A 72,089-nucleotide genomic window follows, 5' to 3' on the forward strand; every position below is an offset into this window, starting at 1 on the left:
GAGGCACAGCAGCGTACTAGCTCGCAAAGGTTGACCGCTGTGAGCCGACAGACTGTCTTCTAAAGGCATAGCTGCAAAGTGGTGATGTTGGGCACAGGGAGCGTGAAAGGGTTATCTTCCTACTGGTCTCCTGGAGTGGAAGTCGTGCTGCCTGGTGCTCACCTGTTTCTCCTTTATTGTTAACAAATCTTAAACCTTCACTGCATCCAAATCATCATTACACAGAGCTCCGCTCTATTAAATTGCCCCCGGAACCTTTCTTCTATATTTTCACTCGATGCGAGGCACAAGATGGCTGCTAACAGTTCCTGTTAGCAGCCAATCAGAGGACACTTCCTGCTTTAAAGTGTTAGCAGCCAATCAGAGGCAAGCTCATGCTCGGGAGTTAGGCACCGTACAGATAAATATATATATTTTTCCTTTAATATCTCAAAAACTACTGAACGGATTTACACTATTTCTACAAAACCACGCTTTCTGGACCAAGACCTTTCTTCCTGCCAAATTTGGCATAAATCCGTTTGGCAGTTTGACCTGTAGCCTTGTGTAAATTTCCAATGGAAAATGCATTGAGAAAACACGTTTTGACACCCCCCTTTTTTCTCAGCACCCCCTTGACCAATCACCCCTAATCTTTCGAGAGAAACTTTTTGGAAAATTTCATAAACAATTGTCAAACGACGCCAAAGTTATAAGCAGATGAAGGGCTCCAGGAGGGGGCCGCGCAAACCCCCTCCCAACATGAGTGAAGCCCAGAGACTGCGGGCCCCATTGAGCCCCCGCTATTATTTTTTAAGAAATGCCCCCGGGACCTAGCCCACCCCAGGATCTCATTAAAAATAAAACATGGGAACCCGCGTCCCAAGCGTGAATCGTGCCGATTTTTTATTTTTTTCTAAATGGTTTTTTTTGTCCCTGGGGTCCATCTGGGACTCCCTGAGCAGGCCTAGGGGGTCAGGGTGTTTCTACCCTGCCCCTTTCTCTTGTTTTCTACCTTTGTTTCTCTGTTCTCTAGTGACTCACTTCTACTGAGCCACAAGATGGCTGCCAACACTTTCTGGTTTCGAGTGTTGACAGCCAATCACAGTGAAGCTTATGCACAGGACTTAGGCTCCACCCAGATAGCAAAACTTTTATTTGCCTAATTTCTCAGCAAATACTGAATGGATTTACACCATTTAAAAAAAAAAAGGTTGCTTTCTGATCCAAGCACTACCTTTTTTACCAAATTTGGAGTAATGCTGTTCAGTAGTTTCGGCTCCAGCCTTGCACAATGTTTCCTATAGGAAATTGATTTTTTGACTCTTATTCTTTGCATTTCTTAAAAACTACTGAACGGATTTACACCATTTAAAAAAAAGGTCACTTTCTGGACCAAGCTCTACCTTTCTGCCAAATGTGGGGTAATTCCATTCAGCAGTTTGGGCTGTAGCTCGTCGCAAAATGTCCTATGGAAATTAACATGGGGAAAATGCGTTTTGAGACCCCTGTTTTTCTCAGCCCCCACTTGACGAATCACCCCCAAACTTTCAGGATAGGAGCTAACTTACAAAGTACAACTTTTTGGAAGATTTCATAAAGATTCGTCAAACGACGCCAAAGTTACTAGCAAATCAAAAAATGCTTAACCTATAGAAACTAGGTTGCAACTATAACTACTTATTGGCGACCGCCAGTAGGTAAGGAAAGGAAATGCTGTCTCCGTGCATTTGAGTAAAGCTGCTGTATTATGGACTTGAAGCCTCGATATCCGTTCCTGTGTTTTGGTTTTAAAGGACAGGAGACTCCTTGCCTGTTCAAACGAGGCCGGCCTGCAGGGACGGGGGCTCCTAGCAAAGTGGAGAACTGTGTTTGGATATATATATATATTACCTACTGGCGGTCGCCAGTAGGTAGTTATAGTTAGGACCACGTTTCCATAGGAAAACCTCAACATTCTATTTTGAATAACTTTGGCGCCGGTCGACGAATCCTCGCGAATTTCTCAAAATAGGTGGGGCGCTACGCTCCGCTCCTACCCTGAAAGTCTCGGGGGGATTCGTCAAGCGGGGGCTGAGATAAAAGGGGGGTCCCAAAACGCGTTTTTCCCATGCATTTTTCCATAGGACCTTTAGAACGAGCTACAGCCTGAACGGCTGAACAGAATTACTAGAAATTTGGCAGAGAGGTAGTCCCCAGGTCAAGGAAGTGCCTTTTGTAGGTTTGGTGTAAATCTGTTCAGTAGATTCTGAGAAAATAGCCTTTAAATCAATATATATATCTGTGGCAGCTTACGGTGCGCTTACCGTGCGCTTACCGTACGCTTACCGTAAGCTTACGGTGGCGTGCGCGAGCGCGATTCTGATTGGCTCTTAGATCTTAGTAAACATTCGAATTGGCCGAAACCAGGAAGCGGCGTCCGCCATTTTGTCTCTCGCACTGAGTGTTGTTTATCAAACATGATGGCCAAAAACATGTTACGGGGCTGTTTTGACAACTCCCTCCCACATAGTCATGTTGAGGGAGTCCCCAAACATCCCCCAAGAGCAAAAACGGTTTTATTTTTTTTTCGGCAATTTCGCGGGGTACGCTTACCGTACGCTTACCGTACGCTTACCGTAAGCTTACCGTACGCTTACGGTAAAAAAATAAAAATAAAAAAAACACTATCCACACTTACCCCACCCCCTGTGCTTTTGGTGGCCGCATGCCACCAAATGTGCAGGGCTTATTAATAGAGAAAAAAAACGTAATTTTGGCAACATGAAATTATAAAATCGAAATAAAAAAAACACTATCCACATTGACCTCACCCCCTGTGCTTTTGGTGGCCGAAGGCCACCAAATGTACAGGGCTTATTAAAGTTGATAAAAACCGTGCACGGAACGAACTGCGTTAAGTGGGCGCGCACGCCACAAATGGCGTAAAGTAACTTAGCATTTAAAAAACCGTACAAATTCACTGAAAAAACCATAGGTTTCACACACGTTATAGTTAGGAAATAGCATTTAAAAAACCTTGCTAATTCACTGAAAAAACCATAGGTTTCACACATGTTATAGTTAGCTGGACATTTTACTGATAAAAAACCAATGAAATTCCCCCGTTATAGTTACTGTAGGCAACTATAACTCACGCGACCGTAATCCTCTGCTGATGACATATGTGTCTTTATGAAAAAAAAATATTTGTAATATATGTATAGCTAAAATTTAATGGAAGAAGATATGGGCAAATAAGTGTCTAAATACAGTATTAGCATCAGCAGAGGATTGCGGTCGCGTGAGTTATAGTTGCCTACAGTAACTATAACGGGGGAATTTCATTGGTTTTTTATCAGTAAAATGTCCAGCTAACTATAACATGTGTGAAACCTATGGTTTTTTCAGTGAATATATATATATATATAATTTAATTTAATACATTTTACTTTTAGTGACTGTTTCTACAGTATTGTATCTTGCTGTTTGCTATGCACTTTTGTGTCTCACTCTAGCCGAACAACGTATAACTTGACTTGACTTGAGATGCGTCAGATAACCAATGAATGTAATGCTATGTCGATTTAACTGTGATGAAAAGTCAATCTAACAAAATTAATAACAATACATTTTAAAGATGCTTGGCTTAGTAAAACCCAGAATGTTTAGAAATGCTGGGGAAAAAGAAATAATTTGTCTCCAGATCTTTTGAATACCTTTATTCATGACAAAGAATGTATCTGCATGTTAAACATTCTGTGAAAGAAAAACTGATACATTTTAACTGATAGATAGTTCACAGACAAAATAAACCATAAATGCTCATGGTCCTCAAAGATCCCACAAGTTATTTAAACATATCTGAAAAAAATTGGTTAAAATTGCTTAGCACAATTAATTTGTGTGGCTATATTATTACATTTTATGATGTGAGCGGCTCTGGGAAAGATATCCTACTTCTACTTCACAGCTATAATAGAAATGGTTTGTATATGCAAATACATGGACTTCTTACTTTCCATGGTCGGTGAGAGGCTGGGTGAGTGTGTAAACTGTTGACAGTGAAACCTGTATCGAGTGTTGGAAACATTTTGAATGTACTGGGTTCAGAAAAAGGGAGATGTTCTGCATTTAATCATGCGATGTTATTACGCAAATTCAAAAACAATTGGCCCATCTAATATTAGCTTTTCTCAATCTTGCTTTTGATATGAGGTTGTTCTTGACCATATAAAGCACATCTCATTACATACATTGTTTGGCAGTACACGTCTTGCATTTTACTTGAATAAGAGTGTGTTCAATATGCTGCTGTTAGATTATGTTTTAGAATGTATCTCTTTCTATGTTTGATTTGCTGTGATGACAGATATTGTACTTTACAGAGGAATCTGAGGCAATTCTGAGGAAAGTGACACATTAATTGCTAACACTTATGTGACCTTACTGAATTGTGATTGAAAGTTAAAGCTGTGGTGTGGTGTGGCCATACGGAGTGTGTTCACCTAAACATCCAACGAATTTGATCAAGAGGAACTGCCCTCAAGCCTCACACAGATAACTGTCTAAATTCTCAGAACCATGTAACCAGTTCTTTATGTCTGGTTTAAGCTGTCATGCCTTTTATTAGTCAAGGTATAAAGTTACAAAATCAAATAGCCTGTGCTTTCTAGACAAAATCCAAGGGCAATAAACAATACCATCTTTGTACTATGTCTGTTGTTACAGTTCACTATTGTATCTTTGTATTTTATTTTTGTTAAAATTTGTGAAAATGTAAAAAGAAAAAAAATTTGGAAGTATGAATTGCTGCACCAACCACTGTACTTGTTACAGACAAAAGAGAAGGATGTTTATGCTCAGTTTGGCACAACTATTCCTTCATCAAAGTGTGTGGGGAGCCCGTTCCCGCACGCAATGACAATTTTTCTGGTGGCGGAGCTGCCCTTGTAGTCACAGGGATGCACGGATGGATTGCCTTTGTTCTTGCAGGTCGTGACGCTGAAAGGCTGAAGACTTACTCTCAGGGCCGCGTTTCCGTTATAAGGTGCACCGGCTTTGTCGCAGATGGCTTGGATTTGTGTCTTGGTGGCATGGACAAAGGAATTGGTTTCTTTGCATTTCGTCTTTGGAGAATCCTGGTTTGTCATACACCTCAGGTGCATCATTTTATTGCAATAGTCACTACCAGAAGTCTTTGGATTGTCATAATGTTGTCTGAGGAACTGTTGGTAAGCATTCTCTCCGGCAGGTGGTTTGCAGTGTTGATAGGCGCAAGTGACAGAAGCCACCACCAGTAGCAGGACCGGTAAGTGTAGTGGTATCACAGACATGTCAGTGACAGATCACCTGGAACTAACTCTAAAAAGAGGGGAGAAACAACATTAGAGAGGTTATACACACCACTCATTAAAATAGGCATTTCAAAATTTCAAAACCTCAAAAGTATTGTAACAGTCAGTCTGCTAGCATGGTCAAATATAATTGTATTAGCCAGTCCAAAATAATGTTTGAATATTTAATTGAGGCTCATCAAAGCAACTGATCTTTCCTAAAAATGGTGGAGAAACGTTCTTCATCTACTGTATTTGATCATATTTCTTTTCGTTGTCTCAGTTATATTGTCACTCACATCTTCATGTTATGTGCCAACAAGTGCAGACCTTGAGCTGTTGGCCAGATGCTTAACTTGCAAACTGGTGAGTGTCTTCCACAAGGCACGAGAAAATATGTGAACTTAACTTTTGGAACTTAGCAGCTTATTTACAAGCCCCTTGCACTGCCGGTACATCAATTTTTATGATGCTCTGACAGCGCAGAGTGCAGGGGCATATCTACGAACCCAAGCAACGCCACTGGGTGTGACTTTTCATGGCCTCGTAGATATGGTGTAAGGCAACGCAGCGCAAGTTGCTGCATTGCTTTACACTGCATCAGGGAGGAGTTCCCTGAACATGGTGGTGGGTGTTCCCCTGCAACACCCATGGGTTATAACGCATGCCCGGATTTACTAGGATCTGTAAAGTTGGTAATGCATCAAAACTGTATGCCTCCCCAAAGTAGGTGTAACAAGGAGAAATATTTGTATTTCTCTTCATTTGTTCCTCTTTCTATGTGTGCTGCATTCTACGGCACACAAAGAAAGAGGAAAACGCCCCTATGGATTGTTTTTATGCAGGAAGATGTCCCTTCCTGCACAAAAATATACCGCCTACACCGCAGGCACTATTGGATAATGACACAAGGGTGCCTTCATTGATGCTAGGCAGCCACTTGTGTGCCGGCATTGGGGAAAGGACAGGAACTCGCCATATTGCCATAAATTCAGAGCATTCCTGCCTTTCCATTTTGATGCAGGGCAGCTCAGCAAGAAGACTTGCGGTGCTGCCCTATCCCAACCACTAGTAAATAGGCCACTTATATTTTAAAGGACAGTTCCCAGCATAAGGCGTGACTAAGCAATGAATATATAATTTCCCTGCAAGATTGTTTGTGGTAAATAAAGAATCATCTTGCCTACTGCACTTAGGATTCTTCGCAAGATGACTTTCGATGTCATTGCACACGTTGCTTCGGAGGTTGATCATCATCATCAGTGTTATTTAATAAAGGATGATTGCACTGAAAATACATTTTTTTTAAAGAAAATATTCCACTCTTTGTTGCCAATATGGATAGATCTCTGGTTACAGTCACCACTGCACCCTCACATAGACGAATATTAAAGATCGCTATTTTTGGAAATCATAACTGGATGCACAATGAACTGTGTGCTCTCTTCACTTATATCCAGAATCCTTATGAGCTGATGGTCAGTTATTTGCTAAGGGGGCACTTTGTGGGGTCCTGCAGCCTATCAAGTGATTTTTGCAGGCAGAGTTGTTTCCCATTCACAGGAAAACAGGTTGCCGTCAGTCCCAGGACACAAATGAACCTCCGGATTACTATGCTTATTGGACACTTAAAAATGCAAATATTAGACACGGATTGGATAGATAATGCAGAATTTTCCAATATATCAATATAACAGAGTAGTGGCGATAGCCACTCTGCAGTTATACTTAGGATTTCCAGGTATTGCAATTCCTCTGAATTTCGGTCGCTAATAACTTTGTGCCCATTTGATGAATATCCACAAAAACTTGCAGACCTATTCCTCTTTCAACATTGGCTGAGTATGAAATCTTTTGCATAAATCAGTCAAGGGGGTGGGGAAAAAATGAGGGGCCCAAAAAGCATATGAGCACAAATGCATTTCCCACAGAATTTGTACTCACATGTAGCACGGAAATGACTGGACGGATTTGAACGAAATTTGGTGGGATTACACATTATGGAGTGCAGATGATCCTTTTGGGTAGTACAGGTAAACAGGGTAAGTATGTTTAAGTTATAAGACATTTTAAATTAGTTATATGTGCTTTCACAATACTTTTGTAACATTTTTCAGTATTTTGCAGAAGTACCACGGAACATACTGATGACAAGTCATTATGTGACTGGCTAATGACTACACACCAAAACCGATGGACACTCTTTAAGGAGGGGAACTAGAGGCTTAGGGCCTCAAGGGTGAGCCAGCCTCCAATGCCTATTTCAGAAACAAGGCCACCTGAGTTTTGACTAGGTTCCATGGTTTCTTATTATTTTCTCTTTGTCTGTTTAGTCACCCTCTGACACACACATCAAGTTTGATGGGATGCCTTCATACACCTGCCTGACAGGTGTGTGAGGAGATCCTGTCAAACTTTATGTGTGTGTTAAAGAGTGACTTGATTGTCATGTCCTTTAGGCTAGTCCTGTCATGTATACCCCTATTTACATACATTGTCCCATCCACACGCCAGTAACGGTTCTGAATAGGTGACCTTTTACCTAGTAGCTTGCGCTTGACTCTTCGACACCAAGCTCCTAGTATGCTATCATAATCCCTGTACCTGACGTACATAAACATGTCCTCAGGCACGACATAATTATTCTGTATAAAGGTCAGCACTTTTTTTTATATTCACCCAACAGCACGTTGTGTATGATCGCATATTTTGGGACAAACCTTTATGATTGTTTTAAAACATTTATGATTGTTTTCAAAACATATCAATTCAACAAGAAACCCGGATTGACCACTCTAGTATATAAGACCCTTATTTCCCCCTACAAATCAGAGGAGAATTCCTCCCAAGCTGACACGGGGTCCTGCATGCTGAATCTTCGACATGCAGCGGTCTGACATCCCTTGCGGGGTGTCATTCTCGAAGCAGAGACGCAGTCCTTTGTTCTCTACCATCAGGTTAGGGGGATGGTTCTTCCCTAGGGGTTTCTTGGCTACATTTAATACATACATATATGCATATACATGCTACTCCCACATATCTAGGCTAGGTAAATTTAGGCAAATTACTTAGGGCTTGCATTTTAGGAATATGCAAGTGCTACTGTTTTTAGCTGAACTGCTTTTTTTTCATCCTATGGTAGAAATGTGTCTACTATTTACTATATTGGTACTATCAATCTCTTTTGTATGCTTCTATCTCCTGACTGTTGCAGCAAATATGTTTTACACAAGACTGACGCTGGACCACTAAATACCTATTGAAATGTCCTAATCGCAATCCTGTGCATTTTCTGAGAATAAGTGAGCATGAGTGAAATGAAATGAAAGTAGCATTTGTAAAGCGCATGGTCACCCGTAGGCATCCCAGCGCTAACTGCAGCTTAACTTGACACTTGGGCAGACTTCAAGGAAAAAGAAAGGTTTTTACTTTCTTTCAAGCGATCGGATAATCAGACTGTAAACGTATGTGTGGAGGGAGGACGTTCCGTAGCTTTGCCACATTATACGAGAAGAGGCGGCCCCCACTTCGAACTCTTCTAATTTTCGGGACTGTGACCAGTTGCTTATTTTCAGATCTCAAAGCTCTATTCGGGCAGTAGAGCTGGATGAAAGAACGCATCAAAGGAGAGCCTTTACCAGGAAGTGCTTTATGAGCAATGCATAAGGCCTTCAACTGAACTCGTTCTTTGATTGGGAGCTAGTGGAGGGTGGCGAGAGCAGGTTTAGCCGACATACGCCTGGGAGTATTCAGCAATAAGCGGGCTGCGCAGTTCTGCACATTCTGCAGTCTTCTGATCATGGGAGGTGGGGCTCCATGATATAGGGCATTGGAATAATCGAGCCGTGAAAGAATTAGTGCTTGAACCAACAGCCTATTGGCACCAAAAGGTAGTAGAGGGAAGATCTTTCTGATCAGCCTCAGCATACTATAGCAGCTGGCTGCGACCTTTTGAGCCTGTTCTTTAAGGCTCTTAATATGTTCTTTGGGGTTAGGATCTGGACCCAGACAGCTGGGCCAGAGATGGTCTATATTCAGGGGGGCTGAGTTGCCAAGTAGCATTAGCTCAGTCTTAGCCCCATTGAGCTTTAAATATGAGTTATCCATCCATTTGGATACATCTCCAAGACATGAGGCTAGACCTGGTGGCGAGCTATCTTGCTGGCTGATGGAAACCACTAGCTGGGTGTCGTCAGCGTAAGTAACTATTTGTACCCCAAATGGCAATACTATTTCGGCCAAAGGGCCCACATAGATATTGAATAGGGTGGGGCTTAGGGAGGATCCCTGAGGAACCCGACAGTTTAAGGGCATCAGCCTTGACATTGTATCATCTTCCAAAACTGCAAAAGATCTGTCTTCAAGGAAGGACTGAAGCCATTTTAATACAGTTCCTGTCACTCCCACATTCCTAAGACATTGAATCAATAGTTGGTGGTTCACAGTGTCAATCTAAGAGAATAAGGGCAGCGCAGCCTCCACCATCAAGTATTCTTCTGGATTCCTCCATTACACTGAGGAGAGCAGTCTCCGTACCCTGCTGTGCTCTAAATCCTGTCTGAGTAGGATGGAGGCAGGTATTGTTTTCCCAAAAAGTAGAGAGGATGGTGTTCACATACCTCTCAGCTATTTTGCTTATTCCAGGTAACAGAGATATGGGGCGATAGTTTGCCAACTCCTCAGGATCCAAGTTGGGTTTCTTTAGGAGGGATTTAACCATCGCTTGCATCCATGAAGGAGGAATGATTCCTGTCCGCAGAGAGGCATTAATTAAATTCAGCATCACTGAAGATACCGAATTAATAACCTGTTTTAAAATGGAGGGAGGGACAGGATCTAGAGGGGAGCCGGATTTTAAACGCCCCAAGATCCCCTGGAAGGATGTCATATCCAGAAGGGGGAATTCTACCAGTGAACATAGTTGGATTGGAGTTGTGGGCACAGACGGAGGAACCATTTGAGGGGCTTGACCTGTGGAAAAGACCCGTAGATCAATTGTATTTTGTTTGAAAAAATTCTGCTAATTGGTTGCATGGGAGTTGAATATCCTCTGAGGTATTGGGGGGGGGGGGTGAATGGTGTAACAAGTGCTTTTACAACCCGAAAGATTTCACGGGCGGAGTTTGTAGCAGATGTATTTCTGTCTTGGTAGTAAAAAGTTTGCGTGTCCTTTATTTCGGCTTTATAGAGTTTATTGCTGCTCTATATTCAGTTTGTTTTGGAGACCAGATAATCATTTCTCCAGCTCCTTTCCAATCTCTTACAATATTGTCTGAGCTCCCGGAGCTTGGGGGAGTCCCAGGCATTTTTATTAATTCCTACTTTTTTCTAAGTAGATTTTTTGGGGAGGACAGAGTTGAAAGATGACTTGAGCCAGTTGTTAAGATTATCATTCGCCGTGACAGGATCCGGGTCCAGTATGGGCATGCTATCTTCAAGGATAGTCACCCAAGATTTTAAAGGAAGTTTGGACCAGGTACAGGTACGTTTTTTAGTCTTTACAACTGTAATAGTGATATCCTATGAGGCCCAAGAGAAAAAGATAAGCAGATGGTCTGACCACAGTATTGGAATGGGGTCACTAACCAGAAGATTCTGGATATTAGAAAATATAGGGTTCAATAAATGGCCTTTGGAGTGGGTGGAACCATTCACTTTTTGGTTTATTTGGAACGTCCCCAGTCTGCCAACCAAATCTAAGGTGGATGAGGGTAGTGTCACATCAAAATGTAAATTGAAATCTCCCAATAGTGTGAAATTGGAGAGAGGGCTGGCCAGGTTAGCAGCAATGTCAGGGAGATCAGCGACTGAGCGAAAAGTACTGTACTGTTTTCCACAATCCCTGAGGAATCAGAGTTGTCATGTTCAGTGGTTGCCAGAAACTACCTACACCACTGTAAGGGGGGTGGTAGTGGCACTGTAGAGCTAGCTGGTCTATTGGCTGACATATCCTGTGGGGGTGTCCGGAAGCGGTCTGGACACCGAGCCCTCAGTTTAGGTCATCCAAAACGCACAGGTCCTGGGGATGCCTAGGAACTATACGACAAGTTGGACATTGGCTAATGACTGCCTTTACAAAAGTTAAAGACAACTATGTTGTTTTTAGGTATACTTTGGTTGTGTTCTGCATTACGCCTTGAGATATAGGTAAATATTAGGTTTGATAATTTTGCTCTCCCTTTTGCTACTTTATTAAAGTAGTACTAGATAGGGAAAACTGTTTTTAAGTTCCTATATTTCTTTTTAAATGTACAGAGTACTGAGGTTAAAAAATGAAAAAAAAATGGTAATACACTATATTTAAAGAACAATATGCTACAGTGTATTTTAAATATATATTTAAATATGCACAAAAAAATCTATGGAGTGCCATGGTTATGAACAAATTACAGCGCAGTTCTATGTAAAGTGGCATAAAAATATATACAAAATTATGAATACATTTCTCTACCTATTACCACTTTAATAAAGTGGTAATAGCTAATGAACAATAATAAAACCTAATACTTACCTATATCAAAGACCATTGCCCAGAATGCAGTGAAACGCAGAACGCAGCCAAACTCTGCTAAAAACGACATGACTGCCTTTTACCTTTGGTAAACACAGCCATTAACCCACTATATATTGACTTCTCATCTGCATGTACCTCAGTATACCACAAACGTACAGCAGCATACCACGGCACACTATATAACGGATTTCCGTTACAATTATAGCTTTAACACTATCCACAAATACTACCAATAATTCCCATTTATACCTCATATCTCTAATACGCCCAAGGGTATGCACTCACTGAGATTAGAAAATGGAAACAGTAAGTATATGAGTTGCCACCGTCTTCAGAGGTGGGAAGAGGAGAAAACCTCTTTTTTATGTATAACTCTCACCCACTTTAATAGTGGCATGCTTCATCATCGGGTTCATGCTGACTCCTATAAGCCAGTGTGGGCTCGACCATATTCCAGAGAGCACTTAGGAAACAAATTGTCTTACTGCTGGGTGGAAAGAAATTTGTGGTCATACAGATTCCAAATCTTTCCATCACAGAAATGAGAGAAGTTTTTTATTTATTCAAAGTTAGGTTTGCAAGACAGTCTGGGTAAATAATCCTGTTAAGATCCATGCAAATCACCCCACTCTCAATTCCCCCAGGTGTCTAGTTTTCAAAAGTGTGCCAGTTTGCTAGATTTCCCTAGGTGCTGGCCGAGCTAGACATAAAAATGCACACATACACACTTTTCAACAAAAGGGTCAGTTTTCAGTGAAAAAATGTGATGCATCCATGGTGAGTTTTGCAACGTTTCCACTCACGGGCACTAGGCCTACCCACACAAGTGAGGTACCATTTTTATTCGAAGATGTGTGGAAGCACAGAATAGTAGAACATTTGTAATGTTATTACCAATTGGATTTCACTGCATTTGTGCCTTTCAAATATAAGCCAATGTGTAAGAAAGAAGACATTTTGAAAAATGTCCTCTAAGTCATATGCTGGTACAGTTTCCCACAAATTCAGAGATGTACAAATAACCACAGCCCCTAAACTCCACATCTTGGGCCTCATGTAGAAAGCCAAATACCGGTCGGTAACGGCCGATTTTCGGTAATTATACCGTTACCGACCGGTATTTTGGCTTTTGGTATGTAGGGGGACAATTTCTGTATTCGGAATTTACCGAATCGGTAAAATTACCGAATCGGTAATTTTACCGATTCGGTAAATTCCGAATACAGAAATGAGATGTAGGGGGAGTGTGTGGGTGATGTTTAGAGTCGGTATTTACCACCAACTAATAGTTGGTGGTAAATAAAGTATGGATGGTGAAATGCATTTTATAGCGCCTACAAGTGTGCAATGTGGCAGACATACATGCCCTTCGGGCATGTATGTGTGCCACATGTGCACACATGGCCGTTTCAGGGGTGCAACAGGGTGTCAATGTGACACCCTGCCACCCTTGCTTGTGTTCCCCCCATTACCGAATCGGTATTTACCGATTCGGTAATGAGGCATACCTTCCCATCAATGGGAAGGTATGCCTCATTACCGAATCGGTAAATACCGATTCGGTAATTACCGAATTATTCCGAATCGGTAAAATTTACCGACCAATTACCTACATATCATTTACCACTTCATAAATACCGAATCGGTAAAATTCGGTATTTATGAAGTGGTAAATGTGTCCCTACCTACATATGGCCCCTTGTGCCCATTTCCGAAATTGATAGGTTTCCTTGATACCGATTTTTCATTCTACATGTTTCACCATATGATTTTGTCTACACTCAGTACACAATGAAATACTATTGTATGTTGCAGTACCGTTGTTGGCTCTGGTACCTACAAAACCTATATATCCCAGCAACCAGAAGGGTCTAGTGGACATAATGGAACATTGCTTTTGTAAATCACTCATTTTAACAAAAATATACAGATGAAAACATTGTCACAATCGGCCGTTTTTATCTTTTCCCTTTCAATATCTCTTCATATAAATATTTCTTTTCCTTGGTAAAATCTCGAGGGATCTATACATATGACTCATGCTGAATTGAAATTCTTTATACTTTTCAGAAATCTAAAGCTTTTTTGGATCACCTAGGGATTTCACACTAGTTTTCACCACAAATTGGAAATAGATCGAGAACACAGAAAATTGGGAAGAATTGACTATCTCTTTGAAAAATGCCAAATCGGTGGTAAAAAAATAGTTTTTTCTTTCAGCGGTGCATTTTCTTGTAAGCTGGGAAGATGGTAAATTGTGCACAGAAACCCGTTCATTGATGCCATTTTTAGGGGAAAAACAGGCACTTTTATCCAGAGCACGTTTTTCCTATTTTCCTCAAACAACTCAAAATATAGCTATATTTTGCCTATAGTCCCAGTCCCTCCAGGGAAATCCACCAACCCTGGGTTCCTTCAGAATCCACAGGATGTTGGGAAAAAGGACACAAATTTGGCATGGACACCTTATGTGGGAAAAGTTTTATGCAGCCCTAACCTTGAACTACGAACTACCCCAAATAGCCAAAAAAGGGCGCAGCACTGGTGTGGGAGGGTGGGGGATGGGGGTTAGGGAGGCCCTGCAGTTAAGAGGTTAAGTTGGGTTTGTATATAAAGAATACATTATGTTTTCCTAACTATAATTTAGCCTTAACCTTTGTTTTTATTTTATAACACATATGAATGGTTTGCATTTTTTAGTAAAAATGTGTTTCAAATCATAGTGTTGTGTGCCATTTATTTGATTGCTGTACAATGTAGTGAGTGCCATAAAGTTATCTGGAGTGGACTACAGTAGAGTGGAGAGGACGTGCATACTGTGGAGTAATGTGTTATATAATGGAGTGGCTTGGTGTGGTGTGTCATACAGTGAAATGGAGTATTGTACAGTGTAGTGCCATGTTGTACAGTGGAGTGGTGTGTCGTATAGTACCGTTGAGTGCTGCATAGTGGGGTATCGTTGATTGTAGTGTTGTCGAGTGGAGTCCACTGGCATAGCATTGAGTAAAGTGTCGTAGAATGGCTTAGAGTGGAGTAGAGTGTTGTAGAGTGCAGTTTAGGGGCATACAGTGTAGTACAGTGTTGTACAGTGGCACTGAGTGTAATAGAGTGTTGCAAAGTGCAGTTTTATACAGTACTATAGAGAGTTGAAGAGGAGAGAAGCGTACATTGTGGTGTCACACAGTGGTGTACAGTTAGCTAAACTGATGTACAGTGTGGTAGAGTGGAGTGTCATAGAGTAGAGTGGACTAAAGTGTCATGTAGTGGAGTGGCATCTCGTATAATAAAGTGCTGTGGAGTGCAGTACAATGTAGCATACAGTAAAGTGTTACAGAGTGGAGTGGCATGTTGAACAGTGGACTAGTATGCCATGTTGCAGAGTGTGGGACACTTTTGTAGAGTGTAGAATAGTGTAGTAGCATAGAGTGGTATACAGTGATGTATAGTGTAGTCAGGAAGAGTTGACTAGAGTGTGGTACAGTGTGCTACAGTGGAGTGGTAACATGTGCTATAGAGTGTAGTGGCATACAGTGCAGTTGAGGGGAGTGTAGTACAATAGAGTTTGGCAGAGTGGAGAAACATACAGTAGAGTGGCATAGAGTGGAGTTGAATACAGTGAAATAGCATAGAGTGCAGTGGCAAAGAGTAGAGTGGGGTAAAGTGGAGTGGTGTTGAATAGAGTGAAGTGCCTTACAGTGGAATAGCACATAGTGGAGTGGTGTAGAGTGGAGTGGTATAGAGTGGAGTGGCATAGAGTGGAATAGCGTATAATGGAGACGCATACAGTGAAGTGGGATACAGTAGAGTAGCGTAGGGTGGAATAGTGTTGAGTTGTGTAGACTGGAGTTACGTACAGTAGAATAGTGCAGAGTGGAGTAATGTAGAATGGAATAGCATAGGGTGGAGTGTTGTCCGGTGATGTTGTATAAAAAGAATAGTGTAGCATGGATTGGCGTACAGTGTGGTGGCATACACTATTGTTACATATTATTGAGACTTGTAAAGTAAAGCCACATACAGTGGTATAGCATACAGTGGAGTGGTGTACAGTGTAATGGTGTAACATGAAGTTGAATAGTATAGATTGGAGTGGAGTGGAATATAGTGAAGTGGTGTGGAGTAGAGTGGTTTAGAATGGACAGTCGTAGACTCAAGTGAGGTACAGTGGACTGGACTGGAGTACAGTGTAATATGTACAATGAAGTAGGGTGTAGTGGAATTACATAGAGTAGAATAGCATACAGTGGAACAGTGTAAACTGGAAATGGGTAGAGTGGAGTGGCGTAGAGTGGAGAGGCACACAGTGGAGTAGCATAGAGTGGAGTGGTGTACAGTGGGGTAGCCTGCACAGGAAAGGGGTAGAGTGGAGTGGCGTAGAGTCGAGAGGCGTACTTTGAAGTAGCATAGAGTGGAGTAAGGGACAGTGGAGTAGCATACATTGAAGTGGCACACAGTGGAGTGAGGTAAATTGTAGTGGTGTACAGTGGAAAAGCATAGAGTGGAGTTACATAGAATGGAGGGGCGTAAAGTGGAGTGGCAAGAAATGGAGTGTTGTAGAGTGAAACTCCTTAGAGCAGAGTGTTATAGAGTGAAGTGTGGTATAGTGTAGTGTTGGAGACTGTAGTGGCATACAGTGTAAAAGTGTACTGTGAAGAGGCATAGAGTGGAGTGTTGTCGAGAGGATAGGTGACAGTGGAATAACATAGAGTGGAGTGGCGTAGAGTGGAGTAGCATAGAATAAAGTGGCTTACAGTTGACTAGCATAAACTACAGTAGAATAATGTTGAGTGTACTGTTGTTAAGTTTAGTCAGGTAGAGTGGAGTAGGATATGGTGGAAATGTATACCTTAGAGTGGCGTAGAGTGGAGTGTTGTTCAATGGAATAGTGTGGAGAGTAGTAGCATAGGGTGGAGTGGAGTGGAGTTCAGTGGCATAGAGTGGAGTGGCATACAATGGAGTTGAGTACAGTGTAATAGTGTAGAGTGGATTGTCGTACAGTGGAGTGATGTATAGTGGAGTAGCGAAAAGTGAAGTGGTGTAAAGTGGAGTTGCGCACAGCAGACTAGGCTTAGGTGGAGTAGCATTAAATGGAGGGGCGTAGACTGGATTTTTATAGAACTGAGTGGTGTAGAGTATAATAGGGTACAGTGGAGAAGGATAGAGTGGAGTAGTGTAGCACAGAGTGGGGTAGGGTGGAGTAGCCTACAGTGGATTAGCATAGAATGGATTGGCGTAGAGTGGAGTGACGTAGAGTGGAGTTGTGTAGAGTGTAATAGTGTAGACTGGAGTGGCTTAGTGCAGAATGTGGTGATTGAAACATATGTGGCATGAAACTGTATGCGCGTACACAGATGTAATGTGGTAGGAATATACATTGTGATATGTAAATGGTAATTATTGGTAGTATGTGTGAATAGTGTAAGTAGTGTTAAACTTATGAGTTTGTAAAATACTTAATTATATAATGTGCCACAGTATTCTGCGGTAATTTAACCCTACCCTACATGCAGATGAGAAGGCCATATGCAGTTGGCTGATGGCTGTGTTTACCAAACATAAAAGGCAGCCTTGTCATTTTAACTGTACTTTGGCTGTGATCTGCAAGCTATGTTTCACACCATTCTGGCATAGGGTCTTAAATGAAGGTAAGTAGTAGGTTTTATTGTTGTTTCCTTTCTATTAACACATTATTAAATTAGTAATAGGTAGAGATATGTGTTTATACTGTTCTAAAGATTTTTCCAGCAATTTAGGGAGATCTGTTTATTTTATTTTTTTAAGTAGTGCTGTAATTCATAGATATTATGGCGGTACTCTGTAGACCTTTTTTGTGCATATGTTAAAAATAGGAAGTACACTGTAGTACACTATGTTTGTAAAATATAGTTAAGTACAGTTTATTTTAAATTATTTAATTTTTTTTGTAATTAATTTTAAGTACTGCAGTACTCCCAAGGGAGTATCGTGGTATGCTGTACATTTAAAGAAAATATATATAGAAACTGGTAAATCATATTCCCTACCTATTACCACTTTAAACAAGAGGTAATAGGTGGGGAAAGAATATCAAAGCTAATACTCACTTATACCTAAGAGCGTAATGCAGACGTCATCTAAAGTGGACCCAAAAATAATATGGTTGCCTCTAACTTTTGTACAGGCTGTCATTAGCCAATCACCTAATGCCTTGCCATCGCTATGTACTACATAATTTCCACAAACAACTGAGAAATTTCACAAAAGTACCCCGGCTACAGTTATCACTAAGTTTAAATGCCTTATAATGGAAAAAATACTTGTCTGTAACACCAAAAATGATTATCTGCACACCATGATCTACAATCCTGGCAAATGTAATGGAAATCCAACCTTGCTTTGAACGCTACGTGCAAGTCTATGGAAAAATGGAATGGTGCCCAAACGTGTTTTGGGGCTGCCCTTTTATCTTTGCTCCTCTTTGACCAATCACTGCAAAACCTCCCATTGTCTGCCTATGTAGAAAAAGGAATAGGTCTGGGAAGGGTCATAGAGATTTGAGAAATGGTTGCACAGTTATTAATGGTGAAAAATTGGAGGAAGACCCTTTGCTTTTAATAAAAGTAATGGCCAATGGAATGGTGTCTCTGGGGCCTTATTAATGCATGGGGAGGGGAGCCTGTGGCCCCTTCCCCTTCTATTTATTGTTTGATACCAGGAGATGGAGTCCCTGAGGTCTAAGTAGGCCTAAGGGAGGGGGGGCATGTGCCTATACACTTTATTTTATTACTCGGCCACTGGGGATGGGGTCTTTTGGCCCAACATTGGTTCAGGGAGGGGGATGCACACCCCTTTCCCTTCATTAATATACATTACCCTGCAAAATACCATCACCAGGGCCCATAATGGGCTGGGACAGGAGCCTCTATTCATGCCCCATTACCCATATATATTAAAAATAATGGCATCTGCCATTTTTTTGTGCTTTTGCCATGATACTGTGGGAGTCCCTTGGGATCATGGCAAACAATGCTTTCCTTCCCCCCACAGAGCCTATGGGGGCAAAGTATCCCTATCTGCCCCCTTATATCATTTTATGCATAGTATGTCCCGGAGTCCTGTAATGGCTGCCAGCAACATTTTTTTCATTTTGATGGCATCCTGTCAGAGTACTCACTGGAATCTGACTCGCATGGCAGAGAGATGGCCCAACGGAAAAGAGCCAGATATACACATTTTTTTAACCATAGTTTCTTAAAAATTACTGAATGAATTTAAACCAATCCATAAAAAACACAATCTGCCCACCAAGATCTAGTTTCCTGCCAACTTTGGTGTAATTCCATACTGCAGTTCTTGCAGTAGTGCTGCTTAAAAAAATCTATGGGAAATACATGGAGAAATTTACTTTTGGGACCCCCCTTTTTCCTTGGCATTGCTTGACGGATCACACCGAAACTTTCCAGAAAGGAACTGAAGTGAATTTGAACTAGTTATAGTTAGGACCAAAGTTTCCATTGGAAAAGTGTTTTTGTTTTGCCAATAACTTTAGTGTCACTTCACGAATCTCCACAATATTTTCACAAAACGACCCCTTTTTGGTTCAGCTGCTGAATTGAATGTCTCTGGGTGATCCGTCGAGCAACGGCTGAGAAAAAAGGGGGGTCCCAAAATGCGTTTTCCCCATGTTAAGTCTATAGGGATTTTTATTTTTTTGAACACGACTACAGCCCCAACTGCTGAACGGAATTACGACAAATTTGGCAGAAAGCTATATGCTGGTCCAGAAAGCGTCCTTTTTGTGATTTAATGTAAATCCATTCAGTAGTTTTTCAGATATCTATCTTTAAAAAATATTGATGTCTGGGGACGTGAGTCCTTGCAGTGGACTTGTGAATCTCACTAAAATTTGATTGACTGCCAACACTTCACCAGGAATTTTGCAGTGGATCCATGAATTGCCTGCAAAATATTTTTGTAAAACTTAAGCGCGGGCTCCTGTGCATTCTTTAAAATAACCCCTGGGTGGGCCAGGCCCCGAGTGCATATGCTAATTATAGGAGGGGGTGCACAGGGCCCTCTCTTAGGGCTTATCAAAGCCACATGGACTGCCGCCTGCCCGGGGATATTTTCATTATGAATGTGGGTGGGCTTATTGGACCCAAATGCAGATCTGGGGGCCGCCACCTCCCCGGTGCTATTTCCTATTAGGTGATGGGGGCCTTGTGGACACCCCTGCCCTGGGGACTGCCACCTGTCTCTGGGGATGATTAAAACAATATGGGGGTGTCTAGCGCCCCCCCCCCTGCTCCACGGACCACCACCTCCCCAGGGTTAATCTCAATAATAATGAGGGGGCCTAGTGGACCCCCCTGCCCAGGGGACCGTCACCTTCCCATGGATAATTTCAATAGTATGGGTGGCAGCGTGGATCCCCTTGCCCCAGTGACTACCACCTCCATGTGGCACACTGTTTTATTAAGTAATGTGCCCCCACTGCCCTAGGGACCGGCACCTACAAAGGGCTTTAATACATTAATGAAAGGGGTCCCTTGCGGACCCCAGCCCCTGGGACCACCACCTTCCCGGGGAAAGTTTGAATATCGGAGGGGGGTCCTGCATCTCCCCTCCTGGAGCCCAAAATGGTGCTGGGGACCGCCACTTCCCAGGGATGGCTCCAGTAATGTCAGGGGAGCCCACCCACAGGTCATTGCCATTTGATATGGCATGACGGGAGAACTGCTCCTGCCATACCATAGCAAAACAGTGATAGCAAATGAGAGAATTTTGCTTGTTCAAAGTGGAGCACTTTGCTTTTACACACAGGAAGCTGCATTTCAGCAGCTCTATAAGTGTAAAAGCAATGCTGGCTCCCGCAGGGGGCGAGCAGCCAGCAGGGACTGAGGGGGACTTCAGGTCCCCCCTGCGGTCCCCAGCAAAGGGGCCTGGCACAGGGGGATGGGGACAAGGGACCAAAAACGAGGCCCCCCCTCCCATTAAAGAAAAAAAGCAAAAGCCTGGCCCTGGGGTCCCTGGGCCCGAAATCAGCCTGGGGAGGGGGACCCTCCACCATTTAAAAAAAATAATAATTAAAAAAAAGATCAGGCCCCAGGGTGTGCCGTCCCCGGGGACAAACATGGCCTGGCAGGGGGGCCGCTCTGCCCCGCTCCCTTTGAATTATTTCTAAAAAATGAAAGCCTGGCCCGGTGCATGGGTTATACAGAGCCAAAATTGGATGGGAGTGGGGCCGCGAGGAACCCTCCCATTTTTTTATTAAATAAATGACACAAGACCGGTCGCGATGAACACTGGCTCTAAGGAAGGGGATAGACTGTGGTGACCACCAAACTTCCCAACCCGACACGCAAGTAATGTTACTGGGAATGGGTATAAAGCGCTCTGCAAAGTTGGGGTGGCGGGTAGTTGTAAGTCTGTCTAGCAGGGAGGCAGGGTGGGGGGTGGAGGGTGGGGTGTTATTGTTGAGGTTTGGTTTTATGTTTTTAAGCTGTGTATGTAGGCACTTGGTACTGATATGTCCTCACATGAGAATGGTAAAGTCTCCTGGCAAAACTAGCCGGCCCCTGGAGAGTAAGTCGGGATCGGTATGGCAATGTCGCACTCGCAGTTGATTGCGCAAGGGCAAGGGGCGGGTAACAAGGTTCGCACCCTTACACTGATGACATGGAATGTACGGGGCCTGGGGGATAAAATCAAGAGGGGGCTGGTGCTGTAGTGTATTAAACGTAGCTCCCCGGCTATAGTCCTGCTGCAGGAAACGCATATCACGGGAAATACATGCAAGGCGATGGATAGATGGGGGTTCAGGATGGCGGTATACTCAGAGTTTACGTCAGGATCTAGGGGAGTGGGTATCTTAATACGTAAACAAGTGCCGCTAATAATACACAAGACAAAGACGGACACAAATGGCCGCTTTGCAGTGCTGGTGGGACAGTGGGAGGGGCATCCCGTCAACATTGTGTCGGTCTATGTCCCCCCTGCGCTACAGGCGGTTACACTTCCGGCCCTGAGTGAGTTCCTCCTTGATCTCCCGGCGGGAGAGCTGTTGATTGGAGGGGACTTTAACGACGTGGTGGACGGAGATATGGATCGGCACCCGGTGAGGGAGCGGGCGGGTGGGGGCATGGCTCGGGGGGTTTCTGGAGGCAATGGGGCTGGTGGACGCCTGGCGTCATCGACACCCCTCGGAGCGTCAGTTCACTTTCCACTCTGCGGCACATAACAGTCTGTCAAGGATAGACCACTTTGTGGCCTCCCCGGAGAGCCTCAGACACGTAGACTCAGTGGACATTAAGCCCAGAGGTATATCAGATCACTCGCCAGTGGTATTAACGTACACGTATCGTCAGGGGGGACGGCAGCGAATATTCCCCATATTTCCAGGCTACCTGAAAGTTCCCGGGATTATGAAAGCCATAAGCAAATCCACAAAGCACTACTTCCGGGAAAATGTCGGGTCGGTTGGCTCCCCGTCCACCCTATGGGAGGCCTATAAAACTGTGCTCCGAGGACATGCAATCTCCGCGATATCGGGCCATAAGCGTGAACAGCGGAGGGAACTCGATGCCTTGGAATCAGACCTCCAAGAGGCAGACACAAGGTATTCTCGGGACCCGACTCCTGATGCGGCCCGCGCCCTGCGCCACCAACAACAATTGTATAGGGAACATCTGAAGGGGGTGACTACGCTTGGCCTGTCAGCCACACAACATAAAATATACGAGGTCGGTGATAAGGCAGGGATGTTGTTAGCGTGGCTCGATAAAAAGGAGAGAGATAGGAAATGGATAGCACAGATTAGACTACCGGATAGCATGCTGAGCGCTGAACCACGAGCCATCGTCCGCAGGCTGGCACAACACTTTCAGCAGGTGTACACGTCACAATCAGCGATGACAGTGGATGAAGCGCTGACCTCTATCAAGGATATAGCGATGCCCAAGCTCGCCCCTGAGGCAGCCCTCACACTGGAGGCGGATCTGACGGCGGAAGAGCTCCAGGTAGCGATTGGCTCCTTGCAGACGGGAAAGGCGTTGGGACCGAATGGAATCCCCGTAGAGCTTCACAAGAAGCTGGCGGGGGCACTGGCCCCACACTTGCTTACCATGTACTGTGATAGTTTGACGAAGGGAGAACTCCCACGGGATCAGCGTGTGGCCACGATAGTGGCGATCCTGAAGCCGGAGAAGCCCCCAGAGGAGTGCACATCCTACCGCCCCATTTCCCTCATTAATGCGGAGGCTAAAATATTAGCGAAGGTCCTCCGCATCTCACGACCCTGGTTCATCCGGATCAATCGGGGATTATGCCTAATAGGAACACAGCGTTGAATCTGAGGTGACTGCATGGAGTGATGGCCCGTGTGCCTTATCTTCAGGAACCGGCAGTTATCCTCTCACTGGACGCCCGTATGGCGTTCGATATGGTGCAGTGGCCCTTCCTATTTGCGGTGCTCGCGCATTTGGGATATGGCCCACGGTTTAGTGCGTGGGTGCGCCTACTCTACACAGAGCCGCTGGCCCACGTAGCAGCTAACGGCCATATATCCAAGGACTTCCCACTGTCTTGAGGCACGGGTCAGGGTTGTCCGCTGTCACCGTTGCTGTTTGCGCTAGTGCTTGAGCCACTGGCGGCATGGATCAGGTGGGAACCGCAGATACGCGGACTGCGATGGACAGCGGACTGGGAAGATCGCATATCGCTCTATGCGGATGATGTTCTGCTTTACCTGGCCTCACCCAGACGCTCCATCCTGGTATTTCTTAATTTATGTGAACAATTTGGTTGCGCATCAGGGTACACTATTAATTGGTCCAAATCAATACTCTTTGTGCTACGGGGCCCGCCGCCGCAACTCCCGGGAGATTGTCCACTGCAGCTCTCGGCGGCGGGATTTCGATATTTGGGAATCTATATTACAGCGGATCCCGATGAATTTATTAAGCACAATCTCCTGCCACCCCTGGAGCGCCTCGGAAGAGACGCCGCCCACTGGGGGACTCTCCCCCTAACGCTGCTGGGGAAGGCAGCCCTTTTTAAGATGATGGCACTGCCCCGATTCCTATATGCCCTCGAAAACACGCCATACCCGGTGCCGCCCACGTACTTTAAACGCATTGCGGCTCAGGTCACGGGGCTACTGTGGGGGAACAAACCGGCACGCATAGCGCAACGCAAGCTAAATAGCAGGTGGTTTGATGGGGGCATTGCGCTACCAAACATCCAGCTCTATTACTGGGCGGCGCATTTGAAAATCATTAATCAATGGGTGCATGCTCCGCAGACGAATCCCGCTGATAGATATGGGTTCGGGAAGGAGGGCATGATGTTGGCACTTTATAACAAACAGCGTACACCACAGCTGCTCGGACCCACTCAACAGACAGTAAACATCTGACATGAAGCGCACAGAAAGCTGGGATGGGCAGGACAAATAACACAGCTCACCCCGCTGTGGGTGACCCGACGGCTGGGTAACTTGGGGCATTGCAAGGGCTTTGACAAGTGGGATGCAATTGGAATATCAACAGTGGGTGATTTGTGGCACAAGGGAGGGATCGCCACGTTCGAGCATCTCAGGGCGCAATTTGACCTGGCACCCACTGAGCACTTTAGATACCTTCAGATTCGGCATGCGCTGCAGGCGGCCATACCACCCGGCACGAAGGTCCCGGAGGCCACCCCCTTGGAAGACAGGGTTCTGACAGATTCTATGTATTAGCGCGCCAATTCTTTCACATATAAAAAGCTAGTAAACAACCTCCCCGACCCTCATGAGGTGCTCAGGGGAAAATGGGAGCAAGGGGTTGGCAATTTCGAGGACCATGAATGGCGGGATGCGTTGGCATCACCGCGGGAGGTGGGGATACCGTCCAGGCTAAAACTGGTGCAACTAAAAATCTTACATAGAACTTACTATACTAGACGCATCTTATGCACAATAGGGTCGGCGACACATCCGTACTGCCTGAGACGCTGCGGGGAGGAGGGCACCTTCCTTCATACCTTATGGGACTGCCCCAAGGTAGTGGAGTATTGGGTAAAAGTGATGAGGACCATATCGCAAGTGGTGGAAGCATCATTGACACCCGAGCCTCGAAGATGCATTTTAAACATATGGGAGCCAAATGACCTCACGCGCCCAGCACAGGCATGGGCAACACTGGGAATAATGGTGGCAAAGCGCAACATTGCACAAAAGTGGGGGGGGGCAAGAAACACCATCACTGGCCGCATGGTGTGGAGATCTCGATTTGGCTATGGTGGCAGAGAAAGCGGTGTTTATAAATCGGGGCTGTCCGGGGAAGTGGACCATGATATGGGGGGCATGGAATAAATATAGGGGATACATTTGTGAACCCCCAGAACCCGAAGCAGAGGAGGACTTAGATGATGAAAGTGGAGAAGAGCTGGAGCTGTAGTGTGGGGACAGGTATCAGCCAAAGGACGGATGCACGACTTTATAAAACCAAGTGTTATCATTTTCATTACTGTCAGGAAATGGTTTATATGTATTTGTATCGATATGTCAGAAAGATATGTGCCCTAAATATGAAAATAATGAAAACAGTTTAAAAAAAAAAAAAAAAATGACACAAGGGACATGCCCCAGGGGATGGGGTCCCTAGGGCCCAAAATGGACCAGGAAAGGGGGGCCACATGGACCCACTTACTAAAAAATTAAAATAAAAGCCCTGCAATTTGCCAGAGGCCCCACCCCCTTTCTCCACTACTTTGCAAACACACCTCAAGGCTAGCTCCTGGTTGGGGAATGACGTCTCCGCTGCTGAGGGTCCTTAGGGGCCAACACCACCTTCTGTTACAATGTATCCTGACCCAATAGGACAGAGAGAGTGGTCCCTTAGAGACTCCACATGGGCAAAAAATTGCCCAATTTTTTTTTTTTCATTTAATATATGTCTGCTAAAAAAAACATTGGAAATTCAGCAGTTATAGTTATGGTTAAATCAAGTAACTATAGCTCGTGCCATATGATAACTATAACGCGCGCCCTCACCATGCAGAGCTAAATACTCCACATATTACATCATTGATGACACCTTCTATGGCATCATTGATATTATCACTGCAACATTTGCAATAAAATATTGATGAGAAAACTGTGTATGGCGGGGGCACGTGTTATAGGTACCATAAGGTGCGAGTTATAATTAATTGAGTATATTTATTTTTTTACACACACACACACATATGTTATAGAGATAAAGACATTTTTCACATTTATCTATTGTTTGGGGGTGAATCCCCTTTTCTCTATTTTTCAAACCCTCCTTTTTAGGTCTCGCCTGACCCAGCGCATGCGCTGGTCTGGCAAGACTTATTGAGAGGGCTCCAAAAAGTGCTACCAGGCCAGCCTAGAGCCACAGTGCATGTGCGCGGGCGCGCGCGCCGCGTTTGACCGTGATTACTTTCACTTTTGTGGCCGCACGGCCTCATTGAAGTTTAATCGCGATCACTTTCGCGGTTGCAGGGCTTGTCTTCTACTTGCTAATAGTCACTCTCCTTTTCTTTCATCCATCCTCAATTCCCCCTTATACCCGGCTCCCGTTTCTTACTCCCTCTTTCTATCTTACCTCCAGCTCATTTTGTTTTCTTCTTTCTGCTTCCCGTTCTCTGTCTACACCAAATTTACGACTTTCACCTCCATATCTCCTTCCTGCCTCTATTCTCCCATCGCTTGTTAATACTGGCCTGGGCAGGGAGGGGCATTTTTTTTCTCCTTACATAGGGCCCAGAGCACGCTTGTGACGTCACTGAGAGCACAGGCCCTGGTAGCAACACCTGAGCGAATACACCCTTCACTGCTGCTTCTCCCTTGTCATAGACGTCACCCTGATCAAGGATCTTACGTTCAGCCGAGGTTAGAGACAGTGTGAAACCCTGCCCTCCCTCCCACCTGCTCTGCGGGTGGGCTCCCTCCAGATGCCTCCACGTGCACTCTACCTAAACACCTCCTCAGAGCAGCCCCTTCCCAGGCACAGTCTTTTGAGCTGGCTGCTCTTGACCAGCAGAAATGATCCGAATTATTACAGCTAATTTCGTGGTCCACCGGTAATCTGTTAGGATTATCTGCAGGGAGAAGGCCGGGATTAGTAGGCCCACCTCGGCTTTCGATGTTTTACTGTCACTTTCTGCCACGCCCCCTCCTCTTCTTTATTTTCACACCCTATTCATTCAAACCCCGCCCGATCCATCACTCCCCTTGTTTCGGTTCTATTCCTAACTCCCCCTCTAGCGGGCGGCTCATTTTAACGCTCTTCTTCATCACCCTTATCTTCTGATTCTCCTACCTGTCACTTGATGGCCGGTTCACAGAAACATGTAGGAGTACGTGACGTAACACTGCAGGAGTAATACTTTACTTACTCCAACATGGCTTCGTGACAAGGCTGCTTAATCGTGTGTTTCATTCATCTTTTCTCTTTTATTTGCCCTCGCACATTTCTATGCTCAGCGCATCCCTCCTCACCTCTCCTACCCGTTCAATCCACCCTTCTCTCCTCTTCCCATCCATCCATTCACCCATCCATCCGCATTGCCAGAGAGGTCTGGCCATCAAGCCCCCAGCAGCTACTTTGAACTCAGTGCGTGCCTCGTTTACTAAAGTCTGGGTTATAAGCAGATTTTTAGCTGCTATCTGTGTTAGGCACGAGGCTGTCAGATCAGAGGAACAGCTATAAATTGTGCAGCAGGTGCAATGGCACCAAGACCCAGAGACCTGAGGGGCCCAGGACCACCGAATTCCTATTATTGTAGTATAATTCTTTCCGAATAGCTTGGGGGTGTGGGAGGAGGTACTAACTCTTTGCTGGCACTAGAGTCCATGGTGCCCAGTTGGCATTAGAATCTATGGCGCCAGGGCTACTCCACTGTCTCAGGTTAAGCCAAAAGTTAACTTGTGGTGGCGGCTAAACTGTATAAGAAATGTGGCTCATGTCCTTTTCAGTAAACCAGTGGAGAGACATCTCCTCCCTGTCCTGCTTTCTGAGTCTTTGGTGGGGTCTGCCCCACGAAGTGTTCTTCAGATGCGTCCAAGTTGTGCATTTTGAAGCTCACATTCTGAAGCAATTTATTATTAAGTCTTATGTTTCAAAGGTAATGACGGCGCACTCAAGATAGGCCAACATTTTAGGTTATGTAGGGTGAGTTAGGGTGGATTAAGGGGTATTCCCCAAGGAAATTTTGAAAACACATTGTGTAGATGTTAAAATGCAGCATACATTTTTTCAGAGAAATGGGCTAAAAAGTCCCAGATTTGGTTGCTTCTCCATAGCAGCAGATGGTGAAGCGTCCATGAAGACAAAATGCACCAGGAATGGTATTTCAATCATGTGCCCATTCTTGGAAATGGCCTCAAAAATTCTAGCGCAGCCACATGTGCTGTTTCCCCGCAAGCCGACCCACGCTTGCCTTAACCACGACATTATAAGTGTTTAACCATGCAACAGTTGATGTGGTTGCACCAAGGATATTGTGATGCATAACTAAACACTTATAAGGTTCCAAAGGCGAGACCTATTGGCTATGCCAATGCTTGTTGAATTTCCTTATCTCCCTTTCCCTTCCTTTACCTCTGCGAGCAAGCAGCTACCTGTGGTACCTGCATTGCTGTTACCTGTGGAATACAGACTATGGGGTAAAGGTAACATACCACATAAACTCTCATAGGCCTAATTTGCTTCTTAAAAATGTGTAATGTTCATATATTAAAAAACATCTGCCAGGTCTCAAGTATATTGTTTGTGGTCAATGTTAACCTTTTGCTTGTACAGTGCGCTCCTTTAGAGAACATAGTTGTCCAGTTGTTCATAATGTATCAGCCACAGACAATGCCACTCACCCTCAATGTACACATTTGTCGGCCACTGCATCTGTTTCATAAAATGTCCTTTTTTTAGAATTCAATAGACGTCAATAGCATGGGTAATGAGGGTGAATCCATTACTCACAGCGTTACATTGAGACCCTAACTGGTAGGAGATAAATGATAACATTTTGCAACAGATATGGACTGACCATCCTGTCAACGTACCCGGTCACCATAGCACTGTCTATTTTTACATTCAGGCAGAGCTCTGCTGCTCTGTTGTGCCTGCCTGCTTCCACTGCTTTGTGTTGTGCCTGTCTACTTCTGTGGCTTTGCTGCACCCATCCATGTCTTTTTTAATTGTCTGAATCTGCCAGTATTCCTGATGGGCAGTTACTCAGGGCCAGAAGAAACTGCAGCAAGAATTCCACACAATCAGAATCCTCAAACACGCCATCCAAGAAGGAGATTTGAAAGACCAAGTAAGAAAGAAAGCAAACAAGCTGACTATCACCAGATTCATACCACTTTCAATTAGGGATCAAGCAACATCAAGAACATTATTTCCAGACGTAAGTGGATAACATTATAATGAGGAAAAGTTCCCCATGTTAAGCAGCCAGATGTACGACCCGTTTTTGCATGCGCAAAACATATTGGGCTATGTGCATAGCCTAGTTAGCGAGTTGCAATTTTTTTTTAATGTTTTGTGACAGCAATCAACACTTGTAATTACCACCTACTTCAAGTAGGTGTTAATGCATTAGCAAATGGGAAGGGGGCCCCCGTTTGCAAATGCATGCAAAAAAAGTTTTTAAGGGCTGACAGTGGTCCCAGGGACCATTGTCCGCCTTTAAAAAATGAAACGAAAACGTTTCATTTATTTTTATTTTTTATGCATCCCGTTTTCTTTAAAGGAAAACGGGCTGCATTTGAAAAAAAAAAAAAGCTGCCTTATCAAAAAGCAGTCCCAGACATGGTGGTCTGCTGAGCCCAGCAGGCCACCATCCCTGGGAGGGCTGGTATTCACAATGGGCTCGCAACTTGCGACCCCATTGGGAATAGCAAAACAGTGCAAACACAATGTTGTACATTTCATTTAGCGACTCGCAATTTGCAACTCGCAATGTGTGGCAAATTGCAAATTGCAAATGAGAGGGTCGTACATCTGGCCCATGGTCACCTCAATGCACGAGACACTAGCACCAGGCTTCAGCCCTCAGTAGGGTTTTGTAAGTGTGGGAATTGTACAGTTTGCAAGACTAGAGTTACTGCAGAGAGTGCAGGCTCCCCGGAGCAACGAAGAAACATAAACTGCTCCTCAGCGTTTTATGTTTATATCGTCCAGTGCCCAACTGATTTTTTTTTATATGGGTAGCGCAATTTGTTCCATATGGAAATGTGAGCTGGAGCACATGAGAAACATAGGAAATCAGACGCAATGTATCCAGTTCTGAGAATTCAACTCTGAACGTGTACATGTTTTACGCACTGGCAGGGTCCTGAGGAATCAGGGATGCCCCTCAGGGGATGCCCCTCATGTGATACCAGTCAGGAGGCTCGAGCCCAACGATACCATGGCACTGGCACCAAACAGCTGCGAGTTCGCATGGGTAACGTCACGGGTCATTCTCTTTGCACCTCCAGTTTGCTCTGTATTTTTTGGGTACAGTAAATACCTGCCTCGTAGCATTAACTGCATTATGTGGTAAACTTCAAAATGACCTAAATGGATGCTCTACGGAGCACTTCGGTAGTTACCACGTCATAACTTCATATTTGTGATTCTATGAGAGAGTTGGCCAAAGGAATCAGTCAACACGTGTGTCCTCCTCCCCTGCAGTCTCCTCTCTTCATCTACATACAGATTCCTTAATCCACTGGGCAGTCCTGGGATTATTGCGCAGCGCTAGCAACGGACAAAAAAATGAAGACAAAGAAAATGTGGTAATTACCACCAATATACTCATTTCTTTGAACTTACCGAACGTTCAGCCACTACTAGCGCGTCTCTGTGGTGCGGACAAGTCTGGTCTCTGGTGCCTCGAAGCCCCGCCACAGCTGGACGCTTTTATGCTCCTTTTCCTGTCACGCCTCCAGGTACACGTTGCACAATTTACCTTCACACGGCTGCTGCCAACCTGCTGCTCGGAAAAACGCCCTTCCTGATTAGGCAATTGCCGATTACAGGAAACGAAAATGAAGTGCGTAGCAGTGCACAGCAGTGCACAGCAGTGCACCGCCACTGGTAAAAGTGCACATGGGTTGCCTATTTGTTTTCCCATTTTTTCTTTTCTTTTCTTTTTTGGAATAATCACTATTCCTGCTTCTTTGATGTGAAAGTATAGCTGTGGAGGTACAGTGCTCGCTCTGTAGCCTTAGGTGACACTTGGCGCTATGTTACTGAATGTGTAACAATCCACAGGTCATAACCTTTCATACCAGTTTCTACAGACCATGTTTATTCTTCTGACCAGACCCAATTGTTAAACATCTTTAGCAGGTTTCTCAACCGTTTGAACAGTAATGCTTAGTACTTTTGCTCTGCGGGCATAGATAGGGGGGCACCCTTGCCTGGTACCTCTGGTTCGAGGCCACAACATGCAGTCTTAGTTGTGCACCAGACCTGTCATCCCAGCCTTCTATTGCGACTTGCTCTTTCAGAGGGCCTTCCATTGTCCTATGAAAACTCCCCATCCTCAAATGTAGGTACACAGCAGATAGAGCAGATGTGGCCACGGGGACCCTTGGGCCACCCCTCAAGGGTGATTCATGCTGCTGCTGTGGGACTCTTTGCAGTGTTGTTGCTTGAGGGGGATGAGGGGTTCTAAGAGCTGCACTGAGCTGTGGCTCTCAGCGCTGCAGCCACACTGGGGCCCTCACTGCTTCAGTGGGTTTGTAAATAATTCCTGCTCCATCACCATTGACAGTGTTACTGCAACAGAGGAGAGAGGGGGCTCTACCGCAGAAGACCTGAATGACCCACTGATGCCGTGGCTTTGGGGGTCTTATTGATGACGCGGTTATTTTTAGTCTCAATGCTGCAGCAAACGTGGGGAGGCTTTGTTTGGGGTCTTACCTCTAGAGAGGATTATTCTGCCACATATGCGACATGATGCAAATGTGCACCCAGTGTAAATATTCTTTGTGCCATGTTGCTATCACCCAGAGAAAACTGAGGGAAGTTAACAACCTTTCAAATCTGATTAGCATGTTAGGAACTGACCCAGGGATTGAGATCCTTGTGGCTGCCATGTTCTGTCTCCTTTATGGACAGTGCACTACTCAGGATGTGATTGAGCAGATAAAAACCAAACATCTTCTTACTATTCACAAAACGTGAAATCCTTTCTATGTATAAATATTTACAACAGTGTAGAATGGCTAGTGTACCCTGAGAAGGTACTGGTTGTAGCATCCTACCAGCACATGCACTCACCAATAAGCATGCCACACATGGAAAGTAGTTTTACACATCTTTATTCTTCTGCGTGTAAGTCAGAACTCAACATTCTCAGCCTGCCTTCAACTCATCTCTCGAATGCTTATGTCACAGGCCTACGGTGTACAGTGTGAACCAAAAGAGTTCCAGCAATCCTTAATTGACAAGATACAACATCTTCCGCTTTGTTAAATAAAAAGTTACAACTTTTTTTCAAAACCAATAAAGACATAAATTAATTAATAAATACACAAAATAAATACATAGATAATGATAAATACAGGCAATTACAATTCTTCAATTAAACATCATGGCTTCTGAAACACACGTCCTGATCGGGTCACTGGAAACTGCAATCTGGCAGTCAAAGTGTCAGCGCTGTGCACAGGTGAGGTGGATTCATCAGGCAGATCCAAGTCACCGACAGCCTGTCTGGACCCAGTCTCCACACGGACATTGATGTTTGTGGAGTGATGGGCCAAATGGCGAAAGGGAGAGGAGTCTCTTGTAAGCGACTTCCGAGGATGCCGGCAGTCACCATGTGTCCTTTTGTGTTTGTGATAGTAAAGGGTTCAGCCTCAAAAGGAGCATCAGACTTTCTTTTCCTGGATTGTCTGACAAGAATTTGATCTCCTCATGTGAAGGTGACATCTCTTGTATGACTTCGGCTGCCAGCATATATTTGAATTTTCTGTTTGTCGATTTGAGGTTGGTCCATTTGGGCAGTTTGCTCGTCATTACTCCTCCAAACATGACAGTTGCAATGCTTATCCCCTGTCGCTAAGTGACGGGTCGAACGGTAAGCTCAAAGAGTCGTGTTTAAAACAGCATTGAGGTTGAATGCAGCATGCTAAATAGCTTTTTTCACAGTATTCATAAATCGTTCTACCAGACCATTGGCCCGGGGACAAAGATGAGTGCTTTTTTTAGGTGATTTAGAAAATGTTTGAATTCTCGACTATTAAAAGGAGGGCCGTTTTCAGACTTCAAGACAGCAGGTTCACCCCACGGCATAAAGATGCCATTAAGTTTTTGAATGACCTTTTCATGGGAAGTTCTTCAGCTGCGCAACCTTCAGCAACTTCAATTGCTCGAGTCAATTGAAAACCTTCTTCTTCAGGAGCTGGTACCCTTTTGGTATGACTTGCATGAATCCAATTAGGCAATCCTGCACAATTTACAGCTGTTGAAGTAGTTAGTATAACCTGATGTGGTTTGTCCCACCTTGGTGCTAGGCACGATTCTCGAGTGTGATTCTTCACAACTACCCAGTCGCCGGGATTCAGATCATGCGCTTGGCTCAGCTGTCTGTTGACTGCGTCTTCCCCAACCTGATGAGAGATAGAATGCACTCTGTCAGCCACCTCTTTGCAATACTACAAAACCAGGTCATCAGTTATATTCAACAGCTTGTGTCCTGGTTCACATGCTTGTCTCATTGCTCTTCCCATGAGTATTTCATGGGGACTCAATCCAGTATTTTTGTCAGGAATACTTCTGAGTCCCATTAGAACAAGCGGTAAAGCATCAGGCCATTCCAGTGGAGCGGATGCACACACCTTTCCGAGTCTTGACTTGATTGTGCCATTGAATTGTTCTTCCACCCCAGAAGCCTCTGGGCGGTAAGCGCAGTGCAATTTTTGTTTGACTTTGAATGCTTCACAAATTAGTTGAATTATTTCATTATTTAAATGAGACCCTCTATCTGATTCATTCGTTACTGGAAAACCAAATCTAGGGATGAGTTCTCTTAATAAGAGTTTGGCCACTGTCAAGCTGTCATTTCTTCGGGTCGGGTATGCTTCCACCACTTTGAGAATAAACAAACTATAACAAGTCCATATTTCAACCCTCGACAAGAAGGCAGTTGAATAAAATCTAGTTGAAGTCTTACAAAGGGACCTTCTGCCTGTCCAATCTTTCCCATACTAACCATGGTTTTCCTGCCAGGATTCATTTGTTGACATGTTAAGCATCTTTGGCAAAGACATTCTGCTAAATTCCTGAATTTTACGTTAAACCAATCTTGTCTGAAAAGTTGATTCATAGCATCTCTGCCTACATGTGTGTCTCCATGATACATCCTAGCCATAGGTGAAAGCATACTGTCTGGCATTACTAGTCTGCCATCATAAAAAACCCACACACCATCTCCTGCCCTTCTTTGACATCCTATTTTCACCCACTCTTCCTTTTCTCTCATTCTACTGCATCCTGCAGATCTTTTACCTCCTCCCAGGTCCCCACTCCTGCAAGTAGCATAAGTTGGCATCTGATTCCAAAAGTTTAAATTTTCTTATTCAGTGCAATTTTATATCTTGCACAGTGCTGGGCAACCTGGTCAGCATAACGGTTTCCGTCTGTCACATAGTCATCTCCTGATTGGTGAGCAGCACACTTAACCACGGCCACCTCTTTTGGCAATTGAGTTGCCTCAATAAATTCTCTCACAAAATTTCCATTTTTAATTAAATTTAATTTTATTGTATTTTATTTACACACATTCCCCAGAACAATTTCGACTTTTAAAATGTTTATGTTTTTCATTTCCATGATCACTTTCAACTAATGCATGAAATGCAGCCACATATATATATGTTTTTTAACCATATTTTATTGGCATTTATACATTGAGTTTAGAAATGGGATCTCTGGTTGGCTAAGGCTTGCGCCAAAGCCAGGCAGAGACCACCACTCTAGTCAGGGCAAGGGAGTTACATGCCAAAGATAACCCGTGCTCACCCGCTTGGTAGCTTGGCACGAGCAGTCAGGCTTATCCCGGAGGCAATGTGTAAAGCATTTGCGCACGCACACAGCAACAACATCCCAGGCACGCTACAAAAGGAACTCCACACAAGGTTATATCAAAAATAGCCTTTGTATTCTCATAACACATTAGAATAGTAAACACATAATATACATGCTGCCACCTGGCACTGGGTCATATCTACAAGGGATTATTTACACCTGACAGGGCCAACTGGACCACTGTCAGTACCATCACAAAGTGAATTTAGTAAATTTAGAACTTATCATAAACATAGAACACAACCAGTAACTACTGGTAACCACTGTACTTAGCATCAGCCTGTAACATAAACTACATTATGCACAGTATCACATCAGGCACGAATTACATTCTGCACCAACCTCACCAGCATAAACACATTATGCAATCCTCTCACAAGTCTAAACACATTAGACCCTAATCTCCTAAACATAACTTGCACTTAGGAAATAAAACACAGTGGAGAATATCTCAAAACTAACCATAGTAGGTACAACCTCATAATCATAAAAAAAACACATTTAGAGGTACAAACCATGGTGCGTAAATCATACTACATACATTACATTTCCTAGCACCATATAACTCAGATTAGGACTTGGCGCTCTATAATCCTAACAGTCCCCCCCTGGCCAACTGACCATCTCAAAGAGGGGCTCAATGCTCTATGTCTCAAGAATCAAGGTTGCTGCCTAGCAGCTGAATCCAATTGCACCATGGCACAAACCTAAACGGTGCAGCTGGCACTAAGTGCTGCGCAGCTGTGAAGAAAAGAGGGCAAAATGAGTGCATCTCACTCCTAACTGCAAAAGGACATGCCCCCAAAGTACTGTAACCTAAACGGTGCAGCTGCCCACTACTTGCTGGGCAGGTAGGAATATTAAAATGCGGGATGGGCTCTCAGTGGCCCATAAAACAACCGTGCCCCCTTCGTTTGAGCCACACGGGGCTCTGAAAATAATTATGCCACAACTGGAGCAACCGCGGGCCCCTCTGGCCCTTGAAACAAATATGCTCCCATCGTTGGAGCCACCTAGGCTCTAAGAATAATGATGCTAAACGTTGGTGCCACCTGGGCTCTAAAAACAATTATGCCCCGTCGTTGGAGCGGCCTGCTGCAAGACGGGGCCACTCAAAATGAGGAAATGGCCCTGTGCCTCGAAGGGCACCAACAACATGGAGCCCCAACTCATCGGGCTCACTGGGACTCCTCTGGTCTCCCGCGATGCTCCCGGGTGCTCTGTTCTTCGCCCGGTCCCTCTCATGGGACCGGGACTTCGACCTGGAGCCTGCGAGGCTCCCGGTGGTCCAAGCTGCATGCGTGCAGCACTGCCACGGCCCCCTCGATGTAGAGGGCCAACACATCCCTCAGCAACTTCACCTGGGCCCCCTCCTGGGACTCCCCTTCACTATGGCCGTCACCGCGGGGCTCTCCCCCAAGCATGGGAGTCCCGCGTCATCACCTCTGGTGGGCTCCTTCTTGCTTGGCAGTAGGCCCCGCCCTCGTCCCAGGCAAGGTTGCCTGACTTCCGGGTCGCATTTGGCAGCTGCCCGGAGAAGGCTTGCACAAACAGCTCGGGCTGCAGCGGTGAAACGCAGAGTGGGCTCCCACTCCATTAATAGCTATAAGGCAGACAATGAGGGGTAGGCTCCTTCCTAAATTAAAATATGAAGTATGGTGGACACCCGCAGATTTAAATATCGCAAAATAAGTGGGGTGGGCACCCGCAAGATACAGAAAGATGTGGGGTGGGCACCTGCTGTTGAGGCATCTCGGGGGGAATCCCTAGGGTGGGGATTCTCTCCTAAAGGGACTGCAGCTCAGCGCTGCGCAGCCCCCAGGCTCTCCCTCTCCTGGGGAAAAGCCAATCAAGAGTGCGACCAGTGCACAGAAAGGATGCATAAAGTCCTGAAGAATTAAGGAAAAGGAATCAAAGTCAGTCCCAGTAAAAAGGTCCTCAATGGTAAAAAAAGGCAATGCAGGGCCCAGGGAGGCAAGTCCTCATGATAGCCCCCCCTGGGCCCCAGCAGCAGCACGCCCTGGCAGGAACAGCAACCAAGAACTGAACATTTTCATGGGGTCACAGCCCCTATATTTATACAACATTTTCCCTTTGTGCAAAGGTGCAGGGTTTGGGGTAACCAGATACAACTGGTTCAGGGGAGTTTTGGAGCACTTTGTTTTGCTCAGCTCCTCTCTCCTTTGTCAGGTGGGGGCTCAGGGATTAGACGCACCACAGGGGGCGTAGCCGGCATTGTGGAGGGAAGGCACAGTCCTATTCAGGTCCCAGGTGCAACTCCTCCCTCCCATCTACATGCAGATCTCTCCATTCACCACCGGGCAGACTCACCCTGGCTCCTGGAATTCCCCAGCCCTCTCAGCTCCTGTCAATCACAACCAGAGATGCAATTCACATCAGGCAGGCAGACACACAGCACACAGAACTGCCAACTTCTAAAAGTGGCACTTCTCCACTAGTCACCATAAATCTGCGCACACCATTGCCCAGCATTTATTCTCACGAGTTCGCACATACTAAACTTGACCCTGCACTTCTCTCACATCAGGAATTACCATGGACACACATATCCCCCATGCATTCCTATGGGAGGGCAGGCCAATCTCACCACACGCACTCAGAGAGCGCATGCACTTTACACTGGGCCACAGTGCTAAAGTGCGCAGAGGCCAAAAATCACTACCACTATGTCAGAGCTTAAGGCAAAAAGTTCAGGGGTGAACCTGATGAAAGTGCCAAATCCAACACATTGACAGTGCATACAATAGTACATATCCTGGTTCAGTCTCTGATGTGCCTTTATCTATAACCTTTACCAAACTAACTATCCCCCCTCCCCCCCTTCAGTTGCTTGCTTGCTAATAAGTGAAATGAGGAAGAGGTGTGTGAGGAGGTTGCTGGGCTCTAGGGCCCCAGTAAGCAGCCGTTGGCCCGCTGTTTCTGTTGCCGCCCTCGGAGTGTTCCCTTCGCTGTCAGCCCTCTGCATCTGCTGCCACTAGTTCCCCCACCAGATCCTCCCATGCCCTGGCTTTCTCTATCGTACCTATTCCCTTGCTGGCATCTCGAAGTAGCAGTCTCCCTTCCGCCCCCGCACATCTTTCGAGCTCTTTTCTCCAGATAGTGAGTCTCGGCCCGCCCGCCGCCTTCCAGTTCCTGGCTATCTCCTGCTTAGCTAATGTGTAGGCAAGGTCCTGGAACTTTCCTGTCACCCTATTTCTAGCTGTGTGAGGGAACCACCCTAGCAGGAAGTGTTCTGGGGTCTGTGGAATTTCTTTGTCAATCAGGTCGCTTATGATATGTCTAAGTTCCCCCCAGAATATTTGCAATATTGAGCAGCTCCAGAACATATGGAGTATGTGCGCCTCTCTTTCTCCGCACCTGGGGCATCTGCTGAGTCCACGTCGAAGTACCTCCTAATGCGAACCAGCGTTAGATATGCTCTATGCAGCAAGTAGTAGTTAATTAATTTGAAGCGCGCATTCCGAGACACTTTCGGGGTGCATTCTAGGATTTTGTACCAGTCTTTCTCAGGTATTTGTTTACCGAGGTCCTCCTCCCATTGTGTTCGCAGGCGCTCTAGCGGTTGTTGCATATCCTGCTGTATTGCTCTATAGAGACAGGACACCGTCTTGATCCTTCCTGCTGATAGCGTGACATATCTGCATCCAGCCAGGGCTCTCGGCTCTGCATTCCCAGTCTTCCAATGCGTCCAAATCCTGCGTGTTAGGGCTCTATGCTTCAGGAAGTGTCCCCCCCAGCAAGTCATATGCGGTTTGCAAGTCTACAAAGGGAAGGAGCGCTGAGTCGCGATATAATTCGCCCATCTCCCGCAGTCCTGCCTCTACCCAGTCCTCCAGTCCTGCCCAGTGTTCCAACTGAGGGAGATAGCGCAGCATCATGAGTGGTATGTCAGGGGAGTAGGGAGTTACCACGCCCACTTTCCTAAGATACCTGGTCCAGCAGCGCACTATCACCTTAGCCGCCTCTGTGTCCCCAGCCAAGGTGCGATGCACTCGGAAAAGGATTCTCACTGGCGTGGCCGTGTCTGGCGCAGCAGGATCCTGCTCCCTGTCCAGTTTTGATCCGCCGCTAGCCACTGTATTAGCCAGTATAGTTGTGCTGCTAGGTAGTATGCCTCAAGGTCCGGCACCTCCAGTCCGCCTTCTGCCGTGGAGCGTCTCAATATTGTCAATGCCACCCTCCATCTGCCTGCACCCCAGATAAACGATATAATCTTGGAGTGTAGCTCCCTGAACATTGCTTCCAGAATCCATACCGGCAGTGTTCCGCAATAGTATAGTAAGCGCGGCAGTGTTACCATTTTCAGGACTGCCACCCTTCCAGCCACAGATAGCGGAAGCATTCCCCAGAAGTCCATTGCTGTTTTTGCCGCCCTCATAGCCCTTCCTACTTTACCATCCAACAGGTCTGCCGCACCACAACATATTTTAACACCTAGGTACTGCAAGCAGTCGTGCTCCCATCGCAGTTGTTCTAGCGTAAGCGGTGGAGGGGTATCTGGCGCAAATGGATATAGGCTGGATTTTTGCCAGTTGACCCTGAGACCAGACATAGTGCCGAACCGAGCCAGAATGCTACGCGCGCCCTGCAACTCCTCAGCCGTGTTGCGCAAGAATATCAGGAGGTCATCCGCATATCATGCGATATAGTGCTGCCCTATCATCGTCTCCAAGCCCCTGTAGTCCCGGCCACTCCTGGCCCTGCTCGCCAGCGGTTCCATGGCCAGGGAAAACAGGAGCGGGGAGAGGGAGCATCCCTGCCTTGTGCCCCTCTCCACCCACAGTCTGGATGAGAGAATCCTCCCAGTGCGGACGTGGGCCGTAGGGGATGTGTACAGGAGCCGCACCCATTGCAGAAATCCTTCACCCAGCCCCATCCTGGTTAAGACCTTGCATAAATATTGCCACTCCAGGCTGTCGAATGCTTTTTCGATATCTACTGCAAATACTGCCGCCTCTTGTTTGTCATACCCATCTGAGTCCATTACTGCCAGGAGCTGCCAGATATTTATGGCTGTGTTCCGCCCTGGTATGAATTCCGCCTGATCTGTGTGCACCAGTAGGGGCATGTGTGGCACGAGACGCGCCGCTAGGACTTTACTAAGGATTTTATAATCCATATTCAGCATGGACAGTGGCCTGTAGGCCGTGTAATCATGAGGTTCCTTCCCGGGCTTAGGTATGGGGATTATAAGGGCTTCTCTGGCCCTCTCAGGCAGCTCTCCCAGTTCTCAGGCCCCCTGGTACATCGCAGCCAATTGGGGGGCCAGCTTGTCTGTGTAAGTTGCGTAAAATTCAACAGGTAGGCCATCTGTGTCCGGGGTTTTGTTTCTTGCCATGCCCTTCATAGCGACCCGTATCTCCCGCTGCGTAATATCAGCCCCTAATAATTCCGCCACCTCAGGGTTCAAAACTGTTAGTGGCAGGTCAGCTAGATAGTCCCCAATGTCTGCCAGTTCGCATATGCACATCTTCATGTAAAGGTTAGTATAGTACCGCTCAAAAATCTAATTGATCTTATCTGGCTTAAAGTGCCTGGCCCCCCCTTCGTCCTCCATCCTGTGGAAGTCAGGAAAACCCTCTGCATTTATAGCTGGCCAACATCATGCACAACCCCATAAACATATTGACTATCAGTAAACATGGTTTTTCTCCAATTTTTCCCAATTTTGCATGCGTTAATTAAAGCAAATAATTTGGCTACTTGTGCAGATCTGACTTCTGGTAAATAGGATGCGTCGACTATTCCAGCCAATGTATATACAGCGTAAGCAGCACTTAATCCTCCCTCCTCGTGTCGCATGCATGAGCCATTTACAAAAAGCTCATGATCTGCATTTTTCAGGGGTTCCTCTTGTATGTCAGGACTCGGTTTGGTGCTAAGTTCAGTCACGTCAAGAAATTCATGTTAAACCTCATCTTTCACCTCTTCTTGGTATGGATCAGGTAGTAAGATGGCAGGGTTGAGAACAGTACACCTCACTATAGTCACGTTTTCAGCCCCCAGTATTATTCTCTCATATTTGGTTAGCCTACTGGGAGTAAGGTACTGTGTTCGGATTTTCGTCAGCAAAATCACAACTGAATGGGGAACGTATACCTTTACAGGGTGTCCCATCACAATTGACTCACTTTGTTCTATGATCATACAAGTTGCAGCTACAGCTTTCAGACAACCTGGCAATGCGCATGCCACAGGGTCCTAGAGTAGCAGAAAAATACACCACTGGTCTTCGCATTAATCCATGTCTCTGTGTCAGGACTGTGAGTACACGATTATCTCTCTCATAGCAGAACAATGCAAATTCTTTTGAGTATTCTGGCATTCCCAAAGCAGGTGCTTCGCAGAAACAATTTTGTAATGCTTTCATCATCCCACTCTATGGGGTCTGTTGCTCTCCTTTTGGTCATCTGTATCAGGAGAACCCTACAATTCACTGCCTACAATATCCTACGACCCTAATAAACATTCTTATTTCTCCTTGGGTTCGTGGCAACTGCATTTGTCTTATTATTCTGATTCTTTCTGAGGTCACCTTTCTAATTCCTCCCTCTATTTGATGTCCCAGGTATTTGACTGAGTTTTTACACAACTGAAGTTTCTCAGGGGACACTTTGTGTCCACCTTTTGCCAAGTGATTTAGCAATGCAATTGAATCAGTGACACAGTTATCTCGAGTGTTCGACGCAACCAATAGGTCGTCAATGTATTGCACCAGGACTGATTCTCTGGGCAACACAAGAGATTCATGACTTCTTTTGAGAATCTGATTAAAGATTGAAGGACTTTTAGTGTACCCGTGAGGCACATGATTCCACATGTAAACATGCTCCTCGAATTTAAATGAAAATAAAACCTGACTGTCTGGATGCAATGGAATAGAAAAGAATGCATGACATAAATCAATTACTGTGAACCAACCTGCTTTCCATGGTATCTGGTAAAGAATCACAGCTGGGTTGGGCCCCACTGGGCAACATGGTACAACAATTTTATTAATTGTTCTCAGGTCTTGAACCACCCTATATTTCCTGTTAGGTTTCTTAATACCAATTATAGGTGAGTTACAAGGGCTACTCATTATTTCTTTCAAAATGCCTTGTTCGACTAATTGCTCAATCTCTGCTGTAACACCTGCCTTTATTGCAGGACTTATTTTGTATTGTCGAGTATTTGGATAAATAGCACTTTCTTTCACTGTCACTTTTACGGGATCAACATTCGCCATTAATCCTATCTCTTTCCCAGTAAAATCCCATATCTGTGCATTTACAGTCAGTTTGACTTCAGCAGGCAATTCATCTTTGGTTATCATTGAATACATTTCATTTACTTCTGTTCCTTGTTTGGCTAACATGAACTTGTTTACTCCGTCTTCATCTAGGGTTTGTATTGCAATACCATCCGGTGTGCAATATATGGTGCAATTCATTTTGCACAATAAGTCCCTTCTAAGCAAGTTTACAGGACTTGAGTCACAAACTACAAATTTGTGCATTTCTTTAAAATTACCAATTTGCACCTCCATGGGTTCTGTGATCAGGGTTCTAATCTGTATGTTCAAGACACCTACTACTTGGATGGCTTCACCCGAGAGGGGCAGGCTAGGAATGTATGCTGTTCTCACAGTAGACCTGGTAGCACCAGTGTCCAACAAGAAAGTGATATAATTTCCTTCTACCTTACCCTCTATGTATGGACCTGACTGATCTACCGGTAGGGATACGCCAAGTACGCACTCCCCTTCCTCCCCCCTCAGGCACCGACATTCCTGCTCATAATTGAGAAGTGGGTCCTGCAAAAGAAACTGAAAGGTTACAAAATTTTTCTTACCACTTCCTTCTGGGAATCCTGTGTCCACACTGTACTTGGCTTGACTGACAAATTTTTGCTTAGGGGCAGGTGGCAATTGACTCTGAAGATCTATACCCTGTTGCATTTGACTCATTAACATCTCATTCTGTGTCTGTGGATTTAAATTTTGATTCGGCCATTATTAATTAGTACAAATTTACACTTGTTTTTCCAATGCCCCAACTTCCTGCACCTGTGACAGGGAAATCTTTTCTTTACCTCTACCTGGCACCCGTGACAGGGACACCTTTTCTTTGCCTCTTACCGGTTCAATCTTCCCTGTGGCTTACCCCCATTATTTTCACTTTGACCTTGCACCCTTCCTTGATTTTCTGACTTTTATTCAATAGAATTTCTTGCTGTTCAGCTAATTTTACTTGAGCCCACATTACTTTTTCTTCTAAGGCTTTTCGTCTGTTATCAATTTCATCCCCACAATATTTGGCATAATTTCGTCTTTGGACTTTGATTGCCAACATAACATGTGCTGCCTAAACATTTGAGGTATACCCAATCTTAACCCTATTACAAATCGATACACAAAATGAGTCATGTCCTTGTTCTCTATACTTTCAAAACCACTATACTGTTTGAACACCTGTAAAAGGCGTTCGTAGAATGCATGTACAGGCTAATTTTTCTCTTGGGTTGTTCTGTCTATTTTTACGCAATCAGTTTCTTTCAGGGGAATTTTATTCTTCAAAAAAGGGATCACCTGGTGACATTTTTCATTACATCTTCTGACGGGGCTCCTGTCTTTGAATCTCTTGGCTACTCTTCACTAGGCCAATCTACGGTAATTTTACACTCCGTCCACAAATCCACTGGTACTACTATGTCAAACAGACCATCCAGATCTTTTAACAAAACCTTTGAATCTTTCACAAACCTCTGAACTTGTCTGTACCACTCCACTGGTTTCTCTCTCAGTTTAGGAAATTCATTTGTAAAAGACAAAATATCCTGTCTAGTCCATGGTACATGTATGTACCCCCCTCCGGGTACTTCCCTCATCGGATACAACCTCTCAACCTTTTCTGTTTCTCACATTGAATGTCGTTCGATTTCCCAGTGCTTCTTCCTTTCTCTTTGTCCATCTAAATTTCCATTTGTCAAGATCTCCCCATTTTTGTAATAGAAATGATAACTCTCTGATCTGTAATTTTCTTCCAGACACATTCATGTTTTCCAAATCCTTATCAGAAAACTCTGCTCTATAGGGTTTCTGCAACACCTTTGACCTCCCTATGTCAATTCCCATTTCAGATGCCAGATTCGTCAGTTTTTCATGAAATGTTTTTGTATTTCGGTTGATGCTTCTACAAATAAACAATAACTCTTCCTCACTGTATGTGTTTAATCTGTCTAGACCCACATTTCCGGCTACCATTTCTTTAGATTCTACTCGCAATTTGAAAATGTCTAATATTGTTGGCTGTGGCTTTGGCTTCTCTATTTCTTGAGACCATCTCTCTATATCTTCTCGGGTTACTAGTGTGGCACTTCCTGTTGAGGTTTGCAATCTAACTTCCTATGAACAACCGGGCAAATTCCTCCTCTGGGTTTCCATTATTGGTTCAATTATGGGTAAATCCATTAATGATATTACTGATTCACATTCACTTGCTTGATCATCTAATATTACCTTTTCTTTTCAAGGTTCTATGCTTGGGGTAGGCATTACAGCAACTTTGGGAGAGTTTGACTTTTCGCCATACAATGGGACTACTGGCATGGTCAATGCTTCAGGATGTGCGCTTATCTGAGCTATTTTCTGGATCAATTCATCTCTATTCCTATTTATTGCTTCCTTTTCTTTTTCTTGAAGTACCCTGTGTGTTGTGTCATGTACTATTTGTGGAATCAAAGGTGTTCCTATCATGGGGGCACTAGGGGTCATTCTATTGAATCCTTCATTATAAGGGGGAGGACTTTTCATCAATATGTCTTCTAAATATCCTTCTTCTATTTCTCCGCTACCCGTCATGGTTAAACGCTTGCCTTTCTCTATACATTTGCCTCCAGTCTGCTCTTCTAACGTTAACATTGGATATAGGCCTTCTGCCACCATGGCCTGTCTCCATTGTTTAATTTGACTATCTCTAGTCTCTCGGGGAAATTTTGGATAATATTTGCTTAGGGTACTGTTACTTCGTGGTCTATCACGTTCAAAGGCTTCCATTTCCCATTCTTCTAAAGCCTCATACCGGGTCAATCTAGGTCTGGGTTCTAATGCATTCATCTGAGTTCTTAAGTTATACAGTATTCTCCCATTAAAGCTTCCGTACTCAGGAAATGCTAATATTCCATAATCTTTTGTATATTCTACCCAATTTTCTAACCGTACACAGGTATGATAGCCTCTTTCCACCATCATGTATGATGCAGGCGTATTTGGGGGAGGAATAAGAATCCCTTCTCTACAATGGGTTTGTCCTTTTTAAAATAATTCTTAACCTTTTGCATAAATGACATCTTTCTCTTTTTTCCATACATTGCGTGCTTGTGCTTGCTAAGATACTGTTCGTAAGCAAACCATGTACATCTTCTGTCTGGACGAGTCCCTTTTCATGTTGGATCATACATGCAAACTCCACTATCTATTGTTATTCTTGGGATTTCTATTTTTGTGACCAATCAGACGCTTGCTTTAATTCTAATGATTCTCCAGTACCAGCGCGTTTTCTAGTCTGAGGACCAGTCAACTTCTACTCTGCTCGATCGCTTAGCCAATACTTGCGCGGCTTTTCTGTGATGTCAGTATCACTCCTTACTACTGGCCCCTCCTTTACAATTTCACATCAACTACACGCCCGCTGTTTCAACCAACGGCGTCAGTGCAGCACCCTCAACTGGCCCATCCTTTACAAAATCATGCGAAAACTTATTTTTCTCACAAATTCACACAATTTTTCGTTAATTACCAACGTATTAAACATTCGCTATTATGTCTGACCCACTAATTCAAAGAATACTAAAATTTCTTTCACTGCGAGTAAAACCCTTCCGCTTACTCTTCACACACTGAGTAAAACCTTTCCGCTTACTCTTCACACAAGCATCAGAGAGCCTGCTACTTCTTCAGTATTACCCATTCTAGGTGATATAAGACCAAATTTTCACCAGCGAACTCCTTGCTACCAATTATTCTCACTAACATACAAGAAATGAATCCCTAACTTAGTGCTTCTAGTCCTGCGTAACTTTGAGCACTTTCTCGATCCAGACCAATAACCTCACTGCAGTGTGGCTTTCATTCACCACCCGCTATTCAATATTCCCTGGAATTTCCAGACATCATAAAACAATGCATAACGGGTTTGATTAAAACATAAATTAATAATTCAATTTTACAAATACAATCCTCGCCTAACTAACTAAACTAACCATGCCTCTGCAACAAAGAAAAACTGATGCAGCAGATATTACCAGCTCTAGTCACACACATACACACAACTCTCACTTTGGGCCCATTTACATTCACACATTCAATGAGCTAGCAAATATCCGCAGGTCATCAATTTTGATTTACCTTAGAGGCCTGTTACACCAATATCATTACCATTCCCTGTCTCCTTAAGTAAATTTACTTTTGTTGATAGATCTAGTAGTAGATTAGAATAGGGAAGAAATAATAACAAATTTACATTTACTTTAAAGGACCACAGACTCAAAGGAGTTTTAAAGATTTATCTAAAGTAATAGTTTTGTGAGTCAAGTCAGAATTCACGTAGATACACCAAAATTCTCCATCAGAAAAAATAGTACAGTTAGCTTAGAATTTTATTTATTTATTTAATGAGTTTTATATAGCGCTGGCTAGACCCGTAGGTATCAGAGCGCTTTACATTAGGTTACACAATGTTACAGAAAATGATAATAATTACAAATTACATCAAAAATAAGCAACACATTGAGAGAGGAAAGAAAGGTGACACAAATAGAGCGGAGGGGAAAAGGGGGAAGTGTGAAGGGGGAGTATGAGGGAAAAGACGGCAGGAGAGACGAAAAGAAGTCTGCCCAAAGACCGACTGTGTAGGTGACGTCCAAGGAGGGAATCCACAGCCCGTCTCCCCTATAGCTAAACAAGGTAGCTCCATCGGGCATCAGTCAAATAGCTAGGTCTCAACTGACGAGGGAAAGTTCACAGAAGAAAGTCCAGTGGATAAACAGGGTGGGAGCTATGAGCAAGGACGGGTGGGGGCAAAGGTCAATAGCTGGAAAGAGGAGCAGTAGAGCGGAGAGGGGTAGGGGGTAGGGTGAAGAGGGAGGAGGGAGATAAGGTCAGGAGAGACGCAGGAGAGTTTGCCCAAAGACCGGCTGGGTAGGTGATGGTCAAGGAGGAAATCCATAGCCCATCTCCCCTTTAGCTCGCGAGGTAGCTCCACCGGGCATCAGTCAAAATGGCTAGGTCTCAGCTGTCGAGGGAAAGTTCTCAGAGTAAATGTCCTGGTGGGTGAGCAGGAACAGGGTCAGGTGAGGGCTGATCAAGATCAGGACGATGACCAATGATTTTAGACCAGGAGAGATAGAGCATCGAGGAGAGTCCCACTGAGGCAGCCATCTTGATGTCAAGCAGGGGGTATGAGTCCTTGAAGTTCGAATTCAGTCGGTCCCCATTATTCTCTATAACCCAGAAGGAAAATGGGTGTAATCTAAGCAGTGGATCGACAAGGGGACAAAGCCAGGGTCCGCATGTCTTCAGAGGGGGCGCGTGATGTCGAGAATATCCACACGTGGAAGAGACAGCCGCCATTAGCAGGTCAGGTGGGGTGCCACCGGTGTCTTTCTCGCTTATTCATGGCGCTAATCAAGGTCATCCCCAAAGGTCAGAGCAATAGTTGCAGTTTCAGTTCAATTTTGCAGCTTTTATGCTGTAGAAGGAAATGGGGGGGGGTCTCCCTCGGGTGTTGCTCTGACCCCTGCCGACGATCGACTGCAGGCGCCATTTTGGAGGCAGGCGTGATACGAAAGAGGCATTCGATTAAAAATACTTTGCCCAAAAGTTCTTAATGAGGACAAGGTCAGGAGCCCCAGCCTCCGGGGCTCACCATCTGGACTCTCAGTGCTCCCAGTGATGTTAATATTGTCCCCTCTCACCGTCTTCCAGCTCAATTCACAGTAATTACTTCTCGTGATGACAGTACCTGAGGAGAGAGAATAGAGAGCAAATACTGAATATTACCCCACAGAACTATAATTACCTAGAATGGTGTGAGGACCTGGACATCAGAGTATCAAAGATTCAGGACAGGTTCAGGACTGGGAAGGTGACCTCTTCTCGTGCAACGCCAGCGTTACATCCCTCTCTGGTGCTACACTCTCCGGCTCGGGCTCGTTGGGACCCCTTCCTAGATGTGCCTCCTCGGTTGTTCCGCGATTCTTCCCTAGTGTTGGATTCTTTAATCAGCTTGCAGCAATTCAGGCAGCATATCAGCAAAGCTTCAGCATGTGTGGTATCAAGTGTGGCTAACTAACTAAACTTACCTCTGTTATACCAATTCAAGTGTATCATCCACCCCCAAATGTTTCAATTCTATGTACACCCCTCAGTTTGATTGGGCCAGGCAGTGGGGTGAGGGCATCACACCATACTAAGTGAAATAACTTTCTTTAGTTCTTTTGTCTAATACCCCGCCACTTAATTTTAATACCCACAAGCTTTATTCCCACAAGCATTTCATATGTGGATCGATAATTTTGAAGTACAATGTTTCTGCTTCTTACTTTTGCAGGTTCAAGAGTTTAGCTTCCCATGTCCTTGCTGGGCACATGTTCTTGGCAGAAGTTCAATGAGATCACTAGTCCCAGGACAAGGATTCAGTGCGCATGTGTAGATGTCGCAAAAGGGTAGGCACGCTGTCACCCTCCAAGGCCCAAATACGAACTATTAAGGAAGTCAGAGAAAAACATGTTAGAATATGAAATTAAATGAATTCACTGTATACCACTTACTTCTACTCTAACCCCATTTACTTAATATATCTTTTGCATTAATAGCTTAGTAAAACTTGCACAGGTTAGTTTCAGCATGGCATGTGCATTAATGCGAGGGTTTCGAGCAGCCATGTTAAAAGCTATTGCCCAGCTGCGAAGATTTCCCACCAAGCGACAGAAACGTCATTACTACGTAGATGCCGTAGATGCATGCGCAGAAGAGTTCCCTCGTTTTCGGCGGCCATTTTAAGGACACTCCTGTTACTGGTTAGTAAAGCACATAGAAAGGCCTCCCCTAGATACAGTATGTAAAATGTGGTGCAACATTAGTACCCACAAACATGTTGGTTACATTATTACATGTTATTCAAGAGGATTGCATATGAGCAAGTCTCTTTTATATGACAGCTGAGGTGTAAGGAGCCATAAAGAGAGATCAGTCTATGTATGCGGCACAATATTCATTAAGGCGAGCCTATGGTGTTGCTACCACAAAGGTTCAGGTCACAATCTACTACAGGTACTTTATCATTCACAAAAGTCTTTCTGCCTCACAAAGTGCCTTTTATGAGTCTTACCAAATTGCAATTAAAATTAAGAGGGGCTTGATTCAGTGGTTTTCCTCCGTATTCCCGTGTTTGTGCGGCCCAGGTGCATTCTGTCCTCACAGTCTTCTGATTGCTGTCTTCTGATGAGCTGTATCCTTCCACTGCTTACTTTAGGGTGCTCTTTCATTTCTTTCCAGCACTCCATTGGACTGCATGTGTTTCCTGCCTTTCCCATGTTCTTCCTCCTATGCTGTCGTTCCCCACCTCTGATCCCTAAGGGCCCATGCCCCCCTCCCATCCTGCAAACATTAAAAACATTTGCAAGGCCAAATAACTTGGCTGAGCCGATATCTGTTTACATTGTCAATGCTTGTTGATAGAGAGCTGCTCTGGCACGACACGACACTACTGTGCCGCCTGGATTAATATTTTAGTTTAGAAAACAGATAGTTTTAGTTTGTACAGTAGATTTTAGTGATTACTGGACTTGCAAAACAAGAAATCACAGCAGGAGGTCTTTGCTTGTCTAACTGAAATGTTTTGCAATTACACTCCACAAGGTTTGTTTACATTTGACTAACATCGATTTTGAACACTAACATCACCTGGTCTGCTTTGAGAAGCAAAACAGTTTGACCCCAGAAAAAGTTTGGAATTCTATACACAAAGTACTGAGGCAATTTATAGGCCATGTGCCACAGTTTCCTGATGACATGCCACAAACAGTAGGCTTTACAAATAAAACTCACTGTAGATTTCCCAGAAGACGGGAATATCATTAGTGACATGTCACAAATGGTGTTATTCTCTAGTACCAGAACTGATGTTATGAATTATTCAAAAATACCGCTGCTGAGTGTCTGTGAATGTGGGTGGCAAGTTTAATAGAAAGACAGTTTGGTTTTGCTATTTGAGAACCATTATTCCATGTCTAAACTCGCCTTGTGTACCATGCACTCTCGCATTTACTAAACAAATGTGGTAATTCTCTAGAATTCTCCATGTATCTTTCCTTGGGGAGAACACACTTTTTTTGTGAGTGGAAGTTAGTAAACAATTCTGTCCACACATTTCAAATTACAAATTAGTAAAGGCCAGCGACCCAAGAAAAATGAAAAAAGTAACAGATAGAAACTGGGTTCATTGCTAAGATGTGACTTGTTGTGTTTGCGACTTAACTGGCACATACCAAAACATGCAACCAAATTGCATTTTACACTGTAACCAGTAACAAGGACACTCTTATGTTCAACAGAACTTCATAAATCCATGTTTTTGTGACTGCCTGCACATCTAGTCTGAAGCGGTGTGTCATTGAGAGGAGTCTAGGCCAGTGCTTAATTTGAGCCGGTGGTTTCTGTTGGTCAGCACCGGCACCTAATCATCAAAACTGATACATTTCATGAGCAGCAGTTAAAGACACATTCATTTACAGGGAGATTAAATGATTTGCCCAGAATAACAGGATGTTAAGCCGACCTGAGACTTCAATCTGTTTCCACAGCTTCGAAGTCGGCAGCTCTGACCATTAAGCCACATCATTTCCCAACTTTCATGGTTAATAGTTGATTCTGTGTTATGCGGCACTAATAGGAGAAAATGGCTGATACAAGCTGCCTTCTGACAAGACTGTAGTATCCTGGCCAATGAGGTTGTATGGATTGGAATCTGGTGGTCGACCTGTGTTCCAGATTCCATACAATGACAGTTGGCACAGGCTTTCATCATGGAGAGTCACCTTTTTATGAAGCGGAATAAACCTACTTTGAAAACCACTCCTGCGTTGAGGGCAAGATGGCCGCTGACTAACTTCAGTGAGAGCAGTGTCAGCTCTCACTCCTCCTGAGGCACCTAAAGATATGTAGATGGATGGAATAATATGGTTTTGAGAACTCGCCTGCTCGGCTTGCTTGGTTTGGACACTCGAGTGTTGGGACCTGGGAATCATGGACAGTCTCTGCGGTGATCGAAGGGGTTCGGTCTGACCCTCCGGCTATTTTCTCTGCTGCATCGGAGCCTGTGCAGGCACTGTCAGCAAATTATGGCCACGTAAGGAAGGGCGATGACAGTTTGACAAAACCGAAAGAAGCTGGTGTGGCGGGCGGTACTTGAATCCGCGCTGCAGCAGCTGTCGTGGAGGGCTTCCTACGGCAACCAACGGTAGTTGAGGCATTCAGATCAGTATCGGCCTCTAACACCATCTCTGCCGCTCCAGGGGCTCAGAAAAACTGCTGCCATGAAGGTAGAAGTAGACAAGTTCAGATATTTAAGGAATCACAGGAAAAGCTGTCTCTGGACATGCTGGAAGCTTGAAGATTTTGAAAACAGGCAATGCTGGAATAACGTACGATTACTTGGACTGGCAGAAAACGTGGAGGGGGAGAACATCATGGCCTTTATTGTCTCTTTGTTGAAAGGTGCCTTTCCTGACCTTGCCCATTGGAACTGGGAGATGCAGATTTAGCGGGATCACCGCTTCCCAATGTTTAGGAGGACTAACGCTAACAGCCAGGGGGAGCGACCCAGAGATATTTTGATCTATGTTGGAAACTTTCTTGTAAGGCAGATTAGAAGCGGAATTATGAGGGTCACATTTTCTTCGCTCGGCCTGACTTTTGCCATACTATGGTCGAGCGGAGGTGGAGACTCCGGCAGATGATATTTCCTTTTCAGGGGCTGGGTTGTGAGGCTTTTTTGTTATTTCCCGCACGGCTCAAAGTTATTTTGAATGAGAGGGTGAGAATGTTTTTCCCGAAATCAAGGCACAAGAATATTTTACTGAGCTCAAGGAGGCTAGGGGAAAGAATGGAAGGGGCCGTATCATACAAGGAGGCTCACCTGCAGCTGACTAATCTTTGATTCTGATGTGGATTTTCAGGACATGAAGTACATACCTGCTTCGGGTTTAATTATTTGTCTCTTGGTTATTTGATTAGTTCTCTGTCACTGATTTAGATAGGCATTTAGGGGTGAGTTCACATGGGTTTGGGTGGCCTCGGGGGGGGGGGGAAGGGTGGGATGACTGGCTTTGCTTGAGATGTAAAATATGTCACCATATATAGGTCATGTCTGACCTATCTGCCTGTAAGGGTTGCAGGGGGGGTGGGGGCGGGGTTTGGTTTTCTCAAGGGGGGTCAGAGGGAGGGGATGGGTAAGGGCACAACACAACATGATACAGCACAACACGTTAGGGGAGGTATGGAGATGAGCTTTGGGAATACAAATGTGAGGAGAATGAGTTTTGTAAGAATAAGATTAAGTTCTGATGTATCAAAAAGCGATAGTATGATGGAGATTTTGCTGGCTTTGGGTAGGAACTGGCAAAGCATAACACAATGAGTCTGTGAATAGCTTCAGTTAACGCCTGTGGGTTAAACGATCAAAGTAAAAGGCAAAGGGGGGCAATTTTGTTCAAATCCTTACGAATCGATATGCTCTGTGTTCAAGAAACTCACACAGAAGGTACTAGAGGCAGCATCCTGGAACAGCTAGGATATAAGCTTATGGTGAATACCAAACATGGCACCCGTACAAGAGGGGTAGCAATACTTACTCGTAGGAGTGATATCAAGGTTATAAGAAAGGTGGCTGATCAATGGGGTCGGTGGACCATGGCTTAATGTTCGGTGGGTGGTGAAAAACTCAAAATTTATTCAGTATATGGATCAACTGGTGATGACTCTGATGTTCTCAAATTTTTGAATGCTGAACCTGTAATGTGGCCTATGCCGGTGATAGTCTGTGGGGATTTTAATATTAATGGGCTCGGGGTTTGCTGGGGTATGTCTGGGGATGGATATTCAGGTAGGAAAAGAAGCGTTTCTGTAGCGATCACGAATTTGTTTAGGAATAACGGTCTTACTGACGCATGGGCTTATGGGAAACCCGAAGACCCCGGTAGCACTTTCTTCTCAGCACCATATAAAGTAATCTCACGGCTTGATTATTTTTTTGTGTCACCATTTTATTTCAAAACCTAGGGTAGAGAAATATCCACGGATACTTGTGGATCACAACCCTTTATTTCTTACAGCCACCTTCACTGGGGGGTTAGGCAAGTGCGGGGTTGGACATTCAAACGGGGGCGTTTACATGATCCAGAAAATTTGTCCCATATGAAGGGGTGGATTAAGGAATTTGGAGATTTTAATAGGGAGAGCACATGCACAGGGATAGTTTGGGATGCTTTTAAAGCGGGGGTCAGAGAGGAAACAATGAGCTATAGTATGTACCGGCAAAGGAAGGGGACACAACAAGAGGAAGCAATTAGAAACAATCTGACCAAATTAGAAGAGGAGCTGGCTATTGCTATCAATACGGGCAGACCAACTGAGGATATACTTCTACAGTTGTCCGTAAACAAGGCTGATGCTGAAGAGCGGATTGCTGCTAAAGCTGTGGAAAATTTTTTGGCCTATAGAGAGCACTGCCATGAGTTTAGCGAGCGGGTGGGGCATACCCTGGCCGTGAGATTGAGACAAAAGACTGCTGCAGGAGTGATATATGAAATCTGGGATGTTAATGGGAGCATAGTAGTCGATTCCCCGGGGATCCGAGAGGATTTTCGGCAATATTATCAATGGCTCTATAGAAATGAACCCTCAGAGGCATCAAATATAATTCAAGAATATCTAGATAAGATACCCTTGCAGCGGATTGACTTAATAGATAAGGAGACACTCAAGATCGTCCTGTCACAAGAGGAGATAATGGGTGCTCTGCAAAGTTTACCATCTAGCAAGGCTGCTGGTCCAGACCAGGTCCCTTTAGAGTTTTATAAAACTTTTGCAGCTATAATAGAACCTGATCTGACTGAGGTTATTCGGCAAGCTCAAAGGGGCAGATCTGCTCCGGAGTCATGGGCCGGGGCGGACATCGTAATTCTTTCAAAAAAAGACAAACCACCGAGGGAGTCAGGCTCATACCGGCCAATAACTCTTTTAAACAGTGATGTTAAAAATGTTCAAAGGATATGGCAACAAGGTTAAATTGTATTATGAGGAAAACAAACCATCCGTCCGCCGAGTAATAACGCTTTTTGATGCAACAGAAATCCCAAGGGGCCCTATGGCCGCTTTGCTTCTGGATGCTGAGAAGGCATTTGATAGGGTCAGACTTTGAAATGGTTTGGTTTAGGAGACGGTTTTATCAAAGCCATCCAGGTGTTGTACGGAACACCCACAGCTCGCCTAAGGCTGAATGGTGGCTATACGGCATCTTTTTTATTGAGCGCGGAACAAGGCAGGGTTGCCTATGCTCACCCTTGCTATTTGCTATATATATAGATCCCCTAATACGACTATTGGAGGCCAACAATGGAATTAAGCCTATTGTGTGTCAGGGCCTTGAATCTAAAGTATTGACCAACTCTTGTTATAAACACGCAAGCACCAAGACCCCAAGTCAAACATATGTCTTGGAATGTGACTGGCCTGCAAGCCAAGTTATGTGATCCTAAATGGGGATAATTTATAGGTTCCCAACAAACCATCTTACTGCAAGAAACTTGGGCTACAGAGCCGGTATATGGGCCTGGTTATCTAACTGCTTATGCTAACGCTACTCCAGTCAAATCAGGTTTGGCTTCAAGGGTTTTCATTATTTGGTTGAAAAACTCTCCTGACTTTAAGGTCAAAGTGATAAAAACAGGCTCAAAAGATATATTAGGTGTCTTTATTATAAATAACCGTCTCTGTTTGTTCAAACATATGTTGATGCTGAAAATCTATGTACATTCTGTGCATGATAGCGTGGAGTACATATATTGCGCCACCTAGTAGAGAATTCTTTACATCACTCCTGGCCCATGATTATAGTGGGTGACTATAATGCCAAATTTCAATCACTTGACCCATTCCTAGCCTTAATGCATGAGGAAGACACTGAGCGGGCCACCCCTGAGCGTATGACCAAACCAGTCATAAAGTGGCAATTAGTGGCACTTCAAGTGTTCCATCTCTGTCTAGACTATGGTTTAAGAGCCGCAAATGGATGTACAAAGCCTGATTATTGCCCTCGACCTACCTTTAAACATCAGATGTATACCAACTTAATAGACTACATATTACTAGATCTAAGACTCTGGTCACTTATGGCCGATATGATAGTAGTCAATAGGACAGACATTGATCATAACATGCTTGTCCCTGAGTTTAGCCCAGACCTTTTTGGGAAGGCCCGAAAGATAGTATTGTTCGCTTAGTAATTCCTCTTAAATTGACAAATAATTGTAGGTTTATAAAGTGGGCTACTAGCAGTGAAAATGTATGCACTAAGGCTGACATTTATAAAGCAATAGTAAATGAATTTAAATCTTTTGACTTAACTATGCACCCTATGGGGAGTAGGCCCAGCTTTATCACAAAAAATTTGAAATTATTTGGAACTTTACAACTCGTATTTACGAAGCAGATTAGGAAGCTGCAAGCCAGATCTACATCTTACCCTTGGTTCTCACTTGCATATAGACCTACAAAGGGGACCTTAGTGAAAGCTATCAAAGTAGGTTCCGAATAGGAAATAATCCTGGCAAGGTGGAAGTTCAAACATTGTTTGGTTAAAGCTAAAAAAGATTGGGAGGAGTCTCAATGTTCACAGATGCTAGATACCCTGTGAAAAGATGACTACAGCACCTTTTGGAGGTTGGTTGAGGTGGGCAATGGTTGTGGTAAATCATGGAGTGAGACAGGAATGGGTTTTAGCACCCACCCTATTCTCGCTTTTTGTCAATGGGGTAGTAGGCTTTCTCGATAGGGATATGTGCGAAGCTCCAAAAGTCGGGGAGAGAAGAGTGCCCACACTTCTCTTCACTGATGATACGCAACGAATATCAAAGTCCCCATAAGGTCTTCAACAGCTTCTAAATGATTTTTAACTCTTCCTTGATGAGCGTGGCCTGGAACTCAAGGAGGCAAAAACAAAATATATGATATTTTCTAAGGGGATTTTGAAGCACTCTAAGAGATGTATGCATGATTCATTAAAATACAGTGTCTAGCAAAGTGGACCCATCATTAGAAATATATAACATCAAATCCTTAGGAGCTGTTTTATATGGAAGAGAACTGTGGGGTTGCGGGAACACTGATTATCTTACTGTTATAGAGCATTGCTTTATTAGATCACTTTATAAGACCCCTTTTTAATCTACCAGCCATTACCCCCCTGAAAGAAAATTGGCCCACCAGCTGGTTTACAAGCCTTTAATGTTCTGGCATGGCCTATGGACAAATGAGGAGCTTGACCCCTGCTGAGTGGTAATTAGGGACCTTCTGACACAACCCAAGGTTATTACAATCCCCCGGTTTAGCACTCTGAGAGATATGTTGAGGAAATCATGGATGGGGGTTTATTGGTCAAGTTCTCAGGAGTTGCTGCTTTCAATTCCGAAGAGCAGGGTCAAAACGCTCTATTGGGAATCCACCCTGGTGAAAGATGTGACAAATCTGGTGGGTACTCTAACCCAGGAGATTATAAACTTTAAACCTCTTCCATTGTTTGAGGAAACAATCAAAGAAATTGTTCCTCCCCTCGCAAGTAAACTATTCCTCCAATTCAGATATAAGACCCTTCTCAACAAACTATTTTGTAATAAGTGGCACACTAACAATTCCTCTGATGATAAATGTCCAGCTTGTAAAGGAAGCCCCAAATCCCCAGTCCATCTGTTATTCTTCTGCCCCATTATAAGACCTTGAGGGGAAAGTGGATAATCCCCTTGTGCAGGCTTATGGATCCTGGCCACTACTTCAATGTGCTGAGAATTCTCTCTACAGACACCCGTAGAGTAATTGTCTTTGGCTTAGATACATTTTTGTTAGCTCTATGGATCAACTGCTCAAAATGTATAATAATTCTTACTGCATTTTTAACTGTATAAATGGAAGACATCTTATTTTTGAATGGCTCTTATGTTTTTTGCTTTTTAACTTGCTTCTTTTTCAATGTACTTTTTAAGATCCTTCTGATAATAAAGTTATGCTGATGATGGTTGTCGTAGCTCTACCCCTGAAGTGTAAGTGGTTGAACGCTTTAAAATGATATCCAGCAAGGGTTTAAATAGTTGTCTATGCCCCACTTCAAGTAATGGTTCTACATTCTTCATTTCCCTGGCTCCATTTTACTCAAACCCCATGGAGGATCACCTATTATCATTTACCATGGATGAAACTAGAGATGCCCTCCTTCACATGAAGAGATAGCTCTGGGCCCGGACAGTATCCCCATGGATTTATTCCACTCAGAGCCCAGCATCTGCCTCCCTTACTTGAACACGGTAACAAATGCCATTTCTCATGGGGAAGAAATCCCAGAAACATTTCACAGTGCAATAATAGTCCCTAACCTCAAAAAATGAGTGAAAGACAACCCTGCAAATTATAAGCCTATTTGTCTTATAGATTGTAATCACAAGATCTTTTGTCGTCAAGTCTTAATTAGGACCGAGGAGTGGATGACGGATCAGAATGTCCTAACACACTTTCAGTCGGGCTTTAGGGAGAAGATGGGGATGTTGCTCCAGATATTCAGATTTATGATCCTGTGCTGGAAATACATCACCATTGGGAAAGAGCATCTGTGTGTGGCCTTTATAGGCATGAAAGCTGTATTTGACCTAGCACCTAGACACACACTCTGGGAGGTGCTGGAATGGATGGGGCTGCCTCATACTCTCCCCCATCTTTGAATCAAGCTACATACAGATAAGCATGCCCAGGAGAGGTGAAACAACTGGGGTTGCTTGACCCCGCGGATTCCTGTAGATGGGGTGTACCCCAAAGGTGTGTGCGGTTGCTCTCACCCTCTTCTCTCTGTTTATGAATGGAGTGGTAGATGACTTGTCCAATTTCCAGCAAGACCTCCCAAAGATAGCTATTGTACGTGTCCCAGTACTGCTTTTGCGGACGATACACTGTTGATCTCATAAACCCCTATGGGCTTGCAACATTTGTTGAATCACATTTTGGAATTCAGCAGATGCAGAGGTCTTGAGATTAATGAGGGGAAATCCAAACTGATGGTGCTGAATCCCGTTTGCTCATTTTAAAAGAATCTGACTGTCGATGGATCCCCAATTGAAAAAGTAAAGAGCTTTGACTATCTGGGAGTCAGGCTGTCAGAGAAACTGACTTGGACTATACAGTTACATAAAAGAAACCTGTGTCCCATAGGTCAACGGTGATCACCAGGAAGCACAAAACAACATTTAAAAGAGCAGTTCCCCAGCCATTGAGGTGTACTAAGTGGAGTCAGCAACCCCAACTTCATATGCTCTGTGGATGTGGCAAGGCTGCAGGATTGACACTTTGTCAAACTGACTTCCTGAAACAGCTAAAACGACTCAACCACTTCATTGTTGTAGAGTCTGCTCTCAGCAAGGAAAGAGGCAGGAGAGTTGTGTTTACTGTTCCCTGTGCCCATCTTGGCAAGCTCTGTGTTTACCTACGTGCTTTATATTGTACCATGCAAAAGTAAACTATTGGGAAATTGATTGAGGTGGAACTGTGGTAAGGTAAACCTGTCAATGGCTGTGCATGAATACCTACCTTCCATGGTCCACTACCTCACTAGGCAAGTAGCCATAGAATTATTTTCCCTACTCTTCTTCTGTTAGCTTCTCAATACTTTTATCCACCATCAGAACGTGGGGGTGTTCTGTTCCCTGGACCTATTGGTGGACATAACATAAGCCACATTGCCAGGAAGTACCCAGTATGTCAAAAACATAAAGGGCCATATGTAGGTAGCCTAATACCGGTCGGTAACGGCCGATTTTCGGTAAAAATCCCGTTACCGACCGGTATTCAGGCTTTTGGTATGTAGGGGGGACATTTCAGGATTCGGTAATTTACCGAATCGGTAAAATTACCGAATCGGTCATTTTACCGATTCGGTAAATACCGAATCCTGAAATGAGATGTAGGGGGAGTGTGTGGCTGTAGTGTGGATTCGTTATTTACCAACTAAAAGTTGGTGGTAAATGACGAATGTCTTAGAAAAAGCATTATTTGGCCCTTAGAAGTGTGCAATGTGGCAGACATACATGCCCTTAGGGCATGTATGTGTGCCACATGTGCACACATGCAGGAATCAGGGGTGCAACAGGGTGTCACTGTGACACCCTGCCACCCTTGATTGTGCTCCCCCCATTACCGAATCGGTATTTACCGATTCGGTAATGGTAACTGGCTTCCCATTGATTCCTATGGGCCTCCTGGCCCATAGGAATCAATGGGAAGCCAGTTACCATTACTGAATCGGTAAATACCGATTCTTAATTACCGACCAATTCCGAATCGGTAATTTTTACCGACTGATTACCTACATAGCATTTACCACTTCATAAATACCGAATCGGTAAAATTCGGTATTTATGAAGTGGTAAATGTTAGGCTACCTACATAAGGCCCAAAGTCTTGACTAGTTTAGAAGTGCTTTTTAGGGAACTAATGTATGAACACAAGCACAACCTTGATTTCCCATGAGTACCATAGTAAGTGTGAAGAGTCCAACAAATGTCCAGTGGGACTCATTCACCAACACTTCTCATTTTAAACTCAATTAGTATCCTCACACTTCCAAAGCAAAGGTAGAAGAGTCAGTGAATGGGTCCCACAGGACCATTGTTTGGCTTATTACTGTAGGAAATATTGCCCGAGATGTTTCCTTAATTTCAAAGGTAGCGATGTCACTCAATGCGAGAACTGTATGCCTTGGAAGGCATTTTTTACACTCCCAGCTTTCATCAATAAACTAGAACAAGTTGAATTTAGCACTGTGACTGTGCTAAGGCCCATGAAGGACACTTTTTCTTGAACTTCTCATAGCTAGAGACGTGAGGCTTTAGTATAGGTTCACTTGGCAAGTATACAGGATTAATCAGTATTTTGATGAGGAGAGAGACATGAACTGGTAGGAAAAGATTAGGCTAGTTGTGCTTTCTCAGGGATATAAACATAGGTAGAAGGCAGATACTGAAGATACACATCATCAATTCATCTTCACCTATGCACTCACACCCATTGGTGCTGCATTGACCCTAATACTAAATTACTCCCTCACTCAACTAAGCAGCTAGCTCTAAAAATACAGAGTGCAGCAGGCAGCCTCAACATCCCAACATGCACACACCCTACACCTCACACAGCTTCACTTACTCACCATCCACAGCTCTTTTTAAACTCCTGAAACACACATTCAAAGCCTTAACCAGCACTGGCCAAGCACACCTCAAAACTGCCTCAGATTTGAGAAATGTTTCAGATATTTTTGCTTCACTGGACTCATACTCACACACATTCCATGCATACACAGCACCAGAACAAAGAGATATGACTTCTCCAAATTTCCTCCAAAAAGGCAGAATGACCTGCCCCTACACACATGCATCTTCTCTAAAATAATTGTATTCCACACAAAGCTAAGCGCTTGGCTATTCGAGTAGGTTAATCCATGGATCAGCCCTTACTGCTCCTACGTTGGTGACAGGACACCCTCCCAGGGGATAGAGTGTTTTACAAAAAAAAATCATAACATTACAGAGAACTCCACATCCAACAATACACATATAGCTAAAACTTTTGTCCTGCTTGCCATGTTCATCCTCCATCAGAACTTAGTAGATTTTCAGTTTGATGTATGACATGTGCATTATACTCACAGCACCGCACACAATAGTGGAAGAGGCATATGCTCCATTCCCACTGACAACCCTGTGTGTCGAAAACAAAAATTCTTTAAAGTTTCTGATGTACTCTGTAGGGGAATTTGGCAGCATTCCCCAGCATGTTTGCCTTAGTATTAGAGGTAGTTTTGCTTACTCAGTCCGAGGAATATAGGTCTCATAAGGCATTCTTGGACACCCCCAACTTGCATCAACAAACCAGAAGGAGTAGAATTTGCCAAAATGAGTGTGCTAAAGATGCATTTAAGACATGTCTTCGTGCCGCCAAATGTGGCTGTCATGGGAGGTATTATTAAAGGTCCACTATGCATGTGTTTGGTAATGTTAAGAATGGAGGCGGGTATTTTACAGGGGGCAAAATTGTAGTCAAATTGTTTATTCATTTGTGGAGGTTGCAGATGCACCAACTGTCAACATGTCTGGACATACGTGCTTATGGAGGTTTGTTTGTGGTTTGTTTGTGTTCAATTTTGTTGATGACTGGGTGATAGACTGTCTCCAATAGGGATTCTGTCCTGTAGTGTATGAATGTGATGGGTCCTGAAATGGCGGTGGTTTGTTGATGTGAGTGCACTCACAAACTTGAAAAGGACATTGACTAACTCGTCCTACCGCTAGTGTGTATGAAATACTGTGTGCTTGTCATTCGAAAAATTGTTCTGCTGCTATTGCGTGTGAAATACGGGGTGATTGTTATTTTAAATCATACACTGAAAACTGATTTTAGACTCTTTTTAATGTGGCGGAATTGCGGGAATTGAATTTAATATCTCATAACTCACTGCGGTTTGGGGCACCGGAACGCTAGAGGAATTCCGACCTGTCCGAGTCCGCCATCTTTACTTCCAGTGCGGTGTAGTCGTCAAGACCTGGCGACTACAAAACAAGACGCTGTGCGAGCGTGCTCGATCTCGCAAACTTGAAACTGACATTGAATAACTCGTCCTGCCGCTAGTGTGTACGAAATACTGTGTGCTTGTTATCCGAAAAATTGTTCTGCTGCTATCGCGTGTGTAATATGAGGTGATTGTTATTTTAAAATGTACACTGAAAATTGATTTTAGGCTCTTTTTAATGTAGGGGAATTGCGGGAATAGAATTTAATAACTAGTAACTCACTGCGGTTGGGGGCACCGGAAAGCTAGTGGTATTCCTACCTGTCCGAGTCCGCCATCTTTACTTCCAGCGGAGTCTAGTCGTCAAGACCTGGCGACTACAAAACGAGATGCTGCGCGGGCACGCAGCAGCCGCACATAACGGACGCGCACAGGGGGCGCACCGCTGGCGCGCCTAAGGAAAGCCCGTCTGTGCCCACCAGCGTCCCGGAGGAGTCTGGAGCCGGAAATGCTGCCGGATACTCGCCTCTACCTGGCAATTCTGTTGTCTACAGCAAGTTAGAGCTCCTTGAAATCGGGGATAAAGCCCAAGTCTGCTGTTATAAAGGTATTAATAGTATGACTGAGACCCTGTTTTTATGCCATGTGTGTAATGGGGTAGCTGACTCTCTGGGCAGCAAACGGAGGGGCGGAAGCGCTATCAAGGTTAGCAAGGGTTCAGTACTGGATCCGGGCTTACGGGATAATAACCCTCTGAAATTCCTCCTCCTGAATACCCGCTCTAAATAAAAACATGAATTCCAATTGCACAACTTATTATCTGAGTCCAACCCTGATGTTATGTTTGTAACTGAAACCTGGTTGAATGACTGCTCGAACCCTACGATAGCAGGGGCTATCCCGCCTGGCTATCAGATCATAAGGAAGGATCGGCCTGCAGGAAGAGGGGGTGGAGTTGGCATAATCTTTAAATCTTCACTGTCTTGTTCTATTCTCCCTGCGCAGGATACTGTGGAGGCTGAAAGCCTCAGTTTTGTGCTCCCTGTTTCGGATCATCAATCTATCGGGGGCATTCTGGTTTCTAGGCCACCAGGTCAGGGTGGCAAGTTTATTGAGTCACTCACTCAAGCCATTTCCCCCATTTCCGTTAAATGTATTCACTGCCTTTTGTTAGGAGATTTTAATATCCATATGGATGATCCCTCTGACTCCTAGGCCATTCGGCTGTTGGAATCTTTAGCGATCTTCGGACTGTCCCCTTCTATTCATCTTCCCACCCATGAAAAGGGCCACACGTTAGATCAATTATTTTCCAGCGTTAGTATGGAAACTGATGCTCCTCAACCATTGGTATGGTTGGATCACTTTCTCCTGAGTTTTAAAATCCCTAGGTCTTTATCCCATGCTAAACCTAGGGATAAGCTCCGCTCTGGCACCTTCAGACCCTTTAATCGGGTCAGCCTGATAGCCTGGAGATAGCTCTGGGTAAGCACTGGATTCCCTTCACTGGAAACCCAGAAACTGATGCCCCTAGCCTAGAGAAATGGCTTGAAGAACAGGTCTCGGTGTTGGCGCCCTCTTCAACGCGTTAAGCCACAATTGGCTGCGCCTCTGCGCCATGGTTTACAGAGACTCTCAGGAAAAGCAGGAGTGCCTGCACACGATCAGAGAGAGTCTGGCAAACCAAGTTCGACTCTAAAGATAAAGCCATCTATGAGCAAGCCTTGAAAGCTTATTTTAACGATGTGCGGCTGAAAACAAAAAATACTTTACCTTAAAAATAAAAGGGGCTGCTAATCAAAGCAAATAAATATTTAAAATTGTTAAGGATTTCTCATCTCACAGTGATGTAAGCAAGTCATTCACTCCCACCTCTAGTTGGGTATATCAGATGGCCGGTTTCTTCCATGACAAAATCTATCTGATTCAACATTCATTTGCCCCTACAGGCACATCCGAAACTGATGAGACATTGATTGCCCTGCCCTTGGGCGTTAGTTATGCACTTACCCAATTTCCCCCGATTTCCCTAGAAATATCGTTGGACATCATGGTAACTCTGAAGTCGGGCTCTCTTTCTGACCCATGTCCAGCAAAAATCCTGAAGAAGATTGCGGAACCTTTAAATTCTGCAGTCAGTTTAGTTCTTAACTCGTCACTTGGACATGGAACGGTACCTAGTTGCTGGAAAAGGGCACAAATCATCCCCTTTCTGAAAAAACCTACAGTGGACCCTGCGGTCGCATCCAACTATAGACCCATTTCCCTGTTGCCCTTCTTTTCAAAGGTCCTGGAGAAGTACATTAACTCTGTGTTAACAGACTACATAGAAGGAAACCATGTGCTTCATGACAGCCAGTCGGGCTTTAGAACCACTCTAAGCACAGAAACAGCCCTATTGGAGGTTTCAGAAACCATGAAAGCTCAGATGGACAAAGGGGGCAGTGCTGTGTTAATACTGCTGGACTTATCCGCAGCCTTTGACACCGTGCCCCATGACCGGCTCTTGCGTAGGTTAGCAGAGTGTAGTGTTGAGGGCATGGTGTACAATTGGTTTGCTTCCTTCCTTACGGAGCGGCAGCAGGAAAGCTGGTCTCCACCCTTTACAGCTGCCATCCCTCCAATGCAAGTGGGGGTCCTGCAGGGCTCTATTTTGAGCCCCACACTTTTTAATATTTATATAGCCCTGCTCGCTCACCCAGCTGAACTTCACGGAGCAAATATTATTTCCTGCACCGACGATACTCAACTCCTGTTCACTTGTGACAAAGGTGCGAGTTTTCGTGGAAGGGAGATAAATAAATGTTTAACGGAGGTCTTTACTTGGATGCAACTTAACCAACTCAAGTGTAATCCAGAAAAATCCAAAATCATCTTTTTCAGATGCCCCCCCTTGTGCTGACTGGAATTCATGGTGGCCCGGCGACATGTCTCCTCCTTCGGCCCCAGTCAGCACAGTTAAAACTTGGGAGTCAAGTTAGACACTAGTCTAGCGATGAAGGCCCATATTCAAGCTGTCGCTGGTGCTTGCTTCGGCTTGATAAGAATGATAAAAAACTTTCTTCCCCTCCTCCCGGTGGAATCTCGCAAGATCGTAGTGCAAACCTTAATTACATCTAGGTTAGACTATGGGGCTGCCAGAGTATTTGCTCAATCGGCTGCAGGTTGTAGAGAACGCTGCAGCCAGAGCCATTCTTATGGTCGCCCCACCTGAAGGCGCTGCACTGGCTCCCGGTGAGAAAGAGGGTCCAGTTTAAGGCCCTAGTGCTCGCTTATCGTGCCTTCCATGATACGGGTGCGGTTTACCTGAGAAATAGGATCCAACGTTATCAGCTTCAACGGGTCCTAAGATCCATCCTCTAAACAATCCCTCATGGTGATTCCCAAGACCACGAGATCTCGGATAGGAGGACGGTCATTCCAGGCACAAGCTTCTCGTCTGTGGAATGAACTGCCCCCTTACCTTAGACTGACACAGGACTTGCTGTCTTTTAGGAAACAACTTAAAACATGGCTGTTCCAACAATACCATTATGGTATTGGGCGGTCCTTTTTCTGCTTCAGTTTTTTCAGATTAGCACCGGGACACTCTTTCTGAGTATCTGTGCGCTTTATAAATACCCAATTTAATTTAATTTCATTTTGTTTCACTGATATGTTGGATTTTGACCATGGCTGGTGGTACTTGTGTGTGATGGGTGAATTGAATGTGAATGGACCATAAAGCAGTTGGTGCATTGACGTTGCTTTATGGCTCACCTTCAGTAGTCTTGGTTTCAATATTCACATACTGTGATAAGTGTATGTGCTTTGAAGCTAGAATTTCCGGAGGTGCTTAAACCTGTGTAAGTGGTGGACTAACTTTGTAAAAATGAGTACCAGATTTATATCTGTGGTGGTACGGATACTCCATTACAACAACAACATAGTATCAATACTGTGAAGATAGTGGTCTGCCGACCCAATATATATATGCAGATGGACCATTGGTATATTCGTGAGAAAGACTACTTCAACTCTGGCATGGTTGCCCCCCTCTCATGTCCTGACTGACTAAGGGCCATATGTGGCTGACCTCTATGCTTCCCTATCTCATATAGTTCAGTTTTCGCTGCCCCTTACCACCTGGAAAACCATGGTGATAAGGGCCACCAAAAATTGTCTAATGCCCCCACCCCACCTTGCTTTGGGAGGTAACTCCCATTGTGAGAGGGGCATTTGTTTTTCAAAAAGAAAATATGGCTTTAGGGTTTGGTTTTTTCAAATAAAATAAAAATAATGTACAGATCCCTTATTTTGATGGAGTAGTGTGTCAAACGTCAAAAGGCATTGACAGGAACCACCAGAACAGCCTCTTTCGATCAAACCAAGTTCAATGGGATCATTCAACAGGTGATTCCCATTGACCTGTGTTTGGTCCGTTTCCATTACAGACACTAGACACAGATTCCATCACAGAAATATGTGGAAAATTAGTAGTTTTCAAAAATGTCAGTGTTCATAGGCTTGCACTGAAGGCAATATACCACAGTCCCCAAATACAGACGCTACCCATATTGCTTATCTCTTAATGTAGTGCTTTGGGACTTTTTTTGTGTCATGGTCTCTGATCCGCCCAAATATGTGGGGTACTGTTTTTATCTGGATTTTCTTGTACTATTGTGGGACCTCAGGCTGGTAGGAAATCTATGGGTCCCCACAGATTCCAGAAGCTTTCCACATATAAATGTGAACAAAATATGTGTTTCTAATTTTGAGATTTGCAAAGGCTTCTGGGTAAAATGACCTGGTAAGAGCCACCCAATTGACCACACCCTGGATTTCCCCAGGTGTCTAATTTTCAAAAATGTGAAAAATTGCTAGGTTTTTCTTGGTTCCAGCTGAGCTAGGGCCTAAAAAATCCACAGATACCCACTTTCTAAAAAAAATGGTGTCAGTTTCAAATGGAAAATATGTTGTATCCATGGTGTGTTTTGGGCCGTTTCCTGTCATGGCAACTAGGCCTACCCCCACAAGTGTGGTACCATTTCTATCGGGAGACTTGGGGTAATGCTGGGTGGAAGGAAGTTTGTGGTTCCCCGCAGATTGAAAAACTTTCCACCACAGAAATGTGAGGAAAATATGTTTTTAATCAAGGTTTTAGATTTGCAAGAGATACTGGGTTGAAAAACCTGGTGAAAGCCATGTAAGACACTCCACCCAGGATTCCACCCAAGTGTCTAGTTTAAAAAAATTAGAATTATGTTTATAAAAGGTACATATTTAGTCAAGAATTCCAGAGACCAGGTGAAACCATTCATGAATTTGTTGAGAGACTGGAAGTTCTAGTGAAGCACTGAGAGGTCAATGAATTTTAGGATGAGGAAGCTACCCGCCTCAGAGTGGTTGATAGATGTCTGTCAGAATCCTTGCAATGATGAATGCTGAAGGGAACACTGCGCTTGGAAGAAGTCCTCAAGGCTGCACGCGCTGAAGAGTATTTAAAGTTCAGAAATGAAAGAGATTAACTTTCAGTGACACAAGAAGGCTATATTATGCCAGTTACACCGATGGTTATTCCCAAGAGCCTACAGCAACAAGTAATCAACATCGCCCATGAGGGACATCGAAGAATAGTTGCCACCAAGTGAGCTCTCTGTGAGCTAGTCTGGTTTCCATATCTTGTACGAAAGGGTCAGAAAAGAGTTAAAGGCTTCTTATGTTTGCCACTGTCTTTCATCTCAAGTCATTCAGCACCAAGCGAATATGTCAGAATTGCCACACAATGCTTAGTAGAGAATTGCTGATGATTTCTTTGTTCTTTTTTTAGAGTGGACATCATCTTCTAGTCATTGTTGATGAAGACTCCTATTTTTCACTGGTAGATGACCTTTCATCCACTAGATCCTGAAGTAGCTGACCAAGAACAACCAAGCACCTATCAGGACGACTGGATCCCAGTGGTGGACATACCTGAAGTATTTGTTAGAACTAGAAGCCAAACACAGTTAGACAGAAAGGAAAAGAGTGAGAACCAGTCAGGTGTAGAAAAACTCGCTCAGGAGACTAGGGATACAACTATTAGGGAACCTGAGCAGGAACAATATACTCGGACAGAAGAAAAGCAAAGCCCCATCCCTGAGTCTGCGGAGGGACAGGTAGGTTTTAGAGAAAACGTTCTGGCAGAAGAAGGTCAAAGGGTAAGAAGACCTGAACAGGACCAGAGAGGCATAGACACTCAGGTTCAGGATATAGAAGAAAAACCAAACATCACCAATCCTGAACAGGGACAGATTGAGGTAGATGGACATAACCAGGCAGAACAGGGCAAAACAATAAGCCCTGGACAAGGTCAGATAGAGAGGAAATCTGAAGACGAAGATGATCAAATTGTGCCACAAATAAAATAAAATAAAAGAAGACTTGAAGAAACAGACAGTGCAGTGAGAACTAAGGAAAGCCGAAAAGGTGATAATTGGCCAAGGATTATCAAGAGACTGAAATACTGCCTTAAGACAATCAGTGAAGAACTTGAGCAAGAATAAGAGGTATCCAGTAGGGGTGGGCGGAATTTGCGAAATTAACTTTCGCAAATTATCGCGAAAATGATTAAAATTATCGCAAACAAGCAGAAATATCGCGAAGATGCAGAAGTTTTTTTCCGGCATGTTCGCGAGATTTTCTGCATGGTTGCGGGTCGCCAACTTACCCATGTGGTTGCTTGCGGGCGCGGCCATCTTGTTTTGAGTTGTCTCGCGGTGCATGATCGCGAGAAGAAAGACGTGATCGCGTGACGCATGACGTCACTGTGGGCGCGAACTGTCGCGAGACAGCGCAAATGGCTAAAAACAATACAACATCTCATGGAGAACGCGACCGGATCAAGAAAACTTGTCAGCGAACGCAGGGATTCAGGTAAGGTGATCGCGCGTGCGCGAGAATGTATTATTTTACAGCGCGAGCAAGAAACAAATTATCGCCAAGCTGCGGAAACCGGAAATTTTGACATTTTCGCACTCTCCGCGGAACGCGAAAATGTCAAATTATCACAATTTCTGCGAACGGAACGAAATTTTCGCCCAGGCCTAGTATCCAGCCAATCTGGACATTCCACTGCAACTCCAAAATGAAAGAGCCAAAGATTGAAGACACTGAATAACAAATTCAAGGGTCCTGAATGGACATATGTCATTCTTGAAGATTTTGAAAATCTCGACATAAATGAAGGAAGTGACGAAGAACTGAATGTTGAACGAATTGATGAAGAAGTGAGACTGACTTGAGAGAAAAGAAGATGCTTAAGGTGTTATCTCATACCAAGTTTCTGAATTAAAGAAGAGACAATCTTCTTGTACAAAAATGTCTGATAATAAAAGTACTGGAAAACCAAAACAAAGCTGTATAAAGAAGGGCTGTAGAATTTGTATATGTAGCTTATTATTAATCTTATAATGTGGGTAATATTTGCAATAGCTATTCCCTATTTGATGGTTACGAACAAACAGAAAAGTACTAATACACATACAAAGGTGGCAAAGATTAAAGGAGATAGAGTAGACTTAGAAACACCAGAGGAGTTAGATTTACAACACACTGTGAATAAAAACGTAACTGATTGAAATGTATTTGCAAATCTATTAGTACATTATGTAGAAACAATGGAAGTTAATGATTGTTATGTTTTCATGAAATTGCCAACCTCAGTAGCTGAAGGGGTAACTTATCATCACTTACCTTTGACATATGGTATTTCATGTAGTGTATTGGCTAGTTTATTTTATAGAATTGGAAAACTACAGTATTATTATTCAATGTAGATGTAATATTTTCAGTGGTCCCTATGCGGAAGAGCAAGAACCCCGTCCTTAGTACTAGAAACTCACACTTCATGGGTGAATATTTTCTAATAATGAAAGCAATAGATATAGCTGATGCACACAAACACAATTTAACATGTAAATTACATGAAGAAGAAAATCTGTCTCCATAGACTAAAAACAGAATATAACAACGCATTTATTGGTTCCAGTGAGTGTAAACATAACTTCTTAGTAATTGGGGTTTGGGGACTAAAAGGAAGAACTGATCCAGTATTTCCTGGAATCTATTATATTTGTGGAAACAAAGCCTACTTTAGGCTGCCTGATCATTGGTACGGGAGTTGCTAATTCGGAATAGTATTCCCTAAAGTCTATCATGTTAAAAGAATCACTGGAAGCAATGATGACAATAACGGACTAACCCGATATAAAAGAGCTAGTTTTTCTGAAATAATAGGTGACATATTTGGTGCATACCTTCAGTGGGTGTTCTGCTGAATTCCCGAAAAATCTGTCAATTATCTACAATGGTTGATCGGTTATCTACTGACACTGCTGGAGGATTCGTATTGATCAATACAGAATTAGTTGCTGTTAGATCTATGGTTTTGCAAATTCGACATGCCCTTGATATCTTCTTAGCAAAAGAGGGTGGAGTCTGTAAAATTTTGAAAGCGCCACATTGTTGCTCTTACATTCCTGATAAAAGTGTAGAAATTGGAGGGTATATTAAAAATATTACACATCTGGAAGAGGAACTGAAACCACTGGAGGTTGACAGTGTATGGAAGAAAATAACAAATATAGGTGGTTGGTTTTCTAACATAGGTAAAAGTATCCTAGGTCAAATATTACTACCAATCATGAGCATATCTTTGTTAGTTTTGATAATAATGTGTTGCCACAAATGTAGTGGGAAAATAAAGAGGTACAAAGTGAATGAGAAGTGTAGGAAAAGAAAATTAGACGAAATACGACTTGAAGAATTGAAAAGAAATATCTACAAAAGAAGAAAGGATCACAATTTAAAAGGGATAAAGGAAGGAGTGAAAGATTTGAAGAAATTGAAATGGTAGAATGGTAAAGTTGGCATCTTATTTAATGATAGAAGTTAGTGATGGCATAAAATGGCATCAGAGAGGGGATTGATGGAACAAGGTTTCGTATAAAAGAGACTTGCTCGTATGCAATCTTCTCGAATAGCATGTAATAATGTAACCAACATGTTTGTGGGTACTAATGTTGTACCACATTTTACATACTGTATCTAGGGGAAGCTTTTCTATGTGCTTTACTAACCAGTAACCCGAGCGTCCTTAAAATGGCCGCCGTAAACGCAGGAACTCTTCTGCGCATGTGTCTACTGCATCTACGTAGTAATGACTTTTCTGTCGCTTGGTGGGAAATCTTTGAAGCTGCGCAATAGCTTTTAACATGGCTGCTTGAAATCCTCACATTAACGCACATGCCATGCTGAAACTAACCTGTGCAAGTTTTACTAAGCTATTAATGGAAAAGAAATATTAAGTAAATGGGGTTAGAGTAGAAGTAAGTGGTATACAGTGAATTCATTTAATTTCGTATTCTAACATGTTTTTTTCTGACTTTATTAATAGTTCGTATTTGGCCTTGGAGGGTGAAAACGTCCCTACCCTTTTGCGACAACTACACATGCGCACTAAATCCTTGTCCGGGGATTAGTGATGTAATTGAACTTCTGCCAAGAACATGTGCCCAGCAAGGACATGGGAAGCTAAACTCTTGAACCTGCAAAAGGAAAAAGCTGAAACATTGTACTTCAAAAATATCGATCCACATATGAAATCCTTGTGGGAATTAAAATTAAGGGGCGAGTATTAGACAAAAGATCTAAAGAAAGTTATTGCAATTAGTATAGTGTGATGTCCTCACCCCACTGCCTGGCCCAATCAAATTGAGGGGTGTACATAGAATTGAAACATTTGGGGGTGGATCATACACTCAAATTGGTATAACAGAGGTAAGTTTAGTTAGTTAGCCACACTTGATGCCGCACATGCTGATGTTATGCTAAGATGTTGCCTGAATCGCTGCAAGCTGATTAAAGAATCCAACACTAGGGAAGAATCGCGGAGCAACCGAGGAGGCACATCTAGGAAGGGGTCCGGACGAGCCAGAGAGAGTAGCACCAGAGAGGGGTGTAACATTGGCGTTGCACTAGAAGAGGTCACCTTCCCGGTCCTGAACCTGTCTTGAATCTTTGATACTCTGATGTCCAGGTCCTCACACCATTCTAGGTAATTATAGTTCTGTAGGATAATGCTCTGTATTTGCTCTCTATTTTCTCTCCTCAGGTACTGTCATCACGAGAATTAATTACTGTGAATTTACTCTAAGCTAACTACTATTTTTTCTGATGGAGAATTTTGGTGTATCTCCGTGTATTCTGACATGACTCACAAAACTATTAATTTAGATAAATCTTTAAAACTCCATTGAGTCTGTGGTTCTTTAAAGTAAAGGTAAATGTGTTAATATTTCCTCCCTAT

General features: G+C 44.1%; 1 protein-coding gene across 1 annotated transcript; it reads right to left on the reverse strand.

The window, feature by feature from the left end:
* Window positions 1-3,665: 3,665 nt before the first annotated feature.
* LOC146813260 (ribonuclease-like) lies at window positions 3,666-30,679 on the reverse strand. Its single transcript, XM_085620102.1, has 2 exons — window positions 30,618-30,679; window positions 3,666-5,322 (listed from the first exon to the last, which is right to left on the reverse strand). The coding sequence occupies exon 2, from the start codon at window positions 5,292-5,294 to the stop codon at window positions 4,821-4,823; it is 474 nt and encodes a 157-aa protein (XP_085476228.1). The 5' UTR covers window positions 5,295-5,322; window positions 30,618-30,679; the 3' UTR covers window positions 3,666-4,820.
* Between the last annotated feature and the right edge of the window lie 41,410 nt (window positions 30,680-72,089).

The sequence above is a fragment of the Triturus cristatus genome, chromosome 7 (assembly GCF_964204655.1).
Source record: "Triturus cristatus chromosome 7, aTriCri1.1, whole genome shotgun sequence".
NCBI lineage: Eukaryota > Metazoa > Chordata > Amphibia > Caudata > Salamandridae > Triturus > Triturus cristatus.

Bases quoted from the DNA above. Each gene is read 5' to 3' on its own strand.
- LOC146813260 (XM_085620102.1), bottom strand. From the start codon at position 5,294: ATGTCTGTGATACCACTACACTTACCGGTCCTGCTACTGGTGGTGGCT.